Here is a 72,089-nt window from a genome sequence, read left to right on the forward strand (position 1 = left end):
TGGAGGCTATTTGTGCCGAGTATCGCCGGTTGTGGGCTCGGGAGCATGAGGACACTACAACAACCAGTACATCCTCCTCCAGTGTGAGTGCCCCCGGGTCCACCAGCTACAAGCCTCCAGCCAAACGGAGCCGTGGCCCGACAGCCTCCGCCGCCGCCGCACAGCAGCAAAAACAACAGCTGCCCCCCCAGAGCCTGGATAGCACGTGTGCGCCGCCTCCGAAAGCGAGTGGACTACCTGGAGCGGTTGGGCGAGAAACAGCAGCGCCAGCTCCGGGACCTCTGCAAAGAGCTGCAGGACGTGCAGCACCAGCTGTCCACACTACGCCACCGGAGGAAGTGACTGTCCCTTGCCCCTTTTTTAAAGACTGTTGGGGGGGTGGGAATTGGGTTTTTGGGAAAGGGGACTTTTTGAGTTTTTGGACATTGGTTTGGTTAGGGAGGGGGGGTGAGTTGGGGTAATTTATTTTATTTTTGTGACAACAACATCCATAATGTATATTTCTTGATAATTATTTTTTTCATTCCAAAACACAGTATACGCGTTCATATTATTTTGTGTGGGGGTTGGCGGTGGTTACTGGACGTTTGGTTTTTCAAACTTGCCAGCATGAATGAAACATCTTGTCCTGAAATGTACCAAAATGCAAGTAACCGAGTTAGTCAATTCAGTAGCCCTACTACTGTACTTTACTAGTAGTACTGTCAGTCTCTGCTCTCCTCCCAACTTAGTCCTAGCCCATTATTCTACTACCTCTCCAATATACTTATCTTACCTGTGATTTGTGAATCACGGTTAGTGAATAAGGTTGGTTGTTGATTTGAATCCTCGATGGATGCAATATCATTTTTGTGCTGGTAGCAGTAGTGGTACACACTGTCAGTATCACCATATGAAAAAAAGGAAATGAAACATTGAGTGGGCTGAGCGTAGCATTAGAAACAGTACATTAGATAGTACAGTAGAGAACAGTGCCTAAATTGTAGCCTAAGCAGTGTTAAATTATGTAAATATAAGAAGTAGTTGTGTGGAGTTGGACTGCTATAAGAAATTAAGGCAAAGGACACGTCATCAACGTAACGTAAGCATTAAGCATTTGATTGTTCACGTCGTGTAGGAGGAGGATGTTCTTATCAATCCACAATGGTGCACATGAACTTCTGATTCTAATGATTTTGGCTGCTTTGACCTTATCCTCCCCAGCAAGTGTGTGGAATTTATTGTTGTTGTCAGTCACACCACAATGAAATACCACACAGCCCGGGGGAAGAGGGTTAGGGTTTGAAAATTGGATGGGAATGGGGTTTTTTGGGAAAGTTTGGTAGAGAGGAAAAAAAACACACCATGGACAGTCAAACAACAAATGAAGAGAAACAAATTTTTGGATTTGAACTACGAAGAAACAAGTTGAGAGTACAGGGCTGCAGTCATTACGCAATTTCACTTGCCTCTCTGCCCTCAGAGAGAATAAACACTTAGAACATTAAATTACTGTTAAACATAGCAAATTTAGAAGCAGAGAGAAAAGAAATGCAGATTCACACTCATAGAAGTTCACAGCAATAACATTACTTAAAAGATAAGTAGAAATGAATGGATACTGTTACTGTATGTTGTTGTACTTGTCCTGTTGAATTTGGGAAGTTGTATGCATCAAGCCATTCCTCTTATTTGCGGTACTCCTCCGTTCCATCTGACGCTCCGTCAATCAATGTCGGTGACCAGAAGACACCCTGTCCACTGCCTGCCTGGCGGATGCTGAATTGCGTGTCGCTAATGTGAAGCCTGACTTCATCCTTTTTTCCATTTCACAGGGTGAAAGCCGCCCTGTAAATGTTGATGCAAAAACAGGAAGTGATATTAAAACACCACTGAGAAAAAAATATAAGGTACCTACGCTGTGTAGTGCAATTCGTCACACTTTCAGTTTCAGAATCGACAGTACAATAGTTTCGAAGGGGCGTACTCTGAGACTCCTTTTGAAGGATAAATAGGTATGGGCGAATTTTGCGGATCTTTCCCCTCAAGCTAGGTGTAGTGTAAACTTTGATTTTAGAACAAAATTAGACCTTCCCAGCAGTGCACCCAGACCCTTAAACACCGACGCTAAAATGTAGATTACCCCCAATCAGACCACAAAAAACGTGCGATACTGCTACCTGTCTGAGGCCTAGTGGAAAATAGTAACAAAACGTACTTTCAAAGTAAAGTAGGCCCAAATCCCCCCTTTCCCACCATGGATTTTCTTCAAACCACTTGCAACCAAAATTAGACATTTCTCGACAAGTGCTCACAGAGTAGACCCCAGAACCCAGTTGCCAAAATCTCGAACTCCCCCAAACACATGCAATACTGCTAACCCTAACGAGCCCTAAGTTAAAAATAGTGTCAAAGGCTTTCTTCTACTAGGCCCTAACTCCACTTTGCCACCATGGATTTTCTTCAAACCTCTTGCAATCAAAAGTATCCATACCCAGCGTTGGTCCAAGACCCCAAAACCCACCCACAAACACCAGGAACCCCCCCAAACAGCCCCCCGAAAACGCTAAAGTGAGCAAAATGCCTGAAAATGGAAAAACTTTTTCACCTCCGATTTTCTTCAAACCATTTTTATCCAGTATTAGACCTTCACAGCAATGCCCCCAGACCCGTCAACCCAGGCGAAAACAAGTTTAACCCCCCCAAACAGCCAAAAAGCAAAAATGGAAAAATGGGCACTTAGAAATATTTTGCCCTACTTCCAAAATCACTCCGTGCGCGCTCTGCAGCTAGGCCCTAACTCCCCTTTGCGACCATGGATTTCCGTCAAACCTCTTGCAATCAAAAGTATCCATACCCAGCGTTGCACCAAGACCCCAAAGCCCACCCACAAACACCAGGATCCCCCCAAACAGCCCCCCGAAAACGCTAAAGTGAGCAAAATTCCTGAAAATGGAAAAACTATTCCACCTCCGATTTTCTCCAAACCACTTTTATCCGGTATTAGACCTTGACAGCAATGCCCCCAGACCCATCAACCCAGGCGAAAACAAGTTTAACACCCCCAAACAGGCAAAAAGCAAAAGTACAAAAACGGGGACTTAGAAATATTTTGCCCTACTTCCAAAATCACTCCGTGCGCGCTCTACAGCTAGGTCCTAACTCCCCTTTGCCACCATGGATTTGCAACAAACCTCTTGCAATCAAAAGTATCCATACCCAGCATTGCTCCAAGACCTCCAAACCCACCCGCAAACACCAGGAACCCGCCCAAACAGCCCCCTGAAAACGCTAAGGTGAGCGAAATTCCTGAAAATGGAAAAACCTTTTCACCTCCGATTTTCTCCAAACCACTTTTTTCCGGTATTAGACCTTCACAGCAATGCCCCCAGGCCCGTCAACCCAGGCGGAAACAAGTTTAACCCCCCCAAACAGGCAAAAAGCAAAAATGGGCCTACTACCTTTAATTCAGTCCAAATACGCTGTGCAGCTAGGCCCTAACTCCCCTTTTCCACCATGGATTTCCTGAAAAACAAATGCAATCCACATTAGACTGAGCCAGCAGTGCTCCCAGACCCCAAAACCCACCCACAAAAACCTGGAAGCCCCCCAAACAGCAACCCAAAGACAGGCAAGTGAGCAAAAACGCAAAACCTTTTTCTCCATGGATTTGGTCCAAAACACTTGATTCCAATATTAGACCATCCGAGCTATGCCCCCAGACCCCTGAAGCCACCCGCAAAAAAGCAGAACCCCCCTAAACTGGCAAAAATGGGCCTACTACCTTCAATTCAGTCCAAATACGCTGTGCAGCTAGGCCCTAACTCCCCTTTTCCACCATGGATTTCCTGAACAACAAATGCAATCAACATTAGACTGTGCCAGCAGTGCTCCAAGACCCCAAAACGTACCCACAAAAACCTGAAAGCCCCCCAAACAGCACCCCAAAGACAGGCAAGTGAGCAAAAACGCAAAGACTTTTTCTCCATGGATTTGGTCCAAAATACTTGATTCCGATATTAGACCTTCTGAGCTATGACCCCAGACCCCTGAAGCCACCCGCAAAAAAGCAGAACCCCCCCAAACAGGCAAAAAGCAAAAATGGGCCTACTACCTTCAATTCAGTCCAAATACGCTGTGCAGCTACGCCCTAACTCCCCTTTTCCACCATGGATTTCCTGAAAAACAAATGCAATCAACATTAGACTGTGCCAGCAGTGCTCCCAGGCCCCAAAACCCACCCACAAAAACCTGGAATCCCCCCAAACAGCACCCCAAAAACAGGCAAGTGAGCAAAAACGCAAACACTTTTTCTCCATGGATTTGGTCCAAAACACACTTGCGAGATTTGCGAAATACCAAAATACAGCAAATTTTGCAAACATAACAGATGTTTGGCCCAAGCTTAAGGCAGTGCCATGCAGAGGGTCAAGGCAGGCACCACTGAGTGAAGCAACCTGATGTAGCATACCTAGGCTCTTTGTCAGACAGACAAAGCATATCTAATTGTATGCAGCAAGCCACATAGCCCCAATTTTACATGAACTGCTGTCTGGAGTGGACTCTGCCTGGCATAAAAACAACAGTACACTGCCTCGCCCTCGACCAATACATACCACGAATAGACAGACATGTAGTCCTGCTGTAGTAGTTGTTGTAGACTGGTTTACCTGTTTGCCACTCACAAATTGGCCATAGTTCTTCCGTAAATCGACGCTGATGATCCATCCATCCCAGTGAGTGACTGTAAAGAAAAAATATATATTATTTAATCAATCATCATGGTATATTGGCAAGTGAGTCCGCTCCAAGGACATTTTGCATATTTTGTGAAATGCAATATAGTGGCCCCTGAATTTGAAGTACAATTTTAATTAAACAAGGTAAAAAAAAAGAGTTGTTGATTGACATGAGTTACAATTACTGTGTGAAAGATTAGATAATAACTAAGACAAGACATATGAATCATCATTTCATGCACAAAAAACAAACAGCAATTGGTTTAATCAGAGCCAGACAGCCATTGCTGTCCAGTGCATGCCATCTTCTCAATTATTCATTACCTGTTCTACTTTTTGTCCGCATCTTCTTCGGAAAGTGAGGGCCCACAGGGAAGCCTCTACTGTCAATATCAAAAGTAACTCTGTCAGCAATCAACAAGCATGTAGTCAGTCAGTAATTTCAGTCCCACTTGAGGAGACTTGTCGTCGTAATCCATCCATCTGCCTTGAGGGAAATTGATAGGGGGAGTCTGGAGGAGGAGTATAAAGGAGCATGATTGAGTTGTGAACTTGTGAACCTCAGGAATGCAGACTGCGGCACCTTCAAATCAATAAGGAATATAAGATGAAGACAGTGCTGCTGATGAACTTGTTGTGATTATGTGATTAGAGTTTTGTTGTGGTAAAAGTTGCAAAACAAAGAAAGACACACAGGAATAAAAGTGAATAAGGACGAAAAAAAGGAAGTCAGTCAGTCAGTCATAAAATCTTTATTTGGTTTGTTACAACCATAAAAGTGTGTTCTTTGGCTCCTTTTGTTAAAAATCAATATCCTCCTGAATTATTTAAATCACAATGAAATAAACTTATATAACCAAAACCTTCCAAACACAATATGTACATTACTATTAAAAAACAATCACATTTTATATTCGGGGGTTTACTTGCACCTATAACTCTGTACACTAGAGAAACGCCCTCACTCTATACATGTATTTCCCCAAAGGCACAGGCTATATCCAAATTTGTCATTTCCACTAGAAGGTTGGCTGCTTGCTTCCTATTCATAATCCTGTATTTTTTAAATATCGAGCATAAAATCTCCTTACGTATATCAAGGACCATCCTACAGTCTAATAAAATGTGTATAATATCACAGGGGGTACCTAACATACAAGTCCAGTTACCAATTACCATCCTTATTTATCATGAGGTCATTTTCAGGGCTCGGTGTCAGGGAAGTAGAGCTCGTCCTCCAACTCCATGATTTGAGACGGGAGTAAGTCAGGTAACAGAGAAGAACTTCCGTCACCAAAGTCGGTGTCCTCTTCTTCCTGTGTGCATTCACGTACTTTGTAATCTGGTGGTATCAAGTGCTGATTCATCTTGATCAGTGTTAACCTCTCCACATTTTTGGCCGAGAGCCAGGAGCTTTTTGAAGTTACAGTGGCACCAGCAGCACTGAAAACACGTTCAGAAGACACGCTTGCGAGTGGGCAAGAAAAATAATTTAAAGCCAGGTTGGCGATCAGTGGCCATAGAGACATTTTCCTGTACCAATACAGCATTGGGTTCGTATTAACAAAGACCTGTGTTGGCTCATCCACATAGGCCTGTACCATCAACTCAAGGTTCTCCACGGTTGCTCCACTTTGTGTACCATCTGTGGCCTTCTCAGCACTGGATCGAACAAACCCTTGATGAGTTAACCAATCCGCTTCCGACAATATTATGGCTGGGCCTGGTGCAGGTGAGGATGATAATAGGGTTGCTGCTGGTGTCGTTAACGGCTGTGAGTGAAAGTGACTCCCTTCGGCCACAGATGCAGAAGTGGAACTTGACGTTGGATCGCCTGCTGATTCAGTTGGACTTCTGACGGCTCCTTGAATGAACTGCCGATCTTTTTCAAACCGTCTGGCTGACACAGCTATCCAATGTTTGTACTTTGCAACATCTGCCTCATCAAAAGGAATGAATGCTTTGCTGGCCACTGCCTTTTTGTACCGTGGATCCAGAATAGTGGCACAAATATAATGTTGTTCTGTATGTATCTTTTGAAGCCTTTCATTGGCAACTAGGCGGCTTAATAAGTTCTCCGCCAACAGATATGCAGCTTGCTTTCCACCATTATCTCTCAACGTTGAACATACTGCCTTCAGTTGGTGCTCTAGCATGTGCAACAATGGGATAGCTTTGCTCAAAGAACAGTCCTCCCTGCTGACTTCACGCGTAAAGACCTCAAAAGGACGAAGCATGTCTGTCAGGCTTTTAACTAGCTGCCATTCCTCCAACTCTAGCCTCAGGTCAATAGAACCTACAGTAAAGATATAGTCATTGATTACCATGCACTGCTCAAACAGACGCTCAAGCATGTAAAAGGTTGAGTTCCAACGTGTTGCCACCTCCTGGATGAGTCCTTTGACTGGCACTTTACGTACATGTTGAAAGGTCCTCAGCTGCTTCCGGGCCTTAAAAGAATGGCTGAAATGTGTGCAGATTCTTCGGCACATAGACAGTAAATTCTTGACTTGGGGTTCAGTTTTCAAGAAATCTTGAACAACCAGGTTTATACCATGCGCCAAACACGGCACTCTGAAATAGTCACTGTCCTGCATGGCCCTAACTATATTACTGCCATTATCCGTGGAAACATAACCAACTATGCGATTTCTTGGTTGCAGCCATTCAGAGACCTTACTCTTAAACTCATCCAAAATGTTTTTTGCAGTATGACTTTTCTCCATGGCAAACATGGCTAATGTTGCATGTTTCCGAGAAGCTTGAAAAAATGTGTCCAGGTCAACAACTGCACTTGACTTGGCTCTAACCCCTGCAAAAGACCCTGCAAAAGAGACCCAGTGTGCAGTGATGCACATGTAATCAAGGGCTTGGCAACTGGTCCACATATCTGTTGTCAAGTGGATAGCGTGAACAGCACTCTTCTGCAAAGCTGCCCCAATCACCTCCAGCACATCTTGATGTAGTGCTGGAACCGCAACTCTGGCAAAGTAGGACCGGCTAGGAACCTTCCATTTAGGGCAGACTGTTGCCACTAATTCTAGAAACCCCACCCCTTCCACGAAAGAAAAAGGAAGAAGGTCCAGCGCTAGCCTTTTAGCCAGCTTTGCGTTATACAGACGTACCGTTGGGTGGTTGCGTTCAAATGGCGCCTCCGACCAGAACATTCCGCTAATGGTGGGCTGGATCATTTTACGTGATGATGATGATGACCTCTTCAAACCAGTTAGGCCCATTGATGTAGTTTTTCGCATTGGTGTCTTTCCAACACTCTTAGTGTGCTTCATAGATGTTGCAGGGGTAGAGGGTGTGGGCGATACCACTGCAGTGCTGCTGCCAGGGGTACTGGGTGTACCAGAGAAAATGTCTGTCGCTTCTTCACTTCCCCCCTGCACAATCAGATTCTCGTCATCATCAGATGCAATATCAAGGGATACATTTGGATTTGTTTTTCTTTTGCCTTCCTCGTACTTCCTCATGTATGCTTCCCACTCGATAGGGTGGTGTTGTTTGAGATGACCTCTCTGGCCTCCGGTACCATAGTTGGTACCAAGCTTACCCCGACGAACGCGTGCTTTACAAATTGAACAAATGACCATGTTTTCCGCCTTTGCGCTAACAGTAAAGAAGTCCCAAACTAGGGACTGGTGATGTCTGCTGAAGGTGGAGGTGCTACTTTGACTTTCAATGCCAGATGAAGTGGAGGATGGGCGTGGCTGAATTCGTTTCTGTTGTTCACTTACAGCACCACTACTTGAGGTCAAGCTGGATGGAGGTCCATGCCTGCCCTTCTGACTAAAAAAGATGGAAGCTGTAGGTCGTGTTGGTGTTGTAGTTAACGCTGGTGGTACCAGTGCCACGCCGCCAATATCCCGCTCAGCAGCCATTCGGGCTAGGGTTAAAATGTCTGTCTGCTGCATGCCTGCTGGGGCTGGAGTGACGACTGTGATGACTGGGTCATCATCAGACTGTTCATCAGCAGCAAAAGACACCACTTCTTGTTCGTCGTCATCACCCGTAAGTGGAAGCTTTGCGGGAGCCTTCCTTTTAGGCTTAGCTACCTTTGTCGGCTCATCCTGGGGTGACTCACTCTCAGACTGCATTGGTGGGTTCCAATCAACATCAACATCATCAGAAGGAAAGGGGCTTGAAAAAGAACTTGTAGTATCCCTCTTTGACCTTTTTCTTGCTGGGGATCTGGAAGACAATGGATAATCATCATCAGGAGGAGTGGCTTCCTCGGATACCTCCTCTTGAATAGCAATTTCCTGATGTGCCCCTACTTCTGGAGGAACAAGCGTTGTAGGCAGTTGTGCCGCTCCATGAACCTCTAGTTGCACCTCTCCATGCCCCTCTCCTTGCGCCTCTACTTGCGCCTCTCCTTGCGGCTCTACTTGCGCCTCTCCTTGCGCCTCTCCATGCGCCTCTCCTTGCGCCTCTCCTTGCCCATGTACTTGCTCTTGTACTAGTTGCACCTGTGGTTGTGGCTGTGGTTGTTGAACACTCGTCAGCTGAGTTACACCCGGCGTTGATTGGATGGTACTTTCTTGTGATGAGCCAACATCCCTGGTTGATGGTGACTGAGACAGTAAAGTGGCTGCCTCAGCAGCACTCATGGTCTTGGATCTAGCTTGGCGTGGTGGCACTGAGCCCAAAGTAGCGGAGGTGCTGCTTCCAGCTTGGTCCCCGGCGGGCCCCGCTGCTGCTGCAGGCATAGTTTTTTTCTCCCAAAAAAGGTGTGGGTGGGCACACCAGTCTCCTTGGTAGGTGGTGCCACTTGCTTCTTCTGCTCCTTCATACTGGCAGTGGCACTGGTGACTTTTTTCGCTGAGGCGCTACGGCCAACTTTCTTTGGAGCCATCTTCTTGAGATGTCAGAACAGGCCGCAGTTGCACGAGTTGCAGGATTGTCTTGTCTGTGGCCACACGTGACGTCACGTGACGTTGTGCTGCACACACCGCTGCAGGACTTCCTCCTGGCACTGGTGGTTCTCTTGTGCACCTAAAAGCAATTGAAGCCAGAGGAACATCAGTTATACACCCCAAAAAGTCGAAAAACACACAAATCACAACAATCCCATGCCATCCATGCCCTCATGATGTTTAAATTCAAGACACCCCAGAGAAAGACTAGGCCCATGCACCACTGAGTACCCCTGGGCATAATGGTTGAAATCAAGGCAAAGTGGGTGCAGGCCTGAGCACACTGCCTGGCTTAAAAATGACCCATTGACCCCCACCACATGGCCAGGCCCTGCCTGTACCAGGCCTCAAAATGGCCCCCACCCACATGGCCAGGCCCCAACACCACCCCAAAAAGTCTAAAAACACTCAAAAATCACCACAATCCCATGCCATCCATGCCCTCAATGGTGTTTAAATTCAAGACACCCCAGAAAAAAACTAGGCCCATGCACCACTGAGTACCCCTGGGCATAATGGTTGAAATCAAGGCAAAGTGGGTGCAGGCCTGAGCACACTGCCTGGCTTAAAAATGGGCCCCTTGACCCCCACCATATGACCAGGCCCTGCCTGTACCAGGCCTCAAGATTGCCCCCACCCACATGGCCAGGCCTCAACACCACCCCAAAAAGTCGAAAAACACTCAAAAATCACCACAATCCCATGCATCCATGCCCTCAATGATGTTTAAATTCAAGACACCCCAGAGAAAGACTAGGCCCATGCACCACTGAGTACCCCTGGGCATAATGGTTGAAAGCAAGGCAAAGTGGGTGCAGGCCTCAGCACACTGCCTGACTTCAAAATAGCCCCTTGACCCCCACCACGTGGCCAGGCCCTGCCTGTACCAGGCCTCAAGATGTCCCCCACCCACATGGCCAGGCCCCAACACCACCCCAAAAAGTCGAAAAACACTCAAAAATCACCACAATTCCATGCCATCCATGCCCTCAATGATGTTTAAATTCAAGACACCCCAGAGAAAGACTTGGCCCATGCACAACTGAGTACCCCTGGGCATAATGGTTGAAAGCAAGGCAAAGTGGGTGCAGGCCTGAGCACATTGCCTGGCTTAAAAATGGCCCCTTGACCCCCACCTCATGGCCAGGCCCTGCCTGTACCAGACCTCAAGATGGCCCCCACCCACATGGCCAGGCCCCAACACCACCCCAAAAAGTCGAAAAACACTCAGAAATCACCACAATCCCATGCCATCTATGCCCTCAATGATGTTTAAATTCAAGACACCCCAGAGAAAGACTAGGCCCATGCACCACTGAGTACCCCTGGGCATAATGGTTGAAAGCAAGGCAAAGTGGGTGCAGGCCTCAGCACACTGCCTGACTTTAAAATGGCCCCTTGACCCCCACCACATGGCCAGGCCCTGCCTGTACCAGGCCTCAAGATGTCCCCCACCCACATGGCCAGGCCCCAACACCACCCCAAAAAGTCGAAAAACACTCAAAAATAACCACAATCCCATGCCATCCATGCCCTCAATGATGTTTAAATTCAAGACACCCCAGAGAAAGACTTGGCCCATGCACAACTGAGTACCCCTGGGCATAATTGTTGAAAGCAAGGCAAAGTGGGTGCAGGCCTGAGCACGTTGCCTGGCTTAAAAATTGCCCCTTGACCCCCACCACATGGCCAGGCCCTGCCTGTACCAGGCCTCAAGATGTCCCCCACCCACATGGCCAGGCCCCAACAGCACCCCAAAAAGTCGAAAAACACTCAAAAATCACCACAATCCCATGCCATCCATGCCCTCAATGATGTTTAAATTCAAGACACCCCAGAGAAAGACTTGGCCCATGCACAACTGAGTACCCCTGGGCATAATGGTTGAAAGCAAGGCAAAGTGGATGCAGGCCTGAGCACATTGCCTGGCTTAAAAATGGCCCCTTGACCCCCACCACATGGCCAGGCCCTGCCTGTACTAGGCCTCAAGATGGCCCCCACCCACATGGCCAGGCCCCAACACCACCCAAAAAAGTAGAAAAACACTCAAAAATCACCACAATCCCATGCCATCCATGCCCTCAATGATGTTTAAATTCAAGACACCCCAGAGAAAGACTAGGCCCATGCACAACTGAGTACCCCTGGGCATAATGGTTGAAAGCAAGGCAAAGTGGGTGCAGGCCTGAGCACACTGCCTGGCTTAAAAATAGCCCCTTGACCCCCACCACATGGCCAGGCCCTGCCTGTACCAGGCCTCAAACTGGCCCCCACCCACATGGCCAGTCCCCAACACCACCCCAAAAATTTGAAAAAACACTCAAAAATCACCACAATCCCATGCCATCCATACCCTCAATGATGTTTAAATTCAAGACACCCCAGAGAAAGACTAGGCCCATGCACCACTGAGTACCCCTGGGCATAATGGTTGAAAGCAAGGCAAAGTGGGTGCAGGCCTGAGCACACTGCCTGGCTTAAAAGTGGCCCCTTGACCCCCACCACATGGCAGCCCCTGCCTGTACCAGGCCTCAAGATGGCCACCACCCACATGGCCAGGCCCTAACACCACCCCAAAAAGTCGAAAAACACTCAAAAACCACCACAATACCATGCCATCCATGCCCTCAATGATGTTTAAATTCAAGACACCCCAGAGAAAGACTAGGCCCATGCACCACTGACTACCCCTGGGCATAATGGTTGAAAGCAAGGCAAAGTGGGTGCAGGCCTGAGCACACTGCCTGGCTTCAAAATGGCCCCTTGACCCCCACAACATGGCCAGGCCCTGCCTGTACCAGGCCTCATAATGGCCCACACCCACAAGGCCAGGCCCCAACACCACCCCAAAAAGTCGAAAAACACTCAAAAATCACCACAATCCCATGCCATCCATGCCCTCAATGATGTTTAAATTCAAGACACCCCAGAGAAAGACTAGGCCCATGCACCACTGAGTACCCCTGGGCATAATGGTTGAAAGCAAGGCAAAATGGGTGCAGGCCTGAGCACATTGCCTGGATTAAAAATGGCCCCTTGACCCCCACCACATGGCCAGGCCCTGCCTGTACCAGGCCTCAAAATGGCCCCCACCCTTAAGGCCAGGCCCCAACACCACCCCAAAAAGTCACAAACCCCTCAAAAATCACCACAATCCCATGCCATCCATGCCCTCAATGATGTTTAAATTCAAGACACCCCAGAGAAAGACTAGGCCCATGCACCACTGAGTACCCCTGGGCATTATGGTTGAAAGCAAGGCAAAGTGAGTGTAGGCCTGAGCCCACTGCCTGGCTTAAAAATGGCCCCTTGACCCCCACCACATGGCCAGGCCCTGCCTGTACCAGGCCTCAAGATGGCCCCCACCCACATGGCCAGGCCCCAACACCACCCCAAAAAGTCGGAAACACTCAAAAACCTCCACAATCCCATGCCATCCATGCCCTCAATGATGTTTAAATTCAAGACACCCCAGAGAAAGACTAGGCCCATGCACCACTGAGTACCCCTGGGCATTATGGTTGAAAGCAAGGCAAAGTGAGTGTAGGCCTGAGCACACTGCCTTGCTTAAAAATGGCCCCTTGACCCCTACCACATGGCCAGGCCCTGCCTGTACCAGTCCTCAAGATGGCCCCCACCCACATGGCCAGGCCCCAACACCACCCCAAAAAGTCGGAAAACACTCAAACACCTCCACAATCCCATGCCATCCATGCCCTCAATGATGCTTAAATTCAAGACACCCCAGAGAAAGACTAGGCCCATGCACCACTGAGTACCCCTGGGCATAATGGTTGAAAGCAATGCAAAGTGGGTGCAGGCCTGAGCACACTGCCTGGCTTCAAAATGGCCCTTTGACCCGACCACATGGCCAGGCCTTGCCTGTACCAGGCTTCAAAATGGCCCCCACCCACATGGCCAGGCTCCAACACCACCCCAAAAAGTCGAAAAACACTCAAAAATCACCACAATCCCATGCCATCCATGCCCTCAATGATGTTTAAATTCAAGACACCCCAGAGAAAGACTAGGCCCATGCACCACTGAGTACCCCTGGGCATAATGGTTGAAAGCAAGGCAAAGTGGGTGCAGGCCTAAGCACACTGCCTGGCTTAAAAATGGCCCCTTGACCCCCACCACATGGCCAGGCCCTGCCTGTACCAGGCCTCAAGATGGCCCCCACCCACATGGCCAGGCCCCAACACCACCCTAAAAAGTCGAAAAAAACTCAAGAATCACCACAATCCCATGCCATACATGCCCTCAATGATGCTTAAATTCAAGACACCCCAGAGAAAGACTAGGCCCATGCACCACTGAGTACCCCTGGGCATAATGGTTGAAAGCAAGGCAAAGTGGGTGCAGGCCTCAGCACACTGCCTGGCTTCAAAATGGCCCCTTGACCCCCACCACATGGCCAGGCCCTGCCTGTACCAGGCCTTACGATGGCCCCCACCCACATGGCCAGACCCCAACACCACCCCAAAAAGTCGAAAAACACTCAAAAATCACCACAATCCCATGCCATCCATGCCCTCAATGATGTTTAAATTCAAGACACCCCAGAGAAAGGCTAGGCCCATGCACCACTGAGTACCCATGGGCATAATGGTTGAAAGCAAGGCAAAGTAGGTGCAGACCTCAGCACATTGCCTGGCTTCTAAATGGCCCCTTGACCCCCACCACATGGCCAGGCCCTGCCTGTACCAGGCCTCAAAATGGCCCCCACCCTTAAAAAATCAACATATAACAGTGAGCTAAAATTCCATGACATAAATGAGAATTAAGTTAAAAACAAATCACAGAAACGGTTGTATCATGCACCCATGACTAACCCTGGGCCTACTGGATACTGTGACTACCCACCACGATATATATTTTGTTAAAGTTGTGAAAAAAGTTTTAGAACTGTAGTTGCATCAACTGCAATGCCCCAAACAAACAACACCAACTTACTTGTAAAATCTCAAGTCCAAAAAGTCCTCAAATACAAATCCAGCAGCAGTCACAGAAAGTAATCCTTCCAGCTCAACAGCCAAATGAAAAGTGACCAGTACATGCACAAAGCACTGGGAGGAGCCTGCTAGACAGGAACAGGAAGTTGGAGACTCTGAGGCACTTCCTTCCTCCCACCCCACCCCAAAAAATGGACTCCTGCACCAAAAAGTGCAGTCAAATGTCATTCTGAGGAGTTTTTCTGATCAAAATCATCATTTTCACAAGGTTCATGCTTCCTGCGGTGGATTTCTTGTGCAGAATTGCAATTTTTGTTCAAACCCTCGTCGTGAAAGATGGCAAGCCGCGAGAACGTACTTGCGTTCGAAAAACTCTAGCGAGATCACGCAGCAAGATCGAAAATGGCGTCGCACACGCAAAACCTGAAGAAGAACAACTCGGCGGACTCAGAATCACGGTAAGACAACGCTGCGCGCTCGATATTGTATTTTTCAAGCGCGACCAAGCAAAAAAATTCGTAGCTTGCGAATTTGCGGATTATTGGGTAAATTCGTACGATTCGCAAATCGCGAAATCATCAAAAATCCGCAAATTCACCCGCGAAACGGATTTTACGCCCACGCTTAGTTTCTTCGTGGAGTTCTATGGAGCCTGGAAGAAAAGATGCTGCTGGCGACCAGGAGAGAAGATTCCGGTTGGATCCAAGGGTCGATCGAAGATGTAGAGTACCTGAAAGCAGAGGGGAATAAGTCTGGGTCACTAGCCAGTGACCAGGAAGGAACCAGGCAATATCGGGTTGCGATCAGGTGATGTCGAGTAGTTTGTCTCCGCTGCCATGTGGACCAGGAAGTATTGATGACAACCAGGAGTTGAACACGGGCTGTACCACAAAGGCTCTCACTGTCGGCAGTGTCAGTTCTCGAATCAGAGTCAACAGGCCTTGGAAAATGCAACCCATGCAGGAATCGAAGATGGCTTCTGGATCGGACCAGCAATGTCAGATCGGTGGCTCCTTTTCAGGGGAGTGAGGGCCAGTGTGGCGCAACCAGACCAGCAGTGTAAATTCGAAGGATCGTCATACTAGAGGCCACTAGCCAATGGGCAAGTGACCGGACAATGCGTCGAGCAGGAAAAATGCAAAAGAGCCCCACGCAGCACTCGATGAGTGGGGAGAGGTGATCTTTGGTGCAAGTGCTGCTCGGGCTGGGGCTTCTCAATCCCCAATGCACAGCTTCGAGGGTGCCTCGGGAGCTGCACAGGAAGCACTTTGCTGGCTTTCCAAGATGGCCGGTCCCACGTCTCACGTCGCATCCACGGGTCTCAGCTTTGCTAGGACTATGGATTGGGCTGTTGGAAGTCTGGGAGTTCAGATCTTGATGGTCTCTGTTGTTCGAGCTCCGGCGGGAGCAACGGCAAAGAAAACCTTTGAGCGCTGATGGTGCCTGCTTGCACAGGGTGGCCACTCCTTGACCACAAGGGAGATTCTTCAGTATTCTACGTCGAGTAGGATGTCGAAGGGTCCAGAATTTTGTATCAAAGTTTCAGTCTGGATGATCTGATGTGCCAAGGCACAGCTCCTACCTTTATTCCAAATCCAAAGCTGGATCACCTGCTAGGTCCCTCCTATGGGTGGGACCCAGGAAGGGGGTGGTTACACCCCTTTTCCCTTTGTCCAGTTTCGCGCCAGAGCTGGGGCTGGAGTGCCCCATCACCGGTTTGAACTGGACTTTGCATGGGACACCTTGTGTGCCCCAGGCAGTGTCTAGTTTCATTCAGCCCTCCCTGCCCCAATCCACTATCTTCTGTCTGGGGTGGTGTAACACCTCCCTGTGACAGGAAACCTTTTGTCCAGGCCTCCCCTGCCGGAGTTTCGATCAGCAGCAGGAGGCCAGACTTGTGTCTGTGGCAGCAGCATCCATTTTGTGATGCTGAGGCTCTGGTTAGATTTAACCGCGTTTAAGGAAAGTAACATGCCTTCTCCCTCTAGAAGGGTGGGAAGCTACCCCCGTCACCAGAACTGGCGAGGGGGTAGTATTCCAAAGCGTATGACACCTTACACAACATGTTTTGATAAAGCCAAACCAAAGTTAGCAAGTAACCGCGAGGATTATAATGCACTTAAGAGTATATGGTATGGCAATATCCCAGAACATCTGGTTCCGAAAGCTGCAGACAGGCTCAGCTCATGCTAGAGCACCATCTCACATAAAAGCAAGCACTCTGCCTCCAGGATTGTTAAGGCCTGCCATAGGAGTGACTTATAGGTGTATATGTGTCCAGATATAAGGTTAGATATAGGTATGCTATATCTAAGCAAGTGGTGATTACACCACCTTGCCCCAGCTGAGTGATCAGCCAGTTGTGTCAGTTTGGATGGCCAGCCAGGGGTGGCAAAAGATATGCTGCAGCCCCTGGTAGGCCTTTAATGCACCTATGCCCTGGGTACCTATAGTACACTGTACAGGGGCTCATAAGGTGACCCAATACCCAATTGGTGATGTATCTAAAGTACATGGTTGTGAATTTAGAGAGAGAACAGCAGGGCTGTGGGTCTGATTAGCAGGACCACAGCCACATTAAGTCGAAAGCCAGTGAAGCAAAAATCAAAAAGGGGGGGTGACCATAGGAAAGCAGACTCTACTCTCCTACACTCAAGCATTCCTACGACATTGGGAGAGAGAGGACAGGACGTATGCTTGCAAGTAAATGGAGAGCTCGCACCCTACACGCCAAAGTACAATCTCTCAAGACAACCGATGAGACAGCGGCTGACGGCGATGAGGAGATAGCCCAGGTTTTTAAAACCTTCTATGCCGACCTGTATCATAGGAAGTCTCCTTCACCTGACGAGGTAGCAGCCTACCTGGCAGACACACATAACCTCTCTGGCGTCCACTCATGCCGATTCGCTGGAGGCACCCAAACGCATAGAGGAGGTCATTGAGGCTGTTTCGCGCATTAAGCCTTTGAAGTCGCCGGGACCTGATGGCTTCTCAGCCCGATTTTATAAAACGTTTTGCACGGTGCTGGCCTCGATTTTGACAAAACTTTTAAATTCCTTTACGGGACCCGGGACGATTCCCATGGACATGCTGGCGACTTTCATAGTGGTACTGCTGAAGCCGGGGAAAGATAAATCCCTGCACGGCTCATACCGACCGTGTGTCGCTGCTTAATGTGGAAGTGAAGTTGTTTACGGGTATACTGGCAGCCAGACAGGGGCCCCCTATGCCGGGTATCATAGAACCCGATCAATCCCTTTTTATATACAACAGGCAGAGTGGCGATAAAACCAAACGCCTGTTCAATCTCATCGACAAGGCCCACCGCACGAATATTGTATGCCCTCTTATTGTCGGTGGATGCCGAAAAGGCATTCAACCGGGTGGACTGGCATTTTTTGGACAGAGCCTTGCTCCATTTTGTACTCAGGGAGATGTTGCTGGCATGAGGTGCAAGTTGTTACAGCAAGCCCACGGCGACCATACAGGTTAATGGGGTAACGTCCAGACCATTCGAGATACAGCGAGGTACCCATCAGGGGTGCCCGTTGTCACCTCTTCTTTTTGCCCTTTATGTCGAGCCACTCGCTCAGAAGATCAGAGAGAATCCCGACATATTGTGCATCCCATTTGGGGGGGGGGAGGCACACAATAAGCCTTTATGGAGACAACATCATCGCTTCCCTGGAAACACAGGCGCAATCGGTCCCGGCGTTTTTGTAGGAGATGGAGGCCTTTGGCCATGTCTCGGGGTTCCGGGTTAACGTCGGAAAATCCATGATACTATGGTTGAATAGCACAGGATGTTTACTTGCTGTCGGGGGCACACATATGAAGGGATCCCGGTTAAGACATCTGTCCCCCTATTTGAGCATTGAGCTGCCGCCATCAGTGTCCCAAACGGTTACGCTCAACTATACCAGACTAGCTTCATAGATTGCTCAGGATATCCAGTAGTGGAAACTGCACCAGCTTTCCCTCCTGGGATGGGTGGCTGCCATCAAAATGTCTATTCTGCCCAAAGCACTATTCCTTTTCCAAACAATACTGATTTGGCCAACACCCTGCACTATTAAGAAATTGCAACAAGCAATTCATCACTGTGTATGGGCTGCGGCTAGACCTAGGCTGCACACAGAGTTGAGCTACATATGGCCGGAGGAGGGGGGTTTGTGGATCCTAAATATTCTCGAATATTTCAGGGCAGCGCAGCTCCGGTATCTAGTGGAGTGGATCAGATCCGAATCCGAGAAGAGATGGCTCTTCCAGGATAGGGAGCTGGCCAAGTTATCCCTCTGGAAGGTTCCCTTTCTTAAACCTGTGTGCATTTTAGACTACAAAAACCACATACGTGCTGTAGAAAAGCTTATCAATGGATGGAACCTTACACATTTGTTCGAAAGGCATGTGTTTGGCATGAGAAGTTTGCTATCCATGTATTCCAATTAGCAACCTTCAATGCTTTTGGTATAATTAAGGATTGTTCTCCAGAGTCAAAGATGGCATTTGTTCAGTTTCAGCAGTCTCTGATAGACAGCCTTGTTGTAATGGGACAGGCAAGAGTTCCTAGAGAAGGAGTGGTAAAGGATGTGGCTAGATTGAAAGATCACTACTTTCCAGATCACATTCCTCCCACGGCCCAAAAAACTTTCCCGCTAAGAAATGTAGAGTCTGTTCCCAAAGAGGTATCTTGAATGAGAGTCATATCTACTGTCCAAATTGTCCTTCTAATCCTGGGCTGTGTGTGCCCACGTGTTTGAAATTGTTCCACGTGGAACAGAGTTTTTGGTTGCAACCATGAGCGTAAAAGTAAACTGACTTGTCTGTATCATTTTATATTTTTTGTTCAAAGTTCATGGTTGGCATTAGTGTGATGTTTTTAGTTAGAGCTGTTGGTTTTGTAGTTATGGTTTTCTATCTATTGCCAATTGGTTTGTGTTTTCCTGACCACCCCTGCCCCGTGCTGACCCTTAAACTACCCCAACCCCTTCCACTATCCAGAAACCTACCCCGACCCCAACACTAAAAACAACCTAAACTACCCGTTCCCCTCCCACTGCCCTAAGGCCTAAAACCCTATACTACCTTGCCCCCTGCTCCGTTCCTTAAACTGCCCCAATCCCTTCCACTGCCCAAACCTACCCTGCCCCGCCCTAAAGCTAACCCAACTAACCATTACGCTCTCGATTCCCTAAGGCCTAAAATCCGGCACCCTAACTTACACTACCCTGAACCCCACTCCCCTTTACCATCCCTTAGAGTACCCAAACCCGTTTCACAACCCTAAAACCTCCCCTGACCTCCCAACCCTAAAAACTACCCATTCCCCTCCCACTGCCCCAAGACCTAAAACCATAGACCCTAACTTACACTACCCCACCCTCTGTGCTGTCATTTAAACTAGCCCAACCCCTTCCACTGCCCAAGAACCAACCCTCCCAGCCATAAAAAAAACAGCCCCACTTACCTTACTGCGGTGTCTTCCTCCTTCTGTCTTCCAGCAGCTAGACTGCACACTGCCTTAACCATGCATATGCATGATTACAGCATATGCATGGTTAAGGCAAGTGTGGTAGAGCTTGAGTAGTCGGAACACTCATGCTTCAGACTGAGGTGTTAGGACTGTTTCCTGTGTGGAGTGATGTTTGCCTGGCAGTGTGTGGGAACTGGTGCTGGGCTGGCGATGTGTGTGGACTGGCGTTTAGCTGGTGATGTGTGAGTAGTGACTTGTTGCTGGTCACTATACACCCTGCTAGCCAAAGGCCAGTGCACACACTCTATCAACCACCAGCTTGTGGAATTGCTGTGTCAGTCATGTGGACGTATGAAAGTGATGGGTCCTTGAATGGTGCTGTCTGTTAATGTGAGTGTTGTAATGTGCGGGCCCGCAGCTGGCTGTGTGAATGTGTCCCGTATGAAAGGTATGTGATGGGCCTGTAAAGAAATGGATGCATTGTCGCTGATTTACAGCTCACGAGCTGTGAGTCATTGGTTCATATTTTTGACTTTTCAATTCATAACAGTGCATTTCATTTGTGTGAAATCTCTTTTTAATACAATTTTACGCTCTGAACTTTCACTCACCGTCGTGCCACATTCAACCAGTATGTGTGTGTACTTGAGGAATCGATGAGTGTGAAGTAATATTTGTGTTTAGTGCCATTCTTTGCCAGGGTATACATTGTCTCTACATTTTCTGATGATGTGTGTTGTAATGTACTGGGCCCATGGCTGGCTGTGTCAATGGTCTTGTGTGTGTCACTTATGAAAGGTGTGTGAATGGCCTGTTAAGCGTTTGGGTCTTGATGCGAATTTACTGCTCACAAGCTGTGAGACATTGGTTCCGTTTTTGGAACTTTCACTTATTACCAGTGTATTTCATATTTATTACATCTCTTAATAAAAAAATAGACATGCTGAACCTTTCACTCACCCTTGTGCCAAATACAACCAATATTTTATTATTTATTTGTCGGATTTGTAATGCGCATAGCTGCCCCAGCGACGGAGCGTCCCAGCGCAACCACAGACTCCAAGACGGGAACGAGAGAGAAGAAAGGTTATGTGTGTGTACTTGAGGAATAGATGGATGAGAATCCATATTGTCTTTTTCTGCCAAGGTGTACCTTGTCTCTAGGGAACATCTATCAATTCTAGTCATTTTCGTAAACTAAAAACTCAGGGGAGTATCGGATGGTGTGCCTCTCCTGGTCCAAACAAGTTTCCTTACCCACAAAGCTCTGTAAGCCTCAAAATGTGATCAAAGTCACAATGGCCCAAAATGTATCTGGAGACATCAAAAGTATCTATCCCAAAATGGCCTGGCTTTGCAAGGGGGGCACTTGCGTTTTGGTCCCAGGCTCGGCACCCATCTAGGGAAACCTACTAAACCCATACATTTTTCAAAACTAGATACCCGTAAGAGTCCAAGGATGGTTTGAGGTTTGCATGGGATTCTGGGTAAGAAAGCTTTGGGATGTCCTTGCAAGGCACACCTCCCTTCACTTTCCCAGGTGTTTAGTTTTCAGAAATGTCTGGGTTTGGCGGGTTTCTCTACATGGTCTTTTTGTGCTCCAACTTTCAAATCTCCAAAGTATGTTTAGGCCCATTTCCTGTCGCAGGCACTAGGCATACCCACACAAGTGTGGTACTATTTTTGTTGAGAGACTTGGGGGAATGCTGTGTAGGTGGAAGTTTGTGGCTCCCCACAGATTCCAGAACTTTCCATTACAGAAATGTGAGGAAAATATTTTTTTTCACAAGGTTTGAGGTTTTCTGGGTAACGGAACCTGGTGAGAGCCACACTAGTAAACCCATCATGAATGCCCCTGGGTGTCTAGTTTTAAAATATGTACAGGTTTGCTAAGTGTCCTTAGGTGCCAACTGAGCCAGGGCCCAAAATACACAGCTAGGGCCATTTCAGAAAAAGGGCCAGTTTCTGTGAAAAGTGTGATGTGTCGACATTGTGTTTTGGGATTTTTCCTATTGTGGGCACTAGGCCTACCCATGCAAGTGAGGTACCATTTTTATTGAGAGACTTGGAGTAATGAGTGGCTGAAAGTTTGTGGCTCCCCATAGGGTCCAGAACTTTCCATCACAGAAATTTGAGGTTTGCCAGGGATTCATGGTAACAGAACTTGGTAAGAGCCACACACGCCACCACATCTTGGATTCCACTGGGTGTCTATTATTAAAAAATGTATGTGTTTACTATGTTTCCCTAGGTACTGGCTGAGCAAGGGCCTAAACTCCACAGCTAGGTATATTGCAAAAAAGGGTCTGGTTTTCTGTGGAAAAATCAGATGTGCCCATGTTGTTGTGTTTTGGGCTATTTCTTGTCACTGGCACGGGGCCTACCCACACAAGTGAGGTGCCATTTTTATCGGAAGTCTTGGGGAAATGCTGTGTGTCGGCTGAGCAAGGACCTAAAATCACCACCTAGGCAAATTGCAAATAAAGGGTCTAGTTTCTGTGGACAAATGTAAAGTGTCCATATTGTGTTTTGGGCTGTTACCCATTGTGGGCACTAGGCCTACCAATACAAGTGAGGTACCATTTGTATTGTGAGACTTGGGGGAATACTGGGTGGGTGGTATTTTGTGACTCTCCACAGATTCTAGGTCTTTCCATTACAGAAATGTGAGGAAAATATGTATTTTACAAAGTTTGAGGTTTGCACGGGATTCTGGGTAACAAAACCTGGTGAAAGCCACACAAGTCACTATATTCTGGATTCCCCTTCGTTTCTAGTTCTAAAAAATGTACAGGTTTGCTAGGTTTCCCTAGGTGCCGGCTGAGAGAGGGCCCAAAATCCAGATCTAGGCAAATTGCAAAAAAAAGGTCTGTTTTCACTGGAAAAATGTGATGTGTTCACGTTGTGCTTTCGGCCGTTTCCCATCGCTGGCACTAGGTCTAGTCATACAAGTGTGGCTCCATTGTTATCGGGATACTTTGAGAAATCCTGGGTGGTTGGAAGTTTGTGGCTACCCACAGATTCCAGAACTTTCCATCACAGAAATCTGAGGAAAATGTGGTTATCTTTTTACAAAGTTCGAGGTTTGCAAGGAATTCTGGGTAACAGACCTGGTGTGAGTCACACAGGTAACCCATTCCTGGATATCCCTGGATGTCTATTTTTCAAAATATACAGGGTTGCTAGGTTTCCATAGGTGCCGGCTGAGTTAGGGCCCAAAATCCACAGCTAGGCACATTGCAATAAAAGGGTAAATGTTCTGTGGAAAAATGTGATGTGTCCACATTGAATTTTGGGACATTGCCTGTTGCCGGCACTAGGCCTACCCACAGAAGTGAGGTACCATTTTTATCGGTAGACCTGGGGAAATGCTGTGTGGGTGGAAGTTTGTGGATCCCTAAAGATTCCAGGACTTTTCTTGACAAAATGTGGGGAAAATGTGTTTTTTTGTTACAAAGTTTGAGGTTTGCAAGGTATTCTGGTTAATAGAACCTGGTGACATAAGTCACCCCATCCTGGATTCCCCTGGGTGTCTAGTTTTAGAAAATTTGCAGGTTTGCTAGGCTTCCCTAGGTGCCGGATAAGCCAGGTCTCAAAGTCGACAGCTAGGAACATTGCAAAAAAGGATCAGTTTTCAGTCGAAAAATGTGATGTGCTCATGTTGCGTTTTGAGCCGTTTCCTGTTACAAGTTCTAGGCATTCCCACACAAATGAGGTACCATTTTTATTATAGTAGAACAAGTGTTCTTACCAATTGCCTTTCTACCTTCCAAATGTAAGATGGTGTGTAAAAAAGAAGACATTTTGAAAAATGCCCTCTAATTCACATGCTAGTTTGGGTACCCACAAATTCATAGATGTGAAATAATCACTGCTTCTAAACTCCATATCATGTTCCCATTTTGAAAATACATAAATATGCCCCATAATTACAATAAGTTACATGTGAAAATGTAGGAAGAAATTGCTGTTTTTTTCAACTCTATTTTCATATTTTATATTTCAACTGTTACTTTCAATAGGAAAACCTTGAAGGATCTTCACAAATAACCCCTTGCTACATTCAGGATTTCATCTACTATTCAAATATGTATAGCTCCCTAGAGTTTATTATTGTTTTCACACCCATTTCTACCACTAACTGGGGGGTTAAAGCACAAGAAATTATGAAAATAGCCTAAGACCCAGTAAAATGCCAAAACTGTGGGTTTTCTGACAAAAGTATGCATGTTACTGAAAGCTAGGAAGATGGTGAATTTAGCACTGCAATTCCTTTGTTGATACCATTTGAAGGGAAAAAAACCCTGATATTTTCTTCTGCAGCACTTTTATCCTATGTTTTCCAAATAATACAAAAATGTACTGGATTTTTGGGCTAATTTCTTAGTTCCCTTCAGGGGAATCCACAAACACTAGATATTTTTACAATCCTCAGGATGTTGGAAAAATAGGACGCAAATGTGGTGTGGATACCTTATGTGGAAAAAAAGTTATGGGGTCCTAAGCTAAAACTACCCCAAATAGCCCAAATAGAATGACCCAGAGGAGGTGGAGGACTGGCAGTGAAAGGGTTAAAGTCTTGAGAATACCAGAGCTTAGATACCTTCTTTAACATTGAGAACTCCACATACTCTAATAATGTTAACACCTTGAGAATAATTCCAGTAATTCATTTCAACACTGGTCGATCTCTTCAGCATAAGAGAAGTGAGAGCTTTGGGTACTGGTAGATAGGAGAGCAATGGTATGTGAGGCTTTATGGAGGAAAGCATGGCTCTTTGGACACAAGAGTTTGGGAGCTTGAGGGAATAAGAGCTAGACAGGGTGAACAGGAAGTTCATGTTGAGTAGAGTTCCTGATTTAATAAAATTAATAATAAGATTGACATTTATAAGTTCATGACAAAACATAATAATTAATAGGGGCTTACAGACTAGGTGTTATTTTTACCTGACTCACTGAAATAGTTATTCACCTTTGATCAGTTGACCCAGTTCTGCTGGTATTAAATTTTGGGATCTGCAGGCTATGTATTGAAATCTCTGCCTTTGACTTAACAGTCTGAACTGTCTTAAGACCTGAATACAAGGCAAGCTCCATGTTAATGTCACCCTTTCTCATAGAAAGATTGAGTGGACATATGTTATAGTATACTAAATTCATATCTACAGAATATAAGATACTGTATTAAAATATATCTCAACAATATAAAACACTATCTATCACTCTCTCTTGATTGTTGAGTGAGGAAGAAGCTGCCTGATTTTTTTGGCCATAGAAACCAGCCACAAAACTCACTGAAAAGGGGGGGCTCTTGGCCCCCCCGCCCGCATGGCGGCGCGGCGATCGCCCCTTCCCTTTGTGCCCCTCGGTGGTGGGGCGTGCCCTCCTGGGCGCGCCCCACCACCGATTGGTTGGTGCCCTCCCTGACCCGGATACCATGGTAGGATGTCCGGGTCAGGGGCGGGCGTGCCGGGAGGGGCTGGGTGGGGGCGTAGCCACCCCCACCCAGCCCCTTGGGGATAAAGAAGCGGGGAGCGCCCAGGAGACCCTCTTCTCCCTGGACGCTCCTCCACAGCGTGTTGTGCCCCGCGCTCGGGGCTTCTTGTTTTTATTGATCGTGTTGTTTTATTTTGCAGGTTAATCGGCGCTGCGGCGGTTGTCCGTGCCCCAGCGGTCGGCGGAACTCGGTGGAATCTCGGCTTGGCATCGCAATCGCGTCCATCGGAGAATTGTGGAGGAGCACAGGTCGCCGGTAGACGGGGCAGCGGCGAACCGGGTCACAGGTTACACGTGGCAGTCTCCGGAGCCTGAGGTATTTTACGAGGGTGGGCGCCACATCGGGGATCAGCTGGCCGGTGCATATTAATGAGCCGGCATGCAAGAAGTGTTTTTCGCGCCAACAGTGCACCAGTCTTTTCTGTCTTTCTGATCGGGGCACAAGTGTTAGCGCGGGAAGGTGGCTTCACACAGTCTTCAGAACGGCGGGTGTGTGCTATGAGGGCCGAAAGGCCATAGCGAAGCGCTAGGTGTTTTTTGGGGCCGTGTTTTATATTTCAAGGATCGACACGCGGAAACAACGCCTTCTCCGCTCCTCGCATTCCATTTACAATTGTCCCCTGTCTCCGCATTACAGCGCGCGGTGAAACCAGCCGGCTGTACGTGGAGCTGTTTAGGTTGCGAAGCAGGGTCGACCAGGGCAGGTCCTGGATGGGAGACCAGGGGAAAGGGTGCCTTTGGATTTATTTGAATGCCTGTACTTTAATTACTGCAATTTTGGGGTCGTTTTAATTAGGAAACAAGGGCCTGTCTACCAGTGGGATTATTTAATTGGCGCCCCTTTCTAAAACAGTAACCTGGGGTGTTCTTTTGGTTTGTTTAAGACTTACAGGCACAGACAGTGCTAAGGTGGGGAGATAAGAAGGGGGGACAAGTTTCCAGGTATTGCAACCTTGTTTTAGGCGCTGGTATCAACAATTGCTTCAGCCTCATACTCCCAGGTACTGATAATTTTTCTATTACAGGCGCTTAAGAAAATATCGCTGCAGTTCAACTGATCAGCTCAAAGAGGTGGACGTAGGACGCGGTTGCGGACTCGAGTACGCAGGATTGGTCGGTAAGAGGAGAACGGGGGGCTAGCATTTCATCGCTCCTGGTTGCCGCCGGGTGGGTCTACACTAGGTTTACTCACCCCTGACATAGCCGGATAAGCCGGTGGTGTTGCAGCCGCCGTTGCATGGTGCTTACAGCCCCCTGGACATCCTCCATCTGGTGAAGGTACAAAGCGCGAGTACGCACAATTGTATCATTAGGAGTGTAGGCAGTCCTTAGTGGTTTTGAACATGCTAGGGCCAAGGGGTGGTAAAGGAGGGTCCCGGATGGAGGTTATGATGCAGACCGTGATGCTTGAAATGAGCAACATTAACAAGTGATTGGGGAAAATTGATGAATTAGAGGCTCGCTTTAATGAGAGGTTTGATGAGGCTCCTGGCCCATCGGGTAGGCCTGTTCGCCAGAGGACGGCCCCCTTGCCAAGGGGGGATTTTGTTACCCCGCCTAAGAGGTCTAAGGCCAAGAAGCCCAGGTACACTGCGCCCCCCCCCCCAGAGCCGATAGTTCCGGTACCTATTATACCTGTCCCTGCGGCTCCAGCGCCTCTGGCACCTACGCCAATTGTTCCTATTCCAGCAGCGCCAGCCCCTGTCAATCCGCCGGCGCCCCCCCTGCCGGGCCTGCCCCTTCACCCGTGGCGCCCATCCCACTTACGGGTTTACCGCCACCGGCAGCGCCCTTGCCTCCTACACCTCTGCCGCCGGTTATGCCCCCGGTGGCGCCGGCAGTCCCAGCAGGCAATTTAGACTCAATCCCCCCTGAACTGGTATCTCAGATAACGGCCTTGATGCCGTGGCTACAGAAGGGGGGGGTGTTACCGGCTTCGTCAGATCATGCCGCAGAAGCGGCAAAATTGGTGGAAAAGATTAAATCTGCAGCGGTGGCTGACAGTACTGCAGTGCCCTCATCTTCTTCCCTCGCAGGTTCCAGTCCCGCCCAACCGAACGGAGATGGTGGGCAGCCGGCCCAGGTGCCTGGAAATGGTAAGGAAGTGGCGCTGCCTCTCTTGGGAGATGGTTCTATACCCTCCAGGAGTGAGAATTTAGCACAACATGTGTCACAGACTGTGAAGGAGATGATTTGGGCTGATAAATATGTGTACATTTATTCATTACTGCTTGACAATAGGGAAATGGAGCATGCAAAGACGCTAAAGGAGTGGATGCATCCAAGTGAATGGAGGGCACAGTGTTCTAGATTTAGGGTGGAAGAAACTCTGCTTAACTGGATCAGGGCTTTTGCAGTGTTCACAGCTATCAAGGCTGAACGACCCCCCAATGTGCAGGCGCCATTAGCATGCTATCAGAGCAGGATTGTGGGGTGGAGTGAACAGTACTCTGGGGATGCGTGGAAAGGGTATGATGTCAATTTCAGGAAAGCCCTGGAATTTAATCCGTCACTGACATGGGACAAGGTTGACTCTATGTCATGGCATCAGCAATTCTCAGAGAGCTCGCCCCCCAATCAGTCCACCAGTGCAGTCAAGGTTTTTTCCACCAGACCTCAACAGCCCTTTCGGCCACCCCAAGCGGGTGAGGTCCCGGGTAGGAATAGGGGCGGCGGGTCAGAGAAGAAAGGGGTGTGCTGGGATTTTAATAGGCGCACCTGCACAAGGGCCCCGGGCACCTGTAGATTTAAACATGCATGCGGGGCCTGTGGTCACCCCTCACACCCAGAAGCATCTTGCAGGTCCAAGCAGGGCAACCATGGTCAGAGGGGAAGAGGAAAGCCAGTGTAGTACAAACAAGTTGGGTACCCCCACGCCTGTAGATGTTCTGGCAATGATCCCATGGTTAAATAGATATCCGGACCACACAGCAGCCACACTACTTCAGGAAGGTTTCTCCCAAGGCTTTAGGATCCCGGCAGGGGGGTACACAGGTAGCGCCCATTGCAAGAATCAATTGTCAGTGAAACTCAACCCTACAGTGGTGGCGGCAAAAATTAGCAAAGAATTGTCTCTAGACAGGATTTCTGGCCCATTTGTGAGGGTGCCCGTCCCCAATTTTGTGTGTTCACCACTAGGAGTAGTTCCCAAAAAAGAGAAGGGCCAGTTTAGACTGATCCACAACCTGTCGGCGCCCAGAGGAGCGTCTTTGAATGATGCGATTGATGAAGGGATTTGTAGTGTAAAATATGCCTCATTTGACCAGGCGGTGGACCTGTTGCGTGCCCTGGGGCCAGGGGCCCTGATGGCAAAGTCAGACATAGAATCTGCTTTCCGTCTCCTCCCAGTCCACCCAGCTGATCATCATCTCCTAGGTTTCACTTTTGAAGACAAGTTTTACATGGATAAATGCATGCCCATGGGCTGTTCCATATCATGTGCATATTTCGAGACGTTTAGCTCTTTTCTAGAATGGGTCATGAGACAGGCGACGGGCCACCAGCAGGTCATGCATTACCTGGATGATTTTCTCTTCTTAGGTGCGGCGGGCTCTCAGGAGTGTGCCTGGGCACTGCAGGAATTTTGCGTGCTCATGCGGGCTTTTGGGGTCCCGCTAGCGCCGGGGAAGACGTTTGGGCCATCCACCTGCTTGGAATTTCTCGGTATCGAAATTGACTCAGTGGAAGGATGCTTCAGGTTGCCCCAGGACAAAGTGTCTAGGTTTAGAGCAGCGCTGCGACAATGCCTACGCAAACACAAGGTTTCCTTGCAACAATTACAGGAGGTGGTGGGGCAACTGAACTTCGCTCTGCGGGTTATCCCTATGGCACGCCCGTTCTCACGCTCCATTGCCCAGGCAATGAAGGGACTACGGGAGAAACATCACCGCACGAGGTTGTCATCTGAGGTTCGCCAGGATATGCTCATATGGATGGCGTTCCTGGAGGATTTCAATGGCAGGGTAGTGTGGCCCGGTCCTCCCACCACATCAGCAGAGTTGGGTTTATGGACAGACGCGGCTGGTAGTGTGGGCTTTGGCGCCATCCTGGGGAACAAGTGGGTCGCCCAACGATGGCCGGAAGAATGGAGAGCATGGGGTTTGACCACCAATATTGGCTTCCTTGAACTCTTCCCAATCTGGGTGGCATTGAAGGTCTGGCCCGAACACCTATGTAATCAATCAGTGGTGTTCTGGTCAGATAACATGACCGTGGTGGAGTGCATAAACCAACAGGGGGCGCGCTGTCCTTTCATACTGCGCCTGATAAAGGAGATTGTGTTGCAATGCTTGAAAATGAATGTGGTCTTCAAAGCCAAGCATGTCCCTGGCATTCTCAATAATGCAGCTGACTCCCTCTCTCGCTTTAAAATGCAGGTTTTCAGGGAACATCTTCCTGCAGCAGATCCCTCTCCGGCTCACTTCCCGGCAGTACTTTGGCAGATTGGTGCCCCAGATTACAGGACCTCGTGGTTGCTAGCTTAGCCCCCAGGACCAAGACAGCTTACGAAGGGGCGTTTTTGTCTTACCGTACTTTCTTGGGGCAGGAATGGGAGGTTAGGTGGGCACAGGAGGACAGCTTTGCGGCCTACTTAGAATGGATGCACAGGGAGGGTCGCTCCGTAGCGGCTGCGAGCAGGCATAGGGCGGCGGTCTCCTTCTTTGTGCAGGCTAAGGGCATGCAAGACCCCACTAACACCTTTATGGTGCGCAAGGCCTTGAGGGGTTGGCGCCGTTTACAGGGTCACCCTGCCGATAAAAGAAGGCCCATTGGGCTAGCACGGCTGACATCTTTATTGGTGGCACTGCACAATGTCTGTAGCTCGGAGTGGGAGGTACTTCTGTTCAAAGCTGCATTTTCCCTGGCTTTCTATGGGGCTCTGAGAATTGGTGAGTTGGTAGCAGCGTCCAAACATGATCAGCAGGGCGGCCTACAAGGGGCCTGTGTAAAGATCAGGGAGGATACCATGTGGGTGACAATTCAGAAATCCAAAACCGACCAGGAGTCACGGGGTCACACCATAGTGCTCCACCGAGCCCGTGCCAATCCTTGCTGCCCAGTTGCTCATGTGGAAATTTTCCATAGACAGCGAGGGGGCACGGCGGGAGGTGCACTGTTGTGTCACGCCGACGGTACGCCCTTGACCAGGTACCAGTTTAGAAGGGTCTTGGAGCTGACGATCAGACAGGCAGGTCTAGACCCCAAGGAATTTGGCACTCACTCGTTTAGGATTGGGGCAGCAACTGAGGCAGTGGCAAGGGGCCTCCCAGTTAAAAATGTGAAGGAAATTGGGAGATGGTCCTCTGAATGTTATAAACGATATGTGCGAATTGACATGTTGTGACCGGATGGTGCTCACACCCGGTTTGTTTCTGGTTTTTTGCAGTTTCTCAAACCTGTGACGCAGGGGAGGAACTCTCCACCGGGCATCAACGATCTACGCCATCACGGAACAAGCATCGGGATCAACACAAGAAAATGGTTTGGATCGTGGGTCACTCGTATGTGAGGCGTGCTGAATGTGTTTTTCTTTCAGGAGACCGTAGTAAAAGGGCCGCGCAAAAGGGGTTTGACATTTCATTCTTCGGGAGAGGGGGTCTATGTCTCACCCAGTTCAGGGACTTCTTCCAGGGACTCTTAGCTCAACAGCCCGCCCCCGTCAGTGGTGATACTTCACCTGGGGGAGAATGATTTGGCCAAATTGGGGAGACGCATCCTTATTGAGGAGATCATCTCCACTGCGGGGTGGGTGGCCAGGACTTGCCCGGGTTGCACGGTAGTATGGTCGCAACTTATCCCTCGGTGGCAGTGGCGAGGGGGGGACTCGGTTAGGGCGTTGAATCACTCGGTAAAGAGGATCAACACACAATTGGACAAACTATTTCGGGCCCCCCGGTTGCAGACAATTCCACATGGGTGTATCTGGGGCGAACAGTATTACCTAGGGGATGGAGTACACTTGACTGAGGCGGGGAATGTTTTGTGGTCTAACAATCTCTGGGCCTGGTTAGAGGGTTTTGCTAAACAAGATTGCTGATTTGGGTCTAGGTAGGGGGAGGCCAGATCGTCGGTTAACAATGCTGGCCTGTGGTGGTAAGGTCATGACCGGTGAGCAGCTATTTTAAGGTCTGAGGGGGCGGGCATCATCCATGGGAGGTTCCCGTCCAGGGGGAGGGGCCATTGGCCACTCCAAGAACTCCAGGGGCAAGGTAACTGGTGCTTCAAAGGGGCGCGGGTTGGAGTAGTCACGCTTTCCTTAGGCTGGTAGCCACCCCGCGCACGCATACTTATGACGTCACCGGATGGCGCAGAGTAAGGGCCCTCCTTTAGTGGGTAAATGGAGTTCACGGCGTAGACCGGGTAATTACCAGGACCGGCTGCGCATGCGCACATCACTAGGTAAGGCGCAGCTAGTAGGACCTGACACCGGTTAGTGACCTTGCCATATGGCCAGAAATGTAGTATACAAAAATCAAGATGAGGATGTTAGCTTCGGTTAGGAAACAATCTGTATTAGAGTTTCTGTTAAGGTTAGCCTCTCAAACTTGTTGACAATATTGTATCTAATGTCCTGCTGATTTTTGTATAAATTGTTGATCATGCAATTAAAAAACCTTTTAATTTCATATCTTAATAAATACGGCCGGGAGGTCTTGCGACCTCCCGCCTTCCAAAGATAACCAGGTCTCATGTTCATGTGTCAGGTGTTGGTGTGGTCAGATGGGGGGGGGGCGGCAGCCAGTCGCTGACCATGTGAAAAGGGGGGGCTCTTGGCCCCCCCGCCCGCATGGCGGCGCGGCGATCGCCCCTTCCCTTTGTGCCCCTCGGTGGTGGGGCGTGCCCTCCTGGGCGCGCCCCACCACCGATTGGTTGGTGCCCTCCCTGACCTGGATACCATGGTAGGATGTCCGGGTCAGGGGCGGGCGTGCCGGGAGGGGCTGGGTGGGGGCGTAGCCACCCCCACCCAGCCCCTTGGGGATAAAGAAGCGGGGAGCGCCCAGGAGACCCTCTTCTCCCTGGACGCTCCTCCACAGCGTGTTGTGCCCCGCGCTCGGGGCTTCTTGTTTTTCCCACCCACCATCCCTGAAACTAAATGATTGATGTTGTCTTAGTCTAGTTTAAGCGTAATCTGTAGGTGCTTGTTGATATCCTTGATATGCATAAGTGATCTGTGCCTGGTTTGTATATTATGCTGGTGATGCTTGATTTAGGAATTTTTTCCCCTTTTAGTGAACTGTGATGAAACATGTTATGATATTGCAATTGTGCTTAGGACTTTTTTCCCATTTGTAGCTTTAAATTGATGTTTTGATGTGTTAGCTAGAGTAGTTGTCATTAGAATTTTTTCTCCTAGGTCATCGTATTTATTAGGTTTGGGGCATGCGGTAAGGTCATGACCGGTGAGCAGCCATTTTAAGGTCTGAGGGGGCGGGCATCATCCATGGGAGGTTCCCGTCCAGGGAGAGGGGCCATTGGCCACTCCAAGAACTCCAGGGGCAAGGTAACTGGTGCTTCAAAGGGGCGCGGGTTGGAGTAGTCACGCTTTCCTTAGGCTGGTAGCCACCCCGCGCACGCATACTTATGACGTCACCGGATGGCGCAGAGTAAGGGCCCTCCTTTAGTGGGTAAATGGAGTTCACGGCGTAGACCGGGTAATTACCAGGAATGGCTGCGCATGCGCACATCACTAGGTAAGGCGCAGCTAGTAGGACCTGACACCGGTTAGTGACCTTGCCATATGGCCAGAAATGTAGTATACAAAAATCAAGATGAGGATGTTAGCTTCGGTTAGGAAACAATCTGTATTAGAGTTTCTGTTAAGGTTAGCCTCTCAAACTTGTTGACAATATTGTATCTAATGTCCTGCTGATTTTTGTATAAATTGTTGATCATGCAATTAAAAAACCTTTTAATTTCATATCTTAATAAATACGGCCGGGAGGTCTTGCGACCTCCCGCCTTCCAAAGATAACCAGGTCTCATGTTCATGTGTCAGGTGTTGGTGTGGTCAGATGGGGGGGGGGCGGCAGCCAGTCGCTGACCATGTTGAAATTTTGGCTGCAGGAGCAGCTAAGTTTTGTGCTGTTTTTGCTTCGTTTGAAGGGGTAGAATACAATGCATTTAACCACAATTTGAATTCGATTTTAATGCATGGAAACTGTCAAATCAAGTGAAATTTTACTGTGAGGTAAAATTGCCCTAGTATCGTGAAAATCTTAACTAGGTACAAAGATGCCTCTGAAGTGCATGGCATTTGTTTAAAATGTTGGTTTCTCCGATGGCATATTTGTGGAAGAGATATTCATCTTTAAGTGTTCGTCCCAAACTTTTGTACGAAGCACGGGCAACATTCAAAGAAGTACAAGATACAACCTGATTATGGCACTGTATGTTAGCTTCATTAGATGTACCAGACAGCACTGTGGGGCCTTAGTAGTCCAACAAGTACTTTTTGGGGGATATTCTCAAGAACGTGTGAAAATCAGTCACAATGTACATTGCCATGCAGTCTGACAGTAAACTTGTACAATGCGTGAACATACATGTGAACACAATGTCAATCAGCATTTCCCCTTCACGGCCTTATGGACCTTGTCTCAGGACCAAGGAATCACAATCAAACCAGCCGACAAGGTCGGGGAGGCAAGATGGCCGCCAGCAGGCCGTAGGGGAAGGTCACTCTTTTCCTCCTCTCCCAGAGGGTGTTTTTCCTTGACCCCGACATACATTACGAATCAAGAAGAAAGCACTTGCTAATTATGTGACTTTTTTGGAATATAGCAGCAAATGAGAAAAGAAAAGAAGCGGGAAAAAAGAACTGTTCTTGAAAAATTACAAGAGAAATATGGAGTCCTAGCAATGCTGGGAGCATTAATTAATTGGACGGCCCGGATTCAGGCTTCACCACGCTTGACCGGACTAAGGCAGACTGAATCAAAAGATATAGCTTGGAGCGTGTCCCTTCTGGTGTCGGACACAGTAAGATTCTGCCGCTCCGGCTGGAGCAGATTGATGCAAGTTATGGCCCCCAAAATACAGAAGCTGCTGAAGGAGCACAGACAGCAACGGGATAAGGACGAGGATGTGACCTCTAGCGACCCGGGGGTGCCGGCGGCCAACCTAAGGACGAAAGCGAGGATGAAAGCGCAGACTCGCAGAGAAGCGGCGAAAGGTACAGCAACAGGAAAAGAAACAACGGCGATAAGTGCTCAGAAGTTAAAAGAAAAAGAGAAAGAAGCGGAAAAAGAGAAAAGGAAGGCACTCATCACTAAAAAGAACAGCAAGGAGCCAACAACAGCCACAGATACAGCGGGGAGAGAAGCGACTCTGCGGCAGCCTACCCTATACGAATCATTTTCTCCTCTTCCAACGTCAGTCACGATTCCGACTCCGACTCCATTGCCGGTATCTGTTAGGACGGATCAGATGCAGATACAGATGCAGGCCCACTCGCATCAGCAGATACAATCGCTCACCTCGCTGGTTGTTACAGAGGCAGCTGATGCGGGAGGTATTCAGAGTGAGCCACGCTGTGAGGGTGGGACTGAGAGTAACGTGCAGCTGTCCGGAGCGCAGCCCATGGTGTCGGCCTCAGAGAGTGTGACGCGGAGAGCGAATGAAGCAGTGGAATCGGGGGCGGTCAAGGAGAAACACGCGAGCAATGCGGACACAATTGTGGGTACAGAAAAGGATACAGGCAAAGAGTTCTCTACTGATGTACAGGTACGGGGGAGCGGTGTGGAGCAGCTCCCGATTGTTAGTGGGATATTAGTAGTTATTGACGGGGGCCCTATGCAGGATTTGAGCACAGTGACCAATGGTTCCTCTCAAAACAATGGCAGCATAAACAATGTTATAAGCAATGCAATATGAGAAGATAATGTAGCCCAGACTGATAATAACATTGCCCATACTGGGGGAGATGTAACACATGTAATGGATACAATGGCAGTTGGGGCAGCTGCGGTACTAGTAGAATCGAATACTATACCATCTGACATTTTAAATACGGGGCAAATACAAACCTGAGCCAGTACTGCGCATCCTGTGCATAATGCACAGGAGTTAAATAATGAGCATAACATTGCTGCCATTGGATAGCTGCCTGAAAATTGGTTCTATCACTGTGGAGGGTGAAACGTGCAGGTGACATGAAAGGTTATTTGCAGAACCTTTGCAGGCTCAGTGTAAATTAATACCTTGGCACAAAAGTGTACCACTTAGTGAGTTCTTACAATGGTCACCACTAAGGAATACCTCCTTTCCCCCATTCCAACATTTGTGTGTGTATGGTAAAGCCCAGGTTGACTTAATGTATTCTTTACCCAACCTTTCATACAGGCCCGCTGGTATATGCTGTAGACAATACTGAAATTGGAAAATCGTCACTGGTATCGTGATGGTGCCATGTATTATCCATTCAATGACAGGCTTCTCAGAAACTGTAAAGGGTAATCTTTCCAGTTTTTCAAATCTCAGCACCGTATAGTCTGCTCCTTTTTGAGGCAAAGCGATTTGTTTATCTGTAAGGTTAAATACAGAAAGCAAAGACGTTGTGTTGATTAGACGCCATGGCACGTAGCCTGAACGAAAAGTTTGTAACGTCCAGCCTAGCTGCATTATAGAACGTAATTGAGACTGGCCATGTTGAAACATGAGCAAGTCCTGCTCTATTATGTCAATTGCAGAGGATACAATGCTGTCCAAAGAATATATTCTGGAGGACAGAGTTGTTAACCCATTGTCCACTACAGAGAGAGTTTTCTCTAAATTAATACAATCAATTTCCCGTATTCTTTCTGCAGTTTCCATTTGCGTTATTTTCCAAGCTTCGTTGTACGCTGCTTATATACCGGCGTATATGAAACATTTTTGACGTGGTTTGCGAGGCCCCATTAAGAAATCTTGCAGATCATTGCCTTCTTTAAGTAAAGATAAGTGTTGTTTGATTTCTGGAAGTATAGATTACTGTAGCCACTCAAGGCATAGCTTTCCTACAAGAGAGTTAACCCATTGTATCCATCTCGGATGTAAAGCTTTAGCATTCGGAATGCTCGCTTTCATCACTGCTTCTAAAGCAGGTACAGGTGTAACGATCATTATGCGTTTACCCTGTGCTAGGGCTCTCTCCTTTGCTACTGCAGTTTGAACCGCTGTCAGAATGTTTTCTGTAGAATTGAATTTTACTTCAGCTTGTGTATACAAGTGTGATTTGTAAGCTATTGGTACCTTTTCACCTTCATTAAATGTTAGTTATGTGAATCCGCATCTCCCTGGGATGATTCGGATCACAAGTATGCGCACATTGTCGCGTGTCTCTAACTGTGTTTTTGCTAACATGTCTGTTTGCACTGGACGCAAAATTTCTGTGTGTGTTTGAGTCTAATTAGTTGGTTTGAAATCAGGTTGATTAGTTCGTAGAGAGGTTTAACCCTTTCTGCGTAGTTTAGAACATAAGTTCTTCCAAAATTCAGGAAACCTAGAATTGACTGCACGTTTTTCAGTGTCTTGGAGTTCATGAGGTTGGAGCAGTGCACATTTCTCTAGAAAGTTTGCTGCCAGGCTTTTGCCTTCACTTGAAAGTTCGTATCCTAAGAATAGGACATTGTGGTGGGCAATTCGTGATTTCTTAAAATTGAATTTGTACCCTTCCGAAGCAAACCCAAGTATTATGGTGTTCACTCTTTTCAAGTGCACGTCCAAATCATCGTCTGTAAGATAGATGTCATCGACATATGACAATGCCTCATCATCGTACATTTGTAGTAACTCTTATTCTGGCTGAAAATAACCCTGGATTATTCTTGAATCCCTGGGGGAGACTGCAAAATTGTCGCTGTGTCCCCATGATTGGGAAAGTGGTCAGATGTCTGCTTTCTGGTTCAATGTTTTGACAGAAGAAACCATTTGGAATGTCTAATGTCGTTTTATATTTTTTGCGCACAATGTTATTCATCAGTGCTGCACTGTGTGCATTTTGTACTGCGAATGTTTTGCAACAGGAGTTTCAATGTCTGTAATCCAAAACTAGACAATATGAATTGTCTGGTTTGGAGACAGGAAACAAAGGATTGTTCATTGACGAGGTGCATGTTTCAATCACCCCTTGGTATTCAAGTTGATTTAAAATCTCCCTGACCTGTTTTTTAGCTTCCTGTTTTACTGGATATTGCCTCAGTGCAGTAGGTTGATTTTTTAACTGGATTTTATGGTGAGGAGAGTCCTCATCTCATCCCACATGATTTTTATATAATGCTGGAGCCTGGGCCACAGCCCATTTTCTGGCATATTTTTTATTAATAGGAATATGATTTGAGAGGGCTGGCATAATTATCTCTTCGCCATGTGGGCACTCCCTGATAAATTCAGGTGGCCAATCTTGTTCAGCTAGAAGAATGTCACAACCCTTAGAAAGCTTCTCCCAAAATAGTGATTTTATTTTTCTAGGTATGTCCCCCTCCATCTGGAGTGTTACTTCATATAACTTGTGGGGTACACTAACCCTGGTGTCAGCAGTTTCAACTTGAATGCATTCATTCAAGTCCACTGTCTCCAGATGATCCATCAGGATCTTGCGAGCTATGGTGACTTCTGCTGCGCTGTCTAGCATTGTCTGAGCCCACTCCCCGTTCTTGAGTTGTGTCCTCAAGATCCTCGGCATGTCTGATCTTTACGCTTGCTACCTTCTTCTTGGTGGATTGAGTTTTCTTATTTTTTGGAACGTGCTGTTCTTCTTTGGACTTCACGCGTTCCTCTTTCTGTTCTGATCATCCACTTCTTTCGCATTTCTGCGAGGAAGTCTGAAAGGTACGAGAGGAACGTGTATCAGTATCTTGATATTTATCAGGTTTTCTCAAATGATCCATATTCCTAAGGTTATACCTCTTTTCAGAGGGCTCCCTTTGGGGAGACCTACCTCCCCGTTGGGGAGATCTCCCTTTGGATTGAGAATGTTTCTCTTTAGGAAGGGTCTGTTTAGTGTTTTCCCACTTCTTTTTAGGAGTAGTGAGATTATTTTTAATAAAAACCTTTTCAGGATTTTCAGTTAGTTGGGGTTTTAACGGTTTCCCACCCAAACTATCTCTACCTAGTTCTTCATATGATTTTTCAATAATTCTTGCAAGCTCATATGGTTGGTCTGTTATATCTGTTTCTTTTAGTTTTTGGCGGATTGCCACTGATGCTGCTTCACCTTTAATGTTGGCTAATAGTATAGCCGAGACCTGTTTGAAATCTTTTAGTAATTTCATACCAAGATTTAAAGCAGGTTCTGGTCCGTATTCATTTTGAATCTGTCTCAGAACGTCTGATATTACCGCCATAGACGGAACACCATGTTTTTTTGTGTAGATTGAAGCAAAGACTGTGCCCCAAGTGTCACAGTCCTCCACATGTGGTGCTATCCCTTTTGGTAAGCAGATTGTCAGAATTCTTTGTTTTTCATGAGGTGTACTATCAGGAAATACTGCCTCTATCTGCGTCATTTTTTGTGCTAACCAAAACAGAATTTGTTCCCTTTTGGCAGGCAATTTACCAATGACTGATTGTATAGTCTGTGGTGGGATTTTGTTTGTGTTCCCCTGGTGATGGGTGTGCTGTGGAATCCTTACAGTAGGTTGGACTGTTAAGGTCCGCATGACATATTGAACCAATTGTCTATGTATTTTAATTAACTGTTTCAGCTGAGCTAATAGTTCTCGACCTGTCATATTTTCTAAGTCAGAATGTGGTGTATAGCTGGCTAGTACCGGCCATGTGGCTCCTGGTCTACCTAGTGGACCAAGCCAGGTAATGTGATTTTGATGTTGTAGGGCGCCTTTAAACCAGTAAGTAAGTTAATGGAATTTCAATGTCCTCGTAAGGAACGTATTCCTCTGGAGGTTCCTCTACTTTGTAGTAGTGGAACTCGTGTGTTCCTTTATAAGCTGGAGGAAAGTGAATCCATGAATAGAATACCTCTGTTTGCCGATATTCATGTACCTCTATAACAAAGATTACTTTACCACCTCTCAATGATGCTCCATTATTTATGAGTTTGTAAGTTATAGTTTTCCTTAAATTTACCGGGATGATTTTAACATCCGGGTCATTCTGTTGGAGATTTCTGTCATCTAAAACTGCTTGTGCTGCTGCTGCAGCTAATTCTTCGTCAGTATTCATTATTTTGCTGACTGAAAAGTTTGCAGAACAAGTTTCAAGGAAACAAAGATTAGGTGCACAATATTTTGGAACACTGTATCCTTCAACGTTGAACAAATCAAAAACTAATACATAGGATTTTTCGTCCTACTCAGTTTTGGCGGATATTATCCTTTTACCCACTCCAGACGTCTATTGGAGTATTTTACGGGGAAAAAGGGGTCTGTGTGAACAGCACGACTGAGTTACTCTAGTATCTAGCGTTAAATTATCGCCTTACCAAACGTTGGGCGCCATGTAGTGTAGTTCCTATATTCCCAATAGGCTCTGCGCATTGGAATAACATATACTATAGTTTAGACGTAGGACTGAGGTCGACTAGGTCTCTATCGCATATATTAGACTTAATTGTGAGTGCCAGCTAGCTCAGAGGTCAGTAGAAACGTTCTTGAATTCACAAGAAGGGATTAGTTTCTGACAACCGCATAAACATGACAACTTTGTTTCCCACGAAAAATAAATCAATCTCTAGAGTTGCGGAAACAATAGATAGCTATTTTACTCAGTCAATCGTGCATGCTTCATTTCACCAGAGGTGCTGAGAAAATAGAGAGACGGGCGTTTTCAATAAAAAGTATTTATTGAACAGTCTTCTTTCTCAAGCATGAGAAATGTACTGCTACAATCGTAATGCCGGTTATAAAGTACAGGTCATATAACACGAAAAGTATTATAAAGTAGTACTGTAAAAGCATGATATGGTTTCTAAGCCATAAATTGCCTAAAACTTATAAAATACATACAGTGATAAAATAATGACTAAAAGTACTCAACTGGTGCTTTTAAAATACGCCTACCCCGGTGTACCTAACCTAAGTCTAGTACAAGGGAAAAAGTAAGTGAGGAGTAGCTTAAGTTTAGTATTTCTCTGCCAAGAATCTATCCAAGAATTCTCTACGGGTCTAATCAGCTCCGTACCTTTGCTTAGAATGAAGGAGGTCTTGCATCTCTCTCTCAGGACTCGATTTCCCAGCAACCCGAAAGGGTAGCCTGTAAACACTGGAGCTGGATTTCTCGGCAGGAGAAAAGACAGAGTCTCTCAGTGCGTCTGCTGGAGGGTCGGCTTCCTTCAGCACTTGCGGCTGCAGGGCGTCGGGCACGTAGATAGTCGATCTGATCCAAACCACCGTGTGTTTGTCTGGGCAAATGTAGGCATATTTATACTTGGAAGGTGCAGAGTTTGACGTATGATTGGACTTAATAACGTCATCAAAGACTCAGGGCCATATGTATCATTGAAATTCGCATTCGCAAAGGCGGAAATTCGCAGAATTTCTGCCTTCGCGAATGTGAATTAGCAAAAAGGTATGTATGTAGGAAAATATGTAGCAAAATAAGAAATCGCACAAAATGTGGATCCTTATTTTGCGATAATTAAAAATCTGCGATTTACCTGCGAATACCTAGATTTGCGATTTCTTACTTAGCGAAATTCGCAATTAAAAAATCACAAAACAAGAAATCGCAATGGTATGTATGAAAAAATCACAAATTGCGATTTGATGAAATTAGCAATTTAAAGAATCGCAAAAACCACCAAGTAGGAGCAGGTGGTAACCAGGTGCACCTATTTAACCCCTTCGCTGCGGATGACAAAGCCAGCTCGTCATGGGCGTTACCTGCGCTGCGCGGATGACGAGCTGGCTTTGTCACAAACCGCGCGATTTTTAAATTTCAGCGCACAGCGGGAAAACCCGTAGCGCGCATGCGGTTAAGCAGCAACAGAATGCAACAGACTTCTTTCCACAATGGTGGGGCTTTCCCTGAAAGCCAGGAGGATGCAACTGAGAGCTGCTGCCCAGAGGAGGAGACGCCAGGAGAGGATATTCCGTTTCCCCGTCACCATGGACCAGCTCACTGATGAGGATATCTTTACCCATTACAGACTGGATGAAGACAGTATCCATGATTTAATAGAAGAACTCAGACCCTACCTAGAACACCCCACATGCAGGACACAAGCCATCCCCACTCACATCCAGGTCCTTTGTTCACTACACCTGTTGGCCTCAGGTAGTTTTTAGGGGGTGATAGCCACAGCAGGAGGGGTTTCACAAAGTGCCCTTTCGCGCTTTTTCCATGCATTCCTTGACGCCATGGTACAGAGGATGCCACACCACATTTACCTTTCAAGAACCCCACAGGAACTGCATCAGACCAAACAGGATTTTTATCAAATGGCCCATTTTCCCCAAGTCATCGGGTGCATAGATGGGACGGACGTTGCAATATCCCCCCTTCCCACAATGAGTACGTGTTTAGGAATCATAAATCCTACCATTCCCTGAACATACAGGTGGTGTGTGATGCTAAACACATCATAACGGACATTGTCGCTAAGTACCCTGGCAGCATGCACGACTCCTACATCTTCCGCCACAGTGGGATACACCATAGGTTCCTAAATGGGGACTTTGGCGATGGCTATTTGCTAGGTAAATGCATTTGCACAGTATACACACTTGTCAAGGATTGCAAGTGCTGGACAGTGGCTAACCATATACCTTCCCTCCCTCAGGTGACAGTGCATATGCAGTACGTGACTTCATTCTGACGCCCTACCTCAATCCAGCAAATGCAGCAGAGCGGCGGTACAACAGGGCACACATTGCAACAAGAGGCACCATAGAGAGGACCTTTGGTATTCACAAAAGTGGAGGGGCATTGCAATACAGCCCAGAAACCTGCTGCAAAATAGTCGTCGCATGGGCAATCCTGCACAACATTGCAACCAGGAAAGGCACACCGGTGGAGGTCAGTGAATATGACACATCTGATGTGGAGTGCCCAGCTCAAGGACGCATGCCTGCCGGTGTAGCAGGTGCAGCTGCTGGCCGTCAGAGGTGGGATGAGATTACGTGCAACTATTTCTAGGTAAAAGAAATGACACAATGCAAATTTACAATTGACAGACTGTGTTTATTCCTTAACATCAGGAATGTAAAAGACACACAGGCTGAGTGGGAAACAATGTCCTTCATAATGTCCAGCACATGTTAATGCACAGTGCATGTATCCATTCATGGTCAAGTGTCCCTGCACTGTGGTTAGCTGCACCAATCCAGTGGTCCCATTGATGTGTCCTTACTAGCGACGGGGCGGGTGGAAGCTCCTGTCTGGGGATGCACATTGACTCCTTCACTCATTTCAGTCGCCCTACTGTTGCGTCCACTACGGCGCCTATCCATGGTTGGTGGGGGGTGGCGCTGCTCCTTACTGATAGGGCATCATCATCATTTGGAGTTAGGACTCCTGGCCCTGTGGTGCGGATTGCGCGCTGTTCATCTACAGCCGTAGAGATTTGGAGCAGGGCCCTTCCAACGTCCTGATTATTGTGCACAAACTCACGCTGCATGCTGATGCAGCGTCTAGCTAGTATGTTGTTGGAGGAGGCCAGGCGGTTCACAGCACGTGTATACAGGTCCAGGCGCTGCATCTCCCTACGCCTGGTGCACAGTCAGCCCTGAGTTTGCCACAGAGTGCCTCCATGGCACATGTTAAGCTCCTAAAGCCTGCCCTGACTTCCCTTTGGTGTAACTTGATGTTTTTGGCTTGCAGGCGCTGGACCTGCAACATATTCAGCTCAAGCCCGGCAAACACCGACCCATCCCCAGGATCTACAGTACTTGTTGCAGCACGGGACCTGCGCCTGTTTCGGACTTCTTGTATTGGCTCTGCACGGCGGTGCTGTTGTGTTTCAGGCTGTGTGTCATTGCTTTGCCCATCCCCATCAGTGTTCTGGCCCCCATCCTCCAAAGGGGTTAGAGGTCTCACAGCAATCCTCCGGCAGCGCTTGGGGGGGTTGACTGGACTAGCCCCGTCCTCACTTTCCTGCTCCTGCGCAGCTGCTGTTCTGGTAGGGGACTTGCCCTGTCTCCGACTGCCTGTTGCTTGTTTTGAATTAGATGCTGTGGACGTAAAGGCATACATTTAATTTCTGTTCTGACTTGCACTTGTAAATAAATAAATTTCACTTTTGCTAATTACACATTTCTTGTGTCTCCCTTTCCTGATGCACATATGCTTTTGGGGAATGGCTGGGTGTCAGTCTACCAATGTTATGTGCATGTGACTACATCTCCCATAATGCATTGCAGTGTGTGTTTGTATACCTGCACTGGATTACTACTTTCTTTCTGCCCAAGGGTCACTGCTGGGTGTGTGGGGGTAGTTGGGGAGGGGTAATGGGTGTGAAAGCATGCCTCTTACCTTGTCCTGCTCCTGGGGGGTCTGAGCTGTCCAGGTCAGCCACTCCTATGACGCTCTCTGGCAGTAGTGTTGCCTCCACAAATTCCGCCAATGGTGTTGATTCTGTGGCAGTGGAGGTCCCTGCACCAGTCTTCCTTGCTTGCTCCAACCTGGTAAGCATCTTTTCTTTGGAGCGCTGCTACATATCATACCATCGTTTGCGGTGGTCTTCCACACTCCTATGTGTCACCCCAACTGCATTCAACTTTTCCTTGATGTCTGCCCATATGCGCCTTTTTCTTGTTTCAGGAACCCTCAGTGACTTCTTCCCAAACAGCAGTTCATGGCTTGTTACCATTTGCTCTATGAGGACTTCAAGCTCTGCTTCAGAGAATTTTTGTTTTCTCCTCCTCTGGTGTTCCTGCTGCTGCTGCTGGGGGGTGCCCTGGCTGGGCATGTCTCCTGTGTCCTGCATGTTCACAAAGCACTGCAGTGTTCTGTCTCCAGCACTCCTTCACTCTCGCAATCAGTAACACAGGTGCAGCATGGATAGACTCACTTCCTGGTTGTGATGTCATCAAGCTGCACCTGAGTTTCTGATTTGCTGATTCGAAAATTCGCAATTTTGTGATTTGTTCCGTTAAGGAATCGCAAAACTACGATTTTTTAACGTAAAAAATCGCAATTGTGGGAATCGCACATAAAATAGCGATTTTTAGGTAATCACAATTTTTTTGCGATTGCCTTCTTACATACCACTTAGCGATTCTGAAATAGCAATTTCTTAAAAATCACTATTACAGATTCGCTAAGTGGTATCTTGATACATATGGCCCTCAGTTCTTCGAAAACTCCATGATGTCCTAGATAAATTAATATTCAAGCAAGGGGAAGTCCCTAGCTGCTGAAGGCGGGTTTCTCTAAGAAATCATTGTTGATTCTTGGAACTTAGTGGAAGTAGATATGCCGTATTTGGGCTGCATAGGCTCAGTCTAAATATGGTAATGATTTCTATGCCTATATAAGAATCCGGTAATTTATACCTATATAAGGGCATAATTCGGGAAAATTACACTAGGGTCCTAGATTCATTTACAACACACCGAGCAGTCCAAATGTAGCCAATGTTTAACGGCCTCCCGCACTGTCCATTCCGTTGCCACTCTCAACTGTGTGGCCCGATAATATAGTGTGAAGTCCGGTGGGGCTAGACCCCCCTTGCCTCTTGGCCGACGCAAGACTTGAAAAGGAAGGCAAGCTCCCCCCCCCCCGCCAGTTGAATTTGATAATTAGGGAGCATAAGTGTGGCAATAACCCCCAGTCAAGTTCAATGAGTAGGGTCTGAAATAAATATAAAAATGTTGGCAAGACAGACATTTTGATAACGTTAATTGACCCTAACCAGGAAATATAAAGGGGAGTCCATCTCTTAAAATCTTACTGTATCTGGTATTTGGCCTATTGCAGAGCCATCTGAGTCCTCAATCTATTCGCCTCAGCAGTGGGAAGAGTAAGGTTAAGTATAGAGGATTTAGACAAATTTACCATAAAGCCTGCCGCCTGTTCAAAATGTTTCAGCTCCCCTTGAACCGATCGGAGCGAGGAGACGGGGTCTGTTAGTGTAAGCAGAATGTCCCCTATGCAAGCTGGGTTTAGAGTAGGCACCAGCACCCTAGATCAGGTCTTTAGACTCAACATGTTGTTTTGGAAAGTTGTCAAACTGGGTGGTGGCGCCATCTATGCCGCTTTTGTGGACCTTAAATCGGCTTTCGATTTAGTACCAAGAGAGAAAATGTGGAAATCCCTTAGACTCATGGGTCTGCCTCCTGAATTTCTTGATTTAGTGGTTAGACTCCATGAAGAAAACTTCGTTAAAGTGAGATGGGGTAATCAAGGTCAGGTGACTGATAGTTTCCCAGTTACACGCGGTGTGCGACAGGGATGCGTGTTGGCACCCACCTTATTCCTTTTGTTTATAAATCAGGTTGTAAAATTCTTTTCTGATACCCCGACCGCTGCACCATCTTTGGGCGGGTTTAAATACCCGATGTTGATTTTTGCAGATGACACCCTGCTTCTCTCAAAAGCTCGTGGGGGATTGCAATTAGCCCTCAACAGGTTCGCTGAGTTTTGCAGGGTTAATGATCTGCAGATCAACACAGATAAAACAAAACTTATGTTTTTTAGTAACAAAAGCCCTATTAAAACCTCTATTACTTTGAATGGTACCCTGATTGAACAAGTGGATACAATGATGTACTTGGGTGTGACCCTGGACTACCGCTTTAGCTGGAAACCCCAGATCGAAGCTTTATATCTTAAGTTTGTCCGCCTCTTGGGCTGCTTATTACAGGAGCAAAAAAAGTCCCTGACCAAACGTATTGCCCCGGTGATACAAATTTACGAAGCGAAAATTAACACAGCCATACTATATGGCGCTGATGTGTGGGGGTATAAAGATTTGTCTCTCCTTGTTAAGGCACAAAATAAAATCCTGCGTAATTTGGTGGGTCTTCCTCAATCTACACCCACAAAACCACTGCTGTTAGATTTGGGTTGCAAACCCTTCAATGACTTGGCTCGATTCCATCTGGTGGCCCTATGGCGACGGCTCTGGACTACTCCAGAGCTTAGCCTATTTGCCAAGGAACTGGATGAAGTTAGGTCATTGCGGGGGGGTTCCCAAATCCCCTGGCTAAGGGAAGTAACATCTGTGCTGGACGAGATGGGTCTCAACTTCCTCTGGACTAACCCGGGGGATTCCCTTTTTCCCTCTAAGCAGGATTTTAAGGACTTATACTGGGCCACAGTAAAACATCAAGCAGTGGCCCAGTCGGATGCTTCTAACCTAACTGGGCATTTTGTGGTACATAAACTAACCCCTTCTCTAGAATCTTACTGGGATGTGATCACTAAAACCCTCGACCGGAAATTATACCACCAGTTCCGTGTCGGATCACTCCCAGTCAATTCCTTTGCCGGGAAATGGTCTGCGAACACAAATTATACCTGTCCTTGGTGCCCTAATCACCCGGAAAGCATGGGTCACTTTTTCTTTGCATGCCCAGCCTACCGTGTACCGCGGTTAAAATGGCTTAAACCCATATGTAATAATCTTGAAATCAAAGGGTTCTTAGAAGCCATGAGGATATTTCGCACTAACACATCCGAGATAGTGGTAGTTAGTGTGGCAAAGTATCTAGGCTGGGCCTGGATTATTCGAACTAGGAACCCCAATGTCTCTTAATGCCGCTTTTTACTCATTTTATAAAGTCGATTGTTATTACAACTAGTAGTCTTTATTAAATTGTCTAATTAACTGTTTAATATCTTTTTAAATGATGAAAATTTTTAGATGATGATCGTTAATATGGTTTTATAAAATACTGATGTCTTTTTTTTATATGTACCGTCTTTTATGAATTGATATTCGAAATAAAGACTTTTGAACTGAACTGAACTGTAATTGTAATTGTAATTGTAAAAATATTTATTAAGCGCGGTTGCTGCCCGTAGGCGTCGAAGCGCTGAGTTGAAGCAGAGAGGTGACGGAAGAGGAGCTAAGGTACATAGGATTTGGCAAACAGCAGTGTCTTTACGTTTTTACGGAATGAGAGGAGGTCTGGGTTGGACCGGAGTGAGAGGGGGAGAGCATTCCAGAGCCTGGCGGTATTCAAAGAGAACAGCCTACCCCCAGACCTGGCTCGCTTCACTCTGGGAACAACGGCAAGGAACGCCTCCGTCGACCGAAGGTTCCTATTAGGGTGGTAGGGGATGACAAGGTCGTTGTTAATGGCTGGGCCCGTTTTCCAGAAGGCGCGGTGCGCCAAGCACAGCGCCTTGAAGGCCACTCTCTGCCTCACTGGCAACCAGTGGAGACTTTTTAGAGCAGGTCTGGCTGACTGGGTGCGCAGAGTTTTCAGCAGGGTACGTGCTGCACAGTTTTGTACCACCTGCAGTTTCCGGAGGGTCATCTCAGGTGCCCCCACGTATAGGGCATTGTTCGAGTCCAGGCGGGACTGGATGAGACCTTGTACCGCCACCTTTTTGGCCTCTAGGGGAAGTAGCGGGAGAACCTTCCTCAAGATTCTAAGTAGGCCAAAGCATGTGGCGGACAGTTTAGTGGCCTGGGTGGAGAAGGAGAGTTTGTTGTCCAGCCACACTCCCAGGCTCTTAACACTCTCCTTAGGGGTAGGGGGGGGCCCAGTGCACAGGGCCACAAGGAGGTAAGCAGACTGTCATCAGCGAATAGCGATGCCTTGTGTTCTATACCGCTGAAATGAATGCCCCTAATCTCGCCATTGGTCTGGAATTTCACTGCACCGGGTTCAATACTGAGAGCGAATAAGAGGGGTGAAAGGGGACACCCCTTCTGGGTGCCCCTGCTTAGAGCATAGGGGAGCAAAGGATAGCCATTGACTGTAACCTGAGAGTTTGGGAGGTGGTAGTTAGCCTTGACCATGTTAAGAAAGGCATCTTTCGAATTTCCACATAGTTAAAAAAAGGAAAAACCAGTCCATCCTGTGGAAGGCCTTTTCCGCGTCCAGGCCCATCAGGATGGCTGGAATCTTGAATTTAGACACTTTCCCGATCAAATGAATGGTCCGCCTGATATTATTGTGCATTTGCCTTCCTTTTAGAAAGCCAGACTGGTCGGGATGGACCAGATCTGGCATCAACATTTTCTAATCTAGCCGCTAAGATCGCAGAATAGAGCTTTGCATCAAGATTGAGAAGTGCTATGGGTCTATATGAGCCACAAAGTTGGGGGTCCTTCGCGGGCTTAGGAATTACCGGGATCACAGCCTCAGCCATTGGAACAGATATCAGAGCGTCCTTCGCTATCGCCTGAAATAGGGTGGTGAGGTGAGGGATGAGTTCAGATGCATAACTTTTAAAAACTTGTGCTGTGAGGCCATCAGGTCCTGGGGCTTTTTGCAACTTAAGCCTTGAGATAGCTTTTCGCACCTCCCCTGGGGTGATAGGGACGTCCAAGGATGTGGTGGTGGCAGGAGGGACCTGGGGGAGCGCCATGGAGTCAAGAAATGTCCGTTTCAGGGCCGTATCGGGGGTGGTGCCTTGGTAGAGCTTCCTGAAAAAATCGCCAAAAACGTTGGCTTTTGTGGGATCATCGTGGGTGAGGCGGCCCTGTTGGTCTAGAATGTCCCCGATAAATTGCACCCTGAGCTGCTGTGCCAAATGATGGCCCACTTTGTCGACGTGGGCAATGATGTCTGTCGCAACTTCAGAAGAGTGTATTCCGCCCGATTAGTGTATATGGAGCGTAGTTTTCCCCTGAGTGTGGTAAGTTGTCGCTGCAGTGCACGGGTGGGTGTAGGTTTGTTTGCCTGTTCCACTGTCTCTAGCTCCCGTTCAAGAGCAGTGCGTTCCTCCGCCCTTTGCTTGTTTAATGTTGCGTTGAGCTGAATGCATTTACCCGGCAGCACTGCCTTGAAAGTGTCCCAGTTATTCTCCAGGGAGGTGTCTTGCGGATTCTTAAGTGCAAAGAAGTCAGTGATGGCAACCCTTTGCTCCTCCCGCAGTACCTTGGCCCGTGGGGGCGCCATTGGGAAATACCACCTAGACCGTCTGCATTTTCTGCTTAAGCCCTTTAGAAAAGGTGCCGGTAGGCATTTGTTTTGAGTGGGAGCAGTCCAGAACTCTGTGCCAAGTCAGATTAAAGTCACCCAATAGTACTACGGACCCTTCAGCGAATCCGCCCAACAAATCTAGAGCCGTAGAGAGGAAAGAGGACTGACCCGAGTTGAGTGCATAAAGAGAAATGAACGTGCAGAGTGTGCCTCTCAGCCTCCCCTTAACTATTATGAGTCTCCCTTCCAGGTCTGATTTAGTGGCCTTAAGTTGAAATTTAGTTGTGCTACGAAAAAGCAGCGCCACTCCATTATGTTTGGTGCTGGCCGAATAGTCAAATATTAAAGGGTACAATTTGTGCCGGAGCCTAGTATCTTCAAATTATTTAAGGTGAGTCTCTTGGAGGGCGACCAGATCAAAGTTGCGGTCCATGAGGTACTTTCACATTTTCTGGCGCTTCTGGGGGGAGTTCAGCCCCTTAACGTTCCAAGATGCAACTGATACATCACCGTAATAGACCCCACACCCTCCCCATGTGGGCCACCTCTCTCCAAAGTGAGTGGATATAGCTTTCCCCAACAGAGTGAGACCGACCCTGCCAGCAAGCATAGGGAACAAATCTCCTCCCCGAACAGTGCTGTTGAAGTCCAAGAAGACCAAAAATCAAGCCATGAACCCCCTAGAACACCATCGGGTCCCCCTCCCCAACCAGCAAAAAAAATCCCCAACAACCCTGCAAACTGGGAGTCAAGGGACCAATGGGTCTGTGGCTCAATATTCTTCCAAAGAATAAGAAGAATAGTGGGTATCATGGGCAAGGCCCATACCCCTCGGTTGCCTGTCAATAATGGCTAGAGAGCAAAACCATAGAAAGGAAAATAAAAACCTCAGTGTCCATAATAGTCAAATGCAGTGTCAGGGTACGCCAGTGTACTGATCCTGTGTAATGGGTTCTCTTCTTCGCTGCGCAATATCCTCTCTGGAAAGAAGTATGAGGTCGGGAGCCCCGGAGACCAGGGCAGTCATGGTGGCCCTTTGTCTGTGGAAGTACCGTTCGGAGATCTTCGGGCTTTAGTTATCATATGCCAGAGTTTTGTGCTCCTCCTGGGTGGACCCATCTCTGCAGAAGAGCTTGATGTAGCAGCCTTGTCCGGGAGTGGGAGACCCAGGATGTGCAGGCCATCGGAGAGGTCCACCACTAGATGCGACTTGTTGCGATGTTCGAATGAGAGGCCAAAGGGGAAAGTCCAGCGTTAGCGGACATCTTCGTCCCGTAGCTTGGAGGTGACTGGACGTAGCGCCTGACGTCGTGTCAGAGTGGAGGGAGCGAGTTCCTGATAGAGGGAACATTTAAAGCCTTGAAAGGACACTTCCTTCTTTTTCCTTGCCGCGGTCAGTATGGCCTCCTTTGTTGTGAAAGAGTGAAATTTGGCCAAGACGTCGCAGGGGCTTCTAGTTCTCTGGTCTGCAGGGTACCCACACGGTGGTTCCGGTCCAGTTTAAGCTTCAATTGTTGAGGGGCCATGAGCTCTGCAAACAGGCCCGTCACAAACGCCTCCAGGTCCGGTCCCTCTTCCCCCTCCTCCAAGTCCCGAATCCGTACATTCCAGGTCCTCTGCTTTCAATGTGGTCTGCTGAAGCTGGGCCTGGAAGGTGTGTTGGGAGTCCTGCATCTTGAAGACCTAGGCATTAAGGTCTTGGGCCTGCTCCTCCGCCTCCAGCACCCTGGTGCCAATGGCGTCCACATCATGGTGTAGAGTCGATATTTGTTCCGTGAGTCCGGCTTTTAATTATTCCATGGAGGCCCGTAGATCTTGTTTGATTTTTTGGCCTAATTCCGCCTTGAAGTCCTGTAGGGTAGCTACCAGGTCCTATCTTGTAAGGGACAGGTTCTGCAGGTGGGCTGTCTCTGCTGGAGGAAGAGCCTTATCTGTTGTGGTAAAGTAGTGAGAAACCTTGTTTGCGATTTTCTTAGGAGGCATAAGGACAAGGCCCAGCACAGCGAGTGATCCAACAGTGCAGGTTCAGGTCAGTTCTAGTTTCCAGACGTTAAACAGTGAGTAGCGAGCGTGCGAATACCCCAGAGGTTGATGGCAAACTTCTGCTGAGTTCAGGATCAGGGCGCCATGTCGGTGTCAGGCAGAGCGAGGCATGCCCTGAAGGAGAAACAGCAGCCCTCAGGTTATCCAGAAAACAAAAAGACACTCCATCCAGAGGGGACAGCTAGTGTCTCGCTGGGGCAATCTACCCAGTCCCTGAACAAGATGTAAGGCTCAGCTCGGTAATTCCCACCATTCCACCTCCATCTTAGAGTCAGGCGGCAAGAATGTAGGTCTCCTTCCCCCAGACCCCCGTGCACGCAGAAATGGGGAAAAAGACTCACCTGACCCAGGCAATCTAGGGAGGCTACTCACACACCGATCGCCAATACCTCATCATGGGGTCCTTTTCTTCACAGCAGCACAGGGGCACCAAGCAGCTGCCGATCAGCTCTCCGCCGTGACCACAAGACCAGCAGGATTGCGGGCGCAGTAAGTGGCACCGGGGACTCCTCCACAGGGTAGCAGTGCCAGAGGGATCATATGCCATTCACGATGGGCTTGACTTCACCGGCTCCGATGAGGCAGAAAGGCCTGCAGGGTATCCGGGTCGTGCCGCCCGCCATTTTAAGTGTGGCCTCGGAACTCTGTTGCAGCGCGAGCGGTGTCAATAACTTGGCTATGCGCTGTCACTTCCGCATGATTCAAACTTCTGGCGATTACCTGGACACAGTGGAATGTGAGCGTATAAAGTGAAGCTCTCTACATGCTGTAAAAGGGCATGATGCATGAGGCAGGGTCTGGAGCTGAAGCAGCTCACGTAGGCTCAGCCATCTTACTTGGCCACGCCCCCGGCACTCAAGTTTTAAGTTTATTTAATTTTGATATAGGACTTTGAAGAAGGCCAACACAATTATACAACATTAACCACATTACCATATAAAATATTACAACCAATACATATAAACCCTCCAATGATTTGGGCTAAAACATTAAGAAGAAGTATGTAGACTCACTCATAGTAGCTCCTTATAACATCCAAAACTTGTAACAAAGCTCTGTGGTGCTAGCACGGAAAATATCATTCACAATGTACATTTACAACGTAGTCTAAACCATGCTATAGTCTTTTCCATGGAGACTTTAACAACTAGTAGGGCCTCATTACGATGTCTGTTGGATTGCAACTATCAGGGCGGCAGTTGTAGTCTGACCGACATCTGCTGGTATGGTCCGACTGACTCAATTTGATAAGCGGCGGTCCAAGTCAGGGGGCGGAAATATCGACCAATGTTTCAGACAGGTTCAAAGAGCCGTCTGACAATCAGTTAGAATGTAAAACCTTACAATGGGGCAGTGCCTGCTCAGGCACCACCATAGGGATTACTCTGTCCTTTTCAGACAGCCTTTCTATGGCAGTTCGGCCTCCATAGCAAGGTTGTCAGAAATAGACTTTGGGGCCCCTAGCAGGGCCCCCTTCCTACTGCAGCCTCTGCTATGGGCCTGGGTGGCACCTGTGGTGCCCCTGCAAACATCCCTGCAAGGTGTCCCAAGCACCACATGGTGCCTGGAATACAGTGCATGAATATTTTTAAACATACCCTTTACCATTACGTCTTGTGCTGCAGCCCTTTTCAGACCGCAAGCACATGCCACAATGGTAAAGGTTTTTTTTCCAACCGCCATGCTGATGGTCGCATCATAATACTGTGGGTGAGACCTCTGAATCCTTGTTGGTCAGTACCATTCCGGCTACAATGTTGGTCTTCTGCTAGTCCAACGGGCATCATAATCAGCCTCTAGGTCTTTAATACTTGTGTCGCTACCATGCATTACTTTGCAACTATTTTTGGAGTTAGATATTTAGCATGCATGCAAGTGTCACTACTATGCATTTTTTCACCACTAGTGTTATGACTCCTAAATTGTTTTACAACGATTGTCGTTACCACACATTTTTCTTTTTTTTTTAGAGTTTTATATAGCGCAAACTAGACTCGAAGATATCAGGTATCAGAGCGCTTTACATAAGCACCAGTTTAGTTACAGATGGACAGATTCCTTTTTTGTTGTTGTTACTGGTAGTGTGATTAGTACTTATACGTTTTATCACTAGTGTCATTACCACAAAAAAAGTAAGAATTTGAGTAAGTTTATAAGTGAGTATAAGTTATTGGTATTTGGTACATATTATTTCATCATTATTTTTTACATTTTATATTTTTAAAGATATGTTTTAGGTAAGGGATATATGGGTATTGGGTAAGGAAGTGTATTCATTTTAATACTTTTGTATTAATAGATATGAATTTAATTGTTTTAAATTAATGAAAATTACAATTTTTTAAATATCTAATACAAATGCAAAATTAGTATTTAAAGGCAGGATGCTAGTGGTATAGGAGTATTGGGTGAGAAAGTGTATTAATACATAGGTGTTATGCTTTAGTATTCATCTTTATGAATTGTAACTATTAAATTAATGATAACTTTAATCACTAACATATTTAATAATATGTCAAACTAGTTTTCAGGGATGGGATGCAATGGATATAGGGGTATTGGGTGGAAAAATGAATTAATACTTAGTTATTAATTGCAATGCTGTAGTATTGTTTTTTATTATTTGTTATTGATATAAATAATTTTAAAGTGAAAAATATTTTATAAAATTATAAAAAATAATCTAGGGACGGGATGCAATGAATATAGGGGTTTAGGGTTGGGAATTGTATTAATACTCAGTTAGTAACTTTAATACATTAGTACTAATATGTAATGTTTTGAATTTAGTAAAAATAATATTGATATTAAAACGTATCTTTTTTATTAAATCACAAAATAGCATTTAGCGATTAAATGTAAGCAAAATAGTGGTATTCGTTGAGGTGGTGTATTAATACGTAAGCATGAATTGTAATAGTTGAATATTAATAATTAAGAGGAATTTATTTAAGTGAAAATATTGATGTTAGTTAAAAAAATTATTATACACAAACATATATTACTGAATTCCTAAAATAATATTTATTAATTTACTAAAATGTATTAGACTCACAATTAATATATTTCTAATAATTGACTTGCAGGTGATGGTTTTCCATTTGAAACCAAGATTTTCAGGTTTAAATTTTTTTTCCCGTGGAGGTTAATTTGTACATGTATATGGATTATTTTATAACTGTTGGCTCTTAGAGACATGTTGTTCAAAATGTCACCAAGATTTGAAGAAAGATGATAGCTACAGGTAGGAATTCACATTTTTGATAGTCAGAATCCATCATCAATGAAAATTGTTGAATTTGACCCAATAGTCTCTCAGATTTGTCTTTACTCTTTTTGGAAGTACGTGGGTTCAGGTTACCTAACAGTGATTGTGCAAGTCTCATTTCTTGGGAAATGTATTCCTTCTTCAAACTTTCCCAAAAATTATATAGGTTTGGGTGAAGTTTGCAAATTGATTTACTAAAGGAATTGTGCCATCCTTCAATGACATTGTTGTTTTTTGCACCTCCCTCTAAGCAGGTCATGTAACAGTTGCACCATTCAACAGGAAATCTTGGTCTCCTCCTATGACTCTACCTGCTTAGATGGCCATTCGATATATCTGCAAAATAATTTAGTACTGGTGCCAATTTATCTTCATTTTGTGTAAAATATTGTAATTCAGAAATTGCTGTGTTGGGCTTGTCTACACTGTCAGGGGGTACAAAGCATTAGGCAGGTCGTTATTAAAAAAAATCATAATGAAGTTTACTGTTTGATAAGTAATCCTCTACTAAGGATGATTTTGAATTTTAGGCCAATATGCCTGAGAAAAGTAAAAAAAAAAAGGATCCTTGAGTCTGGGTAATCAGGTATACTTTTGTAATTCTATATATCATTGAAAATTCAAAGTTTATAATTACTCATATAGGACTTTTATTCGTTGTTTGGGATTTTATAACTGTTACTAATCCAGTGTATTTTGAGGATTGCTTATCAGGAGTAAAATGTATACTAAAGGGATAGTCGTCCTATTTATGTTATCATGAATAGTGTAAATTTGGGTGCATGGATGTGGTGTTGATTTAAAAGGTCGATCCATCAACTAAATTTGACTATTTTCAAGTGTTAAAAGCTTATGGTTTGGAGAGCGCGTGGCGCGGCAGACAAAATGGCCGCCCCTACCTGAGCTCCACGATTTCGGCGGCGCTATTAGGAGAAGGACTCTCTAATTACTGGCGTTTTGGGTGCACTTTCGGCGGATTCTATCGTCGGAGATGGTTCCCCTCATCTTGGTATGTTTTTTGGGGGCTCCAAACGCATTTTCTTATATAAATATCGGTGAAAATGCTCCCCACTCGAAAACGGCCGCCATTTTGTTTTTTTCACCCTTTTTTTCTTAAAAACAATGATTGTTTTTCTTCTGCTCCTGCTTCTGGCCCTCCGGTTCTCTTTCCATTTTTGCCTTTTTGCTGCAAATGTTGGCTACCTCTCAAAATTGACTGGTTTAAGTAGCCTCTTGGAGCTGTTTTTCCCTCAGCATTATTCCTGAAGTGCATCACTAGAGCAGGTGACTTATCCTTTTGTTCTATAATACAACGCTACCTGTTTATTGAAGCCTGTTGTATTGCTGCAAGCTTATTTCTCTTTGCGTGCCTCCCACCTGTCTATTGCTGCCTTTTTGGTCAGTTCACCACCTCTGTGCCTTGGGGGTGTCTTCTTCCATCTACATCCACGCTGCCCCTCTCAGCTTTGGTCAACATGGAGCACGCACATAATTCCAAAGCCTCCAACGCAGCTTCTTCTACACGCAAAGACTCTGCTTCTTCTGGCAAGCGTCTCAAAAAGGATCCCCCCTCACCCTCCAAGTCTCCTCTTCCTGTCACCTTAGAGAATATTATGGAGGAGCTACGTCTTATCCGCCCTTTCATTGCTGATACCACCACTACCTTACAGAGACTAGACAAAAAGTGGTCCAACTTGGATAAGAGGGTGTCAGACGTTGAACAAGGGATCAGTGATGCTCAAGATGAGGTCGCCAATCTTACGAAGGAAGTCGCTATTCTCAAGAAGACTTCTGAGGATTTAGAAAATCGCAATAGGCGCAATAACCTACGTATTTATGGTATTCCGGAGAATTCGGAGGGGTCAGACATCATCCAATTTTTAAAGGCACAAGTCTTACCCATTACTGGCCTTCCTAAGCACCTAGATGTGAATATTCAAAGGGCGCACCATCTTGGACCAAAGAACTCTTCTGCATCTTCCAAACCCAGAGGCATTATTGCTTATTTCCTTCTCTACTTTGATCTAATGACTATTCTCCACTCTGCTAAAAAGCACAAACAGTTAATTTGGTCTGGCCACAAAATTTTTCTCACTCAGGATGTTTCTAAGCTGACTGCTGCACGACGCAAGGAGTTTCTGGACTTACGTCCTACATTACGATCCATGAATGCCAGCTACGGCCTCATTCACCCTTGCTTTTTCAAAGTGACTTATAAACAAAGATCTTTCAGCTTCGACGATCCAGCGGACCTTCGGAAGTTTATCAACACGCATAAAGAAGACTCCATGGATCACAGCAGTTCTTAATGTTTCTGTGTATTTACTTGCTGTTTTATAACTTTATGTTTTATGGTTCCTCATGGTAATATGTTCTTGTTTTTCTCATCATGTTTCTTTTAGGTCTCCCTTTCTATGTTCTGGCTGTATCATCCCTTCATTGTGCTGTTCCGTTGTCTATTTTTGCATCCTAGTACGCTGCTTTCCTTCCCCAATTGTTTGGTAAGTCTCCTTCATTTGTTTTATATTGTTGTGTTTGGTCTCATGATCCTATTGCACTGTTCTCCTTTCCTCTCCTATAACTAATGTTTTTGAGATCATTCATTTGACGTTTTCTTTTTTTGCGTGGCTGTTTGTCCTTTGCGGCTCCCGCTCTCACTCTATTGTTCTTCATGCTTTTGATCTGTATGGCTGAAGCCCCTTGGCTTTTTGCCATTTTCTTTCTTTTACTTTATCCCAAGGGAGTTTTGGTCTCCCGTTCCTCTCTTTTCTCACCTATCGCTCTCCCACCTCTCTCTTTTTCCTTTCACTCTCTTTCTTACTCTTTTCTTCTCCGTATGGCATCCGTTACTCATTTCTGCTCTCTTCTTTTCATTATCCCTTGGCTTTTAATTTTAGACTTAGCTTCATCCTTTCCATTTACTCTATTTCTCACCTACTCTTTATTTTTATTTGTGGTAATTATGCTTTCCATTTCTTCACGATCGTTGCTCTTTTTGAAATTATCTCTCTTTTCTCTCCTGAGCTTTACTTCCATGGTTGCAGTGTATTTTTTTTCCTTCCCTATTTTTTCTCAATTTTTTATGTTTACTTTTCTCTCTAATCTTTAAATGACTGGTCTTCGAGTAATATCTTGGAATGTTAAGGGTCTCCGCAACCCAGTGAAAAAGCAAAGAGTTTTATCTCACTTAGCAAGATTGAAATGTCAGGCTGCTATGTTGCAGGAAACGCACCACTCCCAAAAAGACCTATCCTCTTTACGCAAGCAGTGGGTGGGAGAAATTTTCTGTTCACCTTCAGTCAACAATAAGAATGGTGTTGTTATTTTGTTCCACAAGTCATTGTCTATTCAACTTACCAACGAGATCTCTGACTCCGACGGTAGATGGTTATACTTAGATGTTATAGGCAATAAATCTGAATTATCTTTTTGCAATGTTTACGTTCCTAATGGTATAGACCTTACTTTTTAGAATGAATTTTCTAAGTTTTTATCCTCTCAATCAAATGTTGACCTAATTGTTGGTGGTGACTGCAATCAATTAATGGACCCTTTCCTGGACCGTAAGTCACAGACCATATACACTCCCAACAAGATGCAAAAGTCTTTTTCTAAAGAAATTTCTTCTAGAGGTCTAATCGACTCCTGGAGGTTGTCTCATCCTGATACCTTGGAATTTTCATTTTTTTCCCCTGTCCATGCATGACACTCCCGGATCGATTATATTTTCCTGATTCAACATATTTTTCAATTCATGACAAATATTGAAATTGGTTCCATTCTTATTTCCGACCATGCCCCTGTCATTCTTGATATTGATCTACCTTCACATACCCCTAGCTCCCGTCACTGGCGTTTTATCAATTCTCTCCTTCTGGACCCTCACTTTATAGATCAATTTACTCTATTTATGGATGAATTTTTTTATAATAATCTTAACTCTTCTTCCCAATTTCATTTTGTTTGGGACGCTTTTAAAGCTTTGGCTAGAGGTTTTATCATTGATTTTGTTTCCCGTAAATAGAAGCAAGCCCTATCCAAGTCCTCCAACATACTTAAGCAGATTAAAGATTTAGAGCACCTCTTTTACACATCTAATTCCCCAGATGCCCTTGCATCCCTTATTAAAGCAAAACTCCAATTTAATAAATTTTCTTGTGAAGCGGCCTGTAACCACCTTTTGAAGTTTAATTTTAAGATATATGGTGGGCGCAACAAAGCCGGCAGATCTCTTGCTAGTTATTTAAAAATCAAGAAACAAAAATCCAGCATAGCTATCATTACCGACTCACAGGGTAATCACCATAGTACGGATGATAAGATTCTCTCTTGTTTTGTCCAATACTACTCCTCTCTATATACCCCAGAATCGACTTCATCCCGCTCTCAAATAGATTCCTTCTTTCTTGATATTCCCAAGTCTTCATCCACAGGTCTTGATTTCTCCTCATTAGATGCTCCTATTTCTGAACAAGAGATTTTGCAAGCAATCACTCTTTTACCCAAAGATAAGTCTCCTGGCCACGATGGCTTAACCGTTCGATTTTATTTCCAATTTAAGAAACATCTCATACCTCACCTCTCCTCCTTGATAGCTTCCTTTCTCGCTATGGGAGAATCTAAAGGATACTTTACTCAGGCCATCTTATGTTTACTCCCTAAAAAAGATAAAGATCCCTTGCTTTGCAAAAATTATAGACCCATTTCTTTAATCAATACAGACTGCAAGATATATGCAAACATTTTGGCCTCTCTTGATTAAACACTGTATTTCCAGATCTAATTAATGTTTATCAATCCGGTTTCGTCAAAGGTAGATCCATTACAGATAATACTAGAAAACTCCCCAATATAATTCATCTTGCTTCTAAGATGATTGACCCCCTTGCGGCCATCACCCTTGATGCAGAGAAAGCTTTCGATAGCGTTAACTGGGATTTCATGTTTGGGGCTTTACGATGGCATGGCTTCAGTCCTCATTTCATTGATTTTATTCAACTCCTCTATTCAGCCCCCTCCACTTCTATATGGGTTAATGGTGCTCAGTCTTCTTATTTCCCCTTGCATAGGGGTACCAGACAGGGCTGTCCTCTATCTCCCCTCCTTTTTATTTTAGCATTAGAAACTTTTCTTGAAAAGATCCGGTGCTCCACTTCTTACTCTGGTTTTGTTTATAAATCACTGGACATTAAGTTCACTGCAAATGCCGATGATATTTTACTCTACATTTCTAATCCTTCTACTTCCCTACCTGCCCTTTTTTCCTTACTCAATGAGTATTCCTCTGTTTCTGGGTATAAGCTAAATATTGATAAGTCTGAAGTTTTACCCCTAAATAAGCATTGTCTTCCACATATGTTTCAGGACTCGGGCTTTGAATGGAATCCTATTGGCATCAAATGTTTAGGTGTTCTGTACGCTAACTCGGTTAAAGACACTATTAAACTCAATCACAAAGATATTCTTTCTGAAGCTCTCTTCTCTTATAAAACGTTGGTCTCCATTGTTTTTATCCTGGTGGGGTAGACTGTCCACTATTAAGATGATGCTTCTTCCCATTGTTAACTTTTATCTTTCTATGTTACCCATCTCTCTTCCCGCCTACTTTTTTACACAAATTAATCGTATTTTTGTTCGTTTCCTTTGGAACAATCGCAAAGCCAGGATGTCTCTCTCCCGCCTTCAACATCCGAAGCACTTGGGAGGGATTAACTTTCCGAATATTGTTCGTTTTCATTCTTCTTTCACTTTAAAACAAATTTGGCCATTTCTGTTTGATTCATCCTCTCCTCCTATCACTGCATGGAGTACCTTGGAGTTGGCACAACTCTCTCCCTTCCCTTTCCTCGCTGCCACTCACTTATCTCAACCTCCTGAACACTTCCGTTCACCCACTTTCAAACTCTCCAGAGCGCTTTCCCTCTCACTGTTTCGCTCATTTGTCTCTCCAGCTCATTTGCATTCACTCATACCATTATGGTATAATAACTCCCTTAAAGTTAATAATAAAGCTCTCTTTTGAAAGGAATGGATTGATAAAGGTATTATGCTTGCTGATAAGCTTTTATCCCATGGTTCTTTACTGGATTTCTCAGATATTTGCTCATCCTTTCATATATCTAATAAGCATTCTTCCCAGTTCCCTGACTTTAAGCTAGCTTTTTCTTCCCTTATCTCATACCGCAATTCTCTCTCGGTTGATACTCCACCAGACTCTCTTCCTTTAGATTTCACCACCCCACTCAAAGCTGCTACCATTTATAAAATCCTCTCCCGCTCTATCCCTGATCGTTTAAAATCCAAAACAGAACTTGCCTGGGAAAAGGATCTAGCACAAGATTTTTCTTTTTCTGTCTGGGAGTCCATCTGGTCTAAGATTCATACTGTGTCCCGTTCAGCTAGCACTACTCAGACTCTGTATTTCTTTTATAACCGACTTTTCCTTCCCCTTCTGACCTTCTCAAGTTTAATGCCTCTGATTCTAGTCAATGCTGGTCCTGTACTCACCCTGATAGTAATATTTTTCATATGTTTTTCCAATGCCCCATGGTTAATTCCTTATGGAAAAGTATATGGGGTAAGCTGAATGATATTTTGGGATCCAACCACGCCTTTGATATTGTTCAAATTTTTTTAGGTGGTTCTTCCCCTATATGGAATGCTTCTAATATTGTTTGTCAATTTATAGACTTGTTTATAGCCATCTCTCTGCAGATTATTACTACAAACTGGAAAGATACCTCAAATATCTCCTATACTGCATGGTGGAACTTGCTATGTCATCATCATAGACTTGATCGTGCCCATGCTGCAACAACCTCTCTTTTGATAAAAAGAGATTTGTTATGGTTACCTCTAACTGATTTTCTTTCCAAACGTGTAACATAATATGCCTTACTGTTATTAATATGTTATTTTCACTTTTCATCTCTGTTCTCTAATCTTTCTCCTCTGTTTCTTCTTCTCTCTTCTCTTTCTTCCTCTTTTCCCTTCTTGTTCTTTCTTTCCTTTTCTCTTTTTTTTTCTTACTCATAACATTTTTTTTTAAAAGCATTTTCTCTTAGTATAGATATTAGGTTTTCCCCTTTTTTGGGGATTTCGTGTACTTTGCAATTCGCACTTTTATTGTACTTAACAGGTTTTTTCATTTTCTTTTTTAATATATATCTTTTTGCTTTCTTTTATTTCTCATAGCATTGTGAATTGTACTTTGTACTGATGTTTTACATGGTATATTTGCTCTAATAAAGCTTTTTTAAACTTAAAAAAAAAAGCTTATGGTTTGCGCTAAATATTAGTATTGTTTTTGAGGGTTTATGTTGTCATGCAGTAGAAACGGTTCTTCAGAGAAAGTGATTGTTGTTTCAGGCGGATATCAATGTTCTAATAAGTTTGTTGTGTTATTCGCTGGGGGTTACAGTTCTGTTTTTTTCTTTGTACCGTTCTCCTTTTTTTGGGATTGTTGGCATACTACCTGCTATGTGCACGGAAAGGGTTTCAGATACCTACCTTAAAATTCAGCAGCAGGGCTAATTGGAGGTGGATGCAAGGTCTTTAATTTTTTCTATGTTTTCACCTGTGAAAAATTAATATTTATTTACCTTTAAATAGTTGTTCGTTTCTGAGGAATCTTATTATTAGATGTTTATCCTTTTTTGAAGTATTCTGTAGGTAAATTATTATTTTGTCAATTTTGTTCATATTTGTTGTAAAAAGAGAAATGCAATTTAATATTTTTTCAGAAACCTTTCTGTTTATGGTGTTTGGTGTATCTGTATAAAATATGGCCGAAAATACATCTTATTAATTGTTTGAAAAATATGTATTGTATGAATGTGAGTATTTTTTACTTTAATCACTGTCTGGCCCCAGTATTGAGATAAGTAGTTGATTAAGTTCTAATAGTACCTTTGCTCTCTAATCACTGTCCAGCACGTGTCCTGTCCTGAGGTAGGTGCTTGGTAGAGTTAGAATAGTAATGTTGGCCCGTAGTCACTGTCCAGCATCTCCACTGAGGTAAGTACTTGGCTGAGTTAGAATAACAATGTTTCCCCAGTCAGCGTCCAGCACTTGCCCTAAGTTAATTACCCGGTGTAGTTGAAAAAGTAATTTTGGCATTTAGTCATTATCCAGTACCTACCCGGACGTAAGTACTTGGTGGAATTAGAATAGTAACTTTTCCCATAGTTAGGGCCTCGTTAGGATGGCTGATGGACTTCTATAGTCTGCCATCCATTCGGGAATGGGGACAGCCTGCCTACAAGGCGGCGGTCCCACATGTCAACTTACGATGCGACCGCCACTACGGCATTCGCAATGCCTATTCTTTGTACTGCTGCAGGTGCTGCGGTCTGCAGCACCTGCCACAGTAGAAAGAAGTGGCATGCCACATATCTCTGCAGAACATGGCAGACACCCTGCAGTGCCTACTACATGGTACAGGGATGTGTAGGGGGCACCATGGATGCTCCCCAACACCCAAAACTGAGGGGCAGGAGGGAAGGGGGCCTGATACAGGCCCCAAATGTCCCTTTCTATCAGGCTTTTCATGGTGGGTAAACCGCAATGAAACGGCTGGTGGGGAGGGACATCATGATCCCTGCATTGGTGCTTCGGAGCCACCGCCGCCATGTAGGGATTATGGCTGCCTCCAATGGACCAACGGACTCCTTGAGCATGTTGGATGCATGGCAGTCACGCTTCAGACCGCCAGCCATCCACACGCCATTGTAATATGGCGGGCAGAAAACATGCATACGATGGCTGTGAGACCACCACCGACAGGCTGTTGGTGGCGGTCTCACTGTCATCGTAATCAGGCCCTTATTGTCCAGCACTTGTCATGATGGAATTACTTGGTGGTGTTGGAATAGCAATTTTGCACCTTAGTCACTGTCCATCCCCTGCTCTGAGGTAAGTACTTGGTGGAGTTAGAAGAGTCATTTTTCTCCCAGTTGGTGTCCAGCACCTGCCCTAAGGTAATTGCTTGATGGAGTTGGAATAGTAATTTTGCCCCTTAGTCACTGTCCAGCACCTGAATACTCTTTAGACAAGACAATCAAGGGTCTGCTATTGTGTGCATCGGAGAGCTATCAAGTCAGAGTTTGTAACTGATTACTGTTGCTGAAGGTCACGCTCAACTCTCTAGAGATCTATCGTCACTAACCCCTGAATCCTAAACATGCATCAAAATACAGAAGGGGTGTGAGGATATTTAAAATAACTTATTATTACTGCAATCTCAGATTACAATCTATGCATTCAGTCCAAAAGAAAATCTTTCAATCGAATGATGTATGATTTGTTTTCTTTATTCAGACCCTGTTATCAATGTCAGCCAGCTTCCCGTAGGTACCCCCATGTGCACCCCCACCCCCCCCAGAGTCCCTGGGAGCCCGCAACGGGCCCCCGCAGTCTATTCCCACATGCCTTTCCGTGGCAGCAATGCCACTACAGAAATGCATCTTTCCGCACCCATGGTAATATGGCTGGCTGTGTCTAAAAGACACCGCCACCATATTAAACCCTTTTCCGACCGGTCAACTTGTTGACCGGGTAGAAAAGCAGCAGACGGTCTTTCCGTCCGCCACAATATTCATATGGCGGGGGGATGGGTGGCGTGCAGGGAAGGATCTCGGGCAGATCGCCACCGCCAAGCGGGCAGTGGCGTTCCGCCCGAGATCCTAATGGGCCTCCTACTGTGGCATGTTCTTTGAAAATGGTCGGCTATAAGCTCTATTTTCAACACTATATAGACTACTTTTGAGTTTAACATGTTTGGCAAAACAGTGAAGCAGGGATTATATCCATACCCTGCACAGTATTTCATAGTGCTTATTTGGCCGATTCACTGAAACATCGTGAGATTAGGTGGGATCCTATGTCAGAAGATTCCCTATCATTAGTTATATTTGTCCCCACATGCGGATGCCAATAGCATCAAAATGCCTTTTTGGGTGAAGGTGGAGGATTTACAAGTGAATAAGGATTCATAGCTAAGACCAAGTACTCTCACAAGGGATGATCTCCCATCTGATATGTGATAGGGTTGATAGTGAAACCTTGAAATATGTGAGGCCCTAAAATCGAACAAATGTGGTAGATGATTTTATATAGGGAGAACTAATGTAGAGCTGGCTATTCTACTTTCATTTGGTGCGTGGAAATTCTGAGTTTTTGTACTGGGATGGGTATCCATAGCTGTTAGCCATCAGTCTGAAGAGATCCTCTGCCATAGTGTTGTAACCTAGTTCTGGTTTCCCCCCGGGACCCTATGACAAGTGGTGTGTGCCAGCTCTCCTGCGCGAGAGCATCCATTGTCCCCTACCCTTCCCATTGGTTCCCCAACATTCCATCCTGTCCAGGTTCCGTTCCCTTGCCACCCACGGCCATTGTTATTCTGACTAACTGACCTACGCACCGCCTTAAGGTGTGGGGCTGATTTAATAAACTTCAACTTCATACTTCACCTTGACCCTGACTTTCATTTCAACAGTGGCGACGAGGACCTCAGCCCCTCACCACGAACCCACTGCCTTCCAATTTGAATGCGGAAGCAACCTCTTCTAAAGGCACGGTGCAACAGGTCAAGAGCTAAGGAAAGCTCCGTGATTCCGGCTAGTCGACTTTTGAGCGGGTCGAGTGTGAAATAGCCTTCGACTTGTGAGTAAATCGAATGTGAAAGGTCAAGGATTAACAACAACTCCAAGATTAAGGCAAATCGGCTTTTGAGCAAGTCGAGCGTGAAAGGAGCAAGGAACAGCTCTGTGATTTCGGCAAGCCGGCTTTTGAGCAAGTCGAGCGTGAAAGGAGCCATCGACCTGTGAGTGAATCGAAGCCAGTAAAAGGAACAACTGGTTTGAGATTAACAGGAACAGCTCTGTGATTTCGTAGCCGGCTTTTGAGCAAGTCGAGCGTGAAAGGAGCCATCGACTTATGAGTGGGTCGAATGCGAAATGAACTTGTGAAACTGACGAAATAAAACTTGAGTTAAGAATAACAAGTTTCTTCGCAAATCAATATGATAAGCCGTGAAGTACAGTGAGGGACCTGAGCAACCTCCGTGAATCTCGGCGAGTACGGTGACGGTGACAGAAAAGAAAAACGCAGGACCACTGGATTCTGAGCGTGTCCATGAGGTGAGCCTGGGTAGCTGGGTGGAGGTGAAGTGAGCAGAGCAAGGACCCACACTAAAACAACGTCTTCAGCTGCATTTAGTGATGTTTAAGCGAGAGAATTATTAACCTCCCCACATTCAGCGTAACCCAGGGCTGCACGAGTTGACGCTCTGAGGAAGAAAAGAATCACCTACTAAAAGAACATAGACATTGAAAAGGTGTGGCGTGTCAAGTCTTTCACATTGTTTAAGTTAAGTGCAGCGCATGACAAGCTGTGTCCTGAGTGAAAGTGTGGTGCATGTGAGCGGCACAAACCCTTGATTGTCCAACAATTCGAAAGAAGAAGGGCGACCTTCCTCAGCGCGAGGCGAAGAGGCTCATTTTAAATGTTGAATGTTATTCAGCATCGGCGAGTGTCATCAGTATATTCTAAGGAGTGATTAGCTTACCTTGGAACTGCACGTTTGGGAGCTTGAGGGAAGTTGTGGCGGCAGTCCTCCACAGCATGTTGGCGCGAAGGTGAGAACTACGCACTTCACGCAGCAGCGCCACCTGATTGTCAAGGCCACAACTGCTTACGCACACGATCATCTTGATGACCAAACGAGCACATTAGCACTTAAAAGATCTCAATGCACAGAGTTCTCCACAGTGTCAAAGATTAGTGCCACTCATGACTGATTAGCCGTGTCGTAAGTGATATGAAGTGCGACGGCGTAAACCCATGATTGTTTAACAGTTCGGCAGCACATTGTGAAGAGACCTATCTGCACCAGTATGCGTCAGCCCCTTCTGGCCTTCCTGTACAAGTCTGATTGAAGAAAATCCTGTCAGGGGATCTTCGCGCCATAAACGCCCCTCCTGCAAACCCGTCTGCGCATGCGCCAAGGCGTGCCACGTCACTGGAACGCAGCGTAAGGCGCCATACGGGGAGATCAGCGCTTAGTTTAGAATCGGTGTCGGGAGTTCTAATCCCGCGTTGGCACACGCTCAGTTTTGTGAAACTTTCCGCGATAAAACACACAAAGGGAAATTATACAAGTATAATTGGTGCAATAGCAACATGGATAAAAACCTAATGTGCATCTTACCCCCACCAGGAAAAGAAACCAAGAAGGAAGCGAACAGTAATGTATTTGAGGAGGTGAAGGATGACTTAAGTGAACATTTCAAACAAAAACTATTGGCCAACACACAAAATGTCACAATTCACCGGGAAAATGGTGTTTGCAAAAATGAATGTAGCATGAGTGAAACCAAACCTGAGAGTACCATAGACATAAATGGAGTGGGGATTGACGTCATCGCTGATTCAGGTTCGAACTGCACATTGATAAACATGAGTATATGGAAAAGTAAATTGGCTGTGACACAAGGGAGTGAATTGTTGGAAACTGGAATGTCCCCGATAACATACACAGGAGAAAACATCAACCTAACAGGGGGTAGTGTAACAAAATTGAGCTATAGGAAGAAAAGCACATGGAGTACGGTTTATATATCAGAAGAAGGACCCTCGGTACTGGGGTGGGAAGAACAGAAGAAATGTAACATAATGATAGATTCCAACCGTATTGAACCTTTGAATAGGCTGGCACAAATCAACAACAAACTCAGTACAAGCTCCAAGACGTTAAGTGAGGAGAAGCCATCTTCCACGACCAAAAGTGGATGGACAAAGGCTGCATGGAGTAAGAAAAGGGAAAATGAAGCAGTCACTGACAAATTCAAAACTATACAAAATGCATTCACGAGTTATGAGGTAAAGGACAATATAAGTGAAGAAGTCCTGGAAGATAAAAGCGAACCGACCTATGGTGGAAGGTGCATGGTATCCCCGTCCACGGTGCCAGTGGATTACTATTGTAAATCTACCTGCCACCAAGATGTGGAAGTGTGGCACTCTACTGCATGGATCAAGTCAACACCCGTCACAAGAAGGAATGACGCTGACGACGGTCACCTAGAAGAAAATGATGGTCAGTGTCTGGTAGAGTCGAAATGTAACATGCAAGGAGAGTACTATGACTGGTTATATAATGTAGAGCCAGAGAATGAAAGTAAAAACGCACACAAACACGTGCTAGATCCTCACCCCAAAGTGCAGATAAGGATTAACAAGAGGCTTGTGGAACGCTGGGGTGAATGTAAGTTAAGAGACAGAGATGACGCAACCACATCCTCTAGTGGAACTCACGTGATGAAATTAGATGAAGAACATGTCCTTGCGGATGCAAGTATTGAAGGCATGAGAGTTGTTGGAAAAGAAAGTACAAGTGACACTGGTACAGAGTACTACAAGAGATGTGATGTCAGACCCATCCCTGAGAGTGACAACGCGAGGGATATCTGTGGTATGAGTAAGTGTAGGCGCAGACGCGGTACATTATGGTCCTGGAAATATCCCAAGAAAAAGGATTCCAAAGCCGTGGTCACTCACCAGGGTGGAGAAGTCAGTTCTAGTAACAGCAGACAGGAGCACTACACTATAAGGGAGTTCCATGGTGGACAGAACGATAAGGAATCAGAGAAAAGGAACTAGAGGGCACTCAGACCAGTACCATACCCACACCTTGTGGTAAACATAGGTACGGACTAGATGCATACAGGTCCTGCGGGCCAGCATAATACCTGTGGACCACAAGACCCAGCGAACCCTCACGGAAGCTCACCATCCACGTTAGGAATGTAAATGTACTGTGTGAGGCCCTGCCACGATGAACGATGCAAAGTCTGATGATGTGGAAATGGTCACACCCAAACACCTACAATGTTTCCACCCTGAAGGTTCCATGCTATTATATGTGAGTTGAGGATGACAACCAAGCTGGACACTGTCCCACTCCCATAAACACAGTTCGCACCATCTCCCACCTGCCACTGACTCAGCTGACTGTCAATCACTCAGACCAGTCCCTGGGGGCCATTCCACGCACTCCGTTCACCAAACGGAGCTGTACGGCAACTCCCACTCTGTCTCTGAAGCCTGCTTGGCGGTCACTGCTTCAGCGTTGGGTTGGCAGAACCTACACGGAATCCCACACTGACACACAGTGCGTTCCTCATGCTCCCGAGGCAAATGGAACATCAGGGAGAGCCTTCCTGATCCCAAATGTTTTAAAAACTGTTTTGTGACCAATGTTTACCAGTTCACTTATCCCCAAAGTTCTTCCTGCCACACGTTGGGCTTACCTGTCAAAACCCTCAAGAGAGGAAGATGTGTTGTAACCTAGTTCTGGTTTCCCCCCGGGACCCTATGACAAGTGGTGTGTGCCAGCTCTCCTGCGCGAGAGCATCCATTGTCCCCTACCCTTCCCATTGGTTCCCCAACATTCCATCCTGTCCAGGTTCCGTTCCCTTGCCACCCACGGCCATTGTTATTCTGACTAACTGACCTACGCACCGCCTTAAGGTGTGGGGCTGATTTAATAAACTTCAACTTCATACTTCACCTTGACCCTGACTTTCATTTCAACACATAGCTTTTATACCTTTCTGGACTAATGAGCAATGAGTCAAATCTTTGAATTAATCTCAGCCGCTGATAGTTACCGAAGAGCCATCCCAGCCTATTGCCTGGCAATTTGGGCTGAACTTTTCGCATGAGCAGCATGGTCAGTACTGATAGATAAATAAGGTGGGCCCCTGTCTAGAGTGGCATTGTGGAAAAAACAATGGACTTGGATGCAGGTTCATGCCATCACCAGTGGCTGAGTATAATCTAGGCATTTCACACATCACCTTATCAATAGTTGTTCAACAGATACCTATTTTTTCACCATCTTTTGCTGCTGTACCCCGCACCCAAAACTGTCATGACATTTCCCTATTCCTGTAAGCCATTGCTAAGCAAAGACACCAACAGACATGCGCCATTGCAACTCAGCCTGATTTGCTGCCTGTCTACATCATAGCTTGCCAGGAAACAGATTTGTAGAGTGCACAGATATTTGCAATGACTTATAACGTTGCACAGATATGTTTCTAGCTACCTAATATAGGCTATGTAGCTGGTTAGCTCAAATTCTAATTTGTGATAAAATTGAGAATTGCAGCCACTCTTCAGAAACAGAATACTAAGCTTCCTTCTCAAAAGTATAATTTTCACAATAGTTTCTTCATTTTCCCAAATATATATTAGATTGAAAGCACTCAAATGTTTTCTTTTTCATAGCATCTAAAAGTATGTAGGGTTTGAGAGTCACTTTTTGGCAGATGCTCAAGTTGCCCAAGCTTCATAAGAAAGACCATTTCTACTAACAATATTTTTTATGAAGTAATAATTCTTGGGATTCAGTGCACTTATGAGTAGAGTCAACAAACTCAAACTGAGAGACAGCACAAACGAATGTCTACTGTGTTATCCTAAAATAGCATATTACAATCGTTGTAGTCTTTTAGAAAACATGCCTCTGTTTGTTTGGCTTAATTGTACATGATAATTGAATTTGCTAGTTAATTATAAAATGCAGCATTACTGTTCCTAACGATATATCAGCAGCTCCCACATCTATGGTTCCAGCGCCACTAAGTGTTTTTTTAAATTCAGAGCAGAGGGCACATTAACCTTTTGAATGCGTAGTTTTCACTTGCCAGGTATGCTTGATGCAGCAGCCAAAGACCAATGTTGTAGAGGTGTTCTGAGTGCCTGGTGTAATAATTGTAAGCAGAGTTAGAAACCAAACATTTCACGACATTACTGGAAGGGAAGAAGGAGGTTTTCACCCTACTCCTCCTCTTGTCCTGCTTTAACAAAAGGGCAAAACTTCATTAATCAATCAATTAGTCAAAAAGTACTTTATTCGGTTGCCATAACCATCAAAGCATTCATTAAAAAACATCCCAATAATATGACAACATATAATAAAATCAATCATGTACAAGTATAAAACTAGCAGTTATAAAACATTTGGTTGTTGATACATTTTGCATCTTATAATAATAATAAGCATCTGGAAAATAATTTTTACATTGCAAATTATACTACAGCTCAAAATCATACATAAAAACTAAAGAACAAAATCAGATTTGTTCAATTGTTTGACAATATAAAAAAACTATGAATACAAAGGTTATAAAGAACAAAATATCAGGAATTCCACAGAGCCCTAGCAGTTTTGAGAGTGAGAGCTCATAATCAGAAGGTACTGAAATTATTAAGTACCTAATTCCTAAAATCTCTTAAAACATTTTAAAACTCTCTTTAAAAAGCTTTGCCGTCAAAACACACAGCTGTTCAGGTAAGGCAACACAATTTAAGAGTTAGCACATCTATATCATCCATTTAATAAAAGACATGGGGGGACAGCGCCTTCCCTGCTGCCAGCGCAAGCCTTCCTACCTGCTGTCACCTGACCCCTCTGCCGACGAACATCTCGGCGGACCGGGGACTACATCCCCCAGCAGCCTTTGCCGGAGGAAGCCGCGCACGCCCTGTCCCGCCCCCGGAGGTGCTCTAATACCAGCAAGAGCCCCTGCGTCGCGGGAAGCGCGCGGGCAGCGCCGGGCGGAGCCCGGGCAGAGGGCGGGCTGTCTGTGGCCGTCCGGGGCCGATTGAGGCCGGGCTGGGCCACACATCTAACGTCTGCCCATTCATCATCGTACTGCGGGAAATAGGATCCAAGTTCTAAAAGGTACCGGGTGGTGCGAAGGGACCTATGATTACTTAAACCCTGTTTCCATAATCTGCCGTACTGACCCATTTGTAACAAGGCCCCGAGAGTGAATCAAACTATCTGCCTTCCTCTTTACAATGGGCAAGAGAAAAACTATGGAAGGGATGGCTCAACAGTCTCTACCAAAAAAAGGGAAAAAGGCGAAAAAACGGACCCATCCTGGCTCAAATTGTACCTTGTCTCGCATTGAATCTCTTGTGAATGACCTTGAGGAAATTTTGATAGATAACCCCAATACCCAACAGGAGAAGAACCCTGATAGTGGGATAGAAAGCCAAGGACAGTGCCGAGGGAAAGTGATACCAGCTATTTTCAACAGAAACCCCCCCAAAACGTAACCACTTGTATTGTTCATAATTCCCAAGAGGGCGGGCCCGGGCTGGATTCTCCTGACATCCCTGAAGAGAGTAGTACTGTAACTAATGTTTGTGGAAGTAT

General features: G+C 46.0%; 1 protein-coding gene across 1 annotated transcript; it reads left to right on the forward strand.

Annotated features, from left to right (window-relative positions):
• The first annotated feature begins 28,389 nt into the window (after positions 1-28,389).
• On the forward strand, positions 28,390-57,168 carry LOC147683664 (uncharacterized). The gene is made up of 4 exons (XM_086942561.1): positions 28,390-30,000; positions 34,352-34,742; positions 34,947-35,293; positions 56,959-57,168. Exons 1-4 carry the CDS (start codon positions 28,390-28,392, stop codon positions 57,166-57,168), a joined length of 2,559 nt encoding a protein of 852 aa, XP_086798687.1.
• The last annotated feature ends 14,921 nt before the right edge of the window (positions 57,169-72,089 follow it).

This window comes from Lissotriton vulgaris, chromosome 11 (assembly GCF_964263255.1).
Source record: "Lissotriton vulgaris chromosome 11, aLisVul1.2, whole genome shotgun sequence".
Taxonomy (NCBI): Eukaryota; Metazoa; Chordata; class Amphibia; order Caudata; family Salamandridae; genus Lissotriton; species Lissotriton vulgaris.

Excerpts from the sequence above, each read along its gene's own strand:
- LOC147683664 (XM_086942561.1), top strand. The coding sequence starts at position 28,390 with ATGGTCAGAGGGGAAGAGGAAAGCCAGTGTAGTACAAACAAGTTGGGT. Across the intron at positions 30,001-34,351 it reads CTCCGGCTCACTTCCCGGCA|CAGCAAATGAGAAAAGAAAA; the intron begins GTACTTTGGCAG and ends TTTGGAATATAG. Across the intron at positions 35,294-56,958 it reads AGTTCTCTACTGATGTACAG|GATGTTTCTAAGCTGACTGC; the intron begins GTACGGGGGAGC and ends TTTCTCACTCAG.